The following is a 72089-nucleotide window of genomic DNA, read 5'->3' as shown; positions in this document are numbered from 1 at the left end:
ACTAGTATTGAAAGGCAAAGCTAGTTGTTTTCATAATTGACATTAAACACAATCAAAAAAATTTTATGTACACTGAACCTAACAAACTTCTACTAGCCAAGTATTGCACCCGAGAAGAAGATGCGTGACCAAATCGGTCATGCCAAAGTGCAAAGGAAGGAATAGAAAAAATGGCAGTGGCTGCAATAGCAATAGAAACAGGAGCAACAGGTGGAAGACGAAGGTTGTCCACGAGAAACATATGCCCAACTCTGGGACTGATTCCAAGCTCCTGTCCCATCCTCGGACCCTACACAATACACCTAGAATAATCAAAGGTAATGTAATAACCCAACTCAGCTAATTGTCTCACAGAAAATAAATTGTAAGAAAGGTTAGGAACATTAAAGATCCCGTGAACCAAGAGGTTGGAGGTTGAGATAGAACCTATATTATGGCCAAATATTGTGGAACCATTAGTTGTGTGAATATTAATAAGGTGTGGTGCAGGTTCAAGTTGAGAAAATAAGGATGAGTGAGGTGTCACGTGGTTGCAATAAGTAGAATTCATAAGCCAAGAAGAAGGAGACATACTAGGTGAAACTAAGAGAGAAAAGAAATAAGATGCATTACCAACTATACGTATGGTATTAGCGATTATGTTTTGAATGTCAATTGTGAAAATGGTGATAGTGGATCCAGAAGACTTGGACTTTGCAGAGACGGGAGTCATTGGTTGGATACTCTCAGTGTTAGTAACAGTAGCAGCAGTAGAAATGGAAATAGCTAATTTGTTGCATTGATAATAAGTCTCAATATTATGACCAGAACGTTTGCAAAATTGCAAAAACGTTTGTTGGATTGTCAGATTGTTGCAGAAAGAAGAAGACATATCCTTATTCTTCATTTAGAAGCAAAATATGCAAAAATGGACTTCAAAAATGAAATCTAAGCGAAAAACTGGGTAAGAAGCACTTGGACTGCAAAAAGACCACGGCCAACGGTCAAACCCTAAAAGTCAACGGTCAAATTGTCAACCGTCAACAGTGGCTTAAGTCAATGATAACGTAGGTAGGATGACGTCAACAACTAGGGCTGACGTAAGCAGCTGATGTAAGTGCTGACGTTAGGGCTGGAGTGGAAGATGACGTCAATTAGGGCTGACGTGGCAGGTGACTTGGCAGTGCTGACGTCATGAATGACGTCAGCATGTACTTACTAACGTGTGAGGCGTGTGCCAAAACCTAATCGGCATGTGCAGCATGTGGACAACTCATCGAATCTTTGGTTGGCGCGTGGCGGCGTGTGGACACTCCGATGGTGGTGATTCTAGTGGCGTTAAGTAGATTGGTTGACGATCTATATGATTATACCTCTAGTGTCGTAATCGGATCTTTGGAACTGATGGATTCAAGGAAGGCAATGATCTTGGCGGCGAAGGGAGAGCTTCTGGTGGTGATGATTCAACCTGGAATGCCACTAACGGTGGTGGACAGATGGGTTTACTAACCGGAGAAGGTTGATGTAGCAGAGAATGCCGAAGAAGACAAGACTACAAGACACCAAAGATGTTAGAGCAGTGGCTCTAATACCATGTTAGGAATATTGAATGAATAGTGTTGTATTTTACCAAGAATAAAGTATACTTGAGTACCTTTATTTAAGAGGCAGAGTGTGTAGTACAAGTATGTGTGTAATACAAGTACGTGTGTTATACAAGTAAATAAGGTGGGCTTAAAGCCCACAGCTCAATTACACGTTAACAGTTCTAAAGTCAATGTATAATTTGAGAAAAGACTGATTGTGAAAATCTAATTTTGAAAAAGTTTTGGAGAGAGCTGATGGCATTTTTCGTTATTTTAGGGAAGTCTTAGAGCATTTCCAATAAACTCTCTATATTTTTGTACTGTTTGAAGAGTAAACAATAAGTTTTACCTTTTGTCTACTTATTTTATAAATACACTTTCCAATAGATTTTCTATTATTTTTTTATTCTATTTAAATATTATTTCTTTAATCTTTCTTTATTCTTCATTTATTCTTTTTTTAAAAATATTTCTTTATTCATTTTCAATGGCTATTATTCTCAAATTCCCAACAACTATATTGTTTAAATCTCATAACGATTTCAAAATTTCTAATAGTCATATTTCCCAATAGACTTTTAAAAAAATTTATTTAAAATGATCATATTTACCAAATGGTCATTTTTTACAATGGTCATAATTTTTAAACAATCATACATTTTTAGTATAAATAAGACTGATGTCACCCTAAGATCGAACAATATCTTTGAGATTAATTGATAAGTATTATGTTATGATGGCAAGTTTAAATGATAATAGCATCAAATCTATCGACTACTTGCAATGACAAATGCACGTGTTGTAATACATCAAATAATAGAAGATAACAACTACTATCCTTAGTTAGTGTGTCACATTGTAGTAAAACAAAATGAGTGAATCAATATATTATAGTAAGTTGGATAACATTGCAACAAAACAAGTTTAAAGTGCTCTCTTAATCATACAAAACAAGAGCACCCTATGTCAAGCTAATTCCTTCATTTTTCAAGGACTTCCATTTGCCATTGATGACTATATTCTTATTGCATTGGAGGCAACACACTTGCATCCGTCATCGGTTCCAATCTCAATTTTTCCATTTCCTTGTCCTCTTTCAATTTTTCTATTTCCAATTCCATTTTCATTTTCATTTGCATTGTTGCAAGTTTTTTGATCCTTAAGATGAATTTGCATCATCTCTTGCTCATGGTCTGCAAGACGTTCATTCTCCTTAGTGGTCATTTTCATCTCACTCAATTTTTCTTTCTTTCTTCCATCATGAAATTTAATAAGTCTTCCATATTTGAAACTGTACCTTCTTTGCTATTTGTTTCTTCAATCATTTTTTTAGCCTTCTTGTTTGGTGTCTCTCCAATACATTGGAAATATATGGAATATCTTCATCTCTAAATTTATTGATTCTAGAATAGAAGATGATGATGTTGTCTCAAATCTCCCTCTGTTTGGTCTATGATCTTGAATAATACGCAACTATTTTGGTGAGTGCTTCAAAACATTCTAACAATCTTCATATGGAAATGTGGAACCACAGAATACTTGATACTGTTGTCTTTCAAGTTGAACCCATTTTGAACTCAATCCCAAACCTAAAAATAGCTAATCAACCACTATTCCCTTGAAACCTGAAAAATCCAAATAAAAAACAATTAACCTATGAAGCACGGTGCGTTTTGGGATTCGGGTGCGGGTGCGGGTGCGGGTGCTGGACTCGGCAAGTTTTGAAAAAGTAGGGTGCGGGTGCAGCGGGGTGCAGCGATTAAAAAATTATTAAAAATATTTTTATTTTTATTTTTAATATATTGCTAAACATACTTTTTTCACATTATATAAATATATACCAAATTTAAGAGCAACAGTAAATAATAACTAGAATATAGAGAATGGGAGAGAGCCTAGCTGAAGAGAAATATATATATATATATATATATATATTTTTTTTTTTTTTTTTTTTTTTTTGAATTTCGGCCGGTATCGGCCGATTTTGCCGGTACCGGTTTGTGCCCGATACGTACCGATTCGGCGCGAATCGGCCTGATTTCGCGCGAGTCGGCCCGAATCGGGCCGAAAAAGTATTTTTTTTAATGCCCGACGCGGCACGGACGCGCAGGCAGCGACGTCGCCTGCGCGTCCCCGCGTCGAACGCAGGTGCGGCGGCCCAAACGCCGCACCCGTGCTTCCCAGCAATTAACAGAACACAAACTCGTCATACCCATAACTCCATTTTTCTAAACACAAAAATAGCCAATTAGAAAAATGATTTCAAATGATCAAAGTTGGTATACCAATTTGATTTTAGCTTTTGTTCAATTGTTGGTTAAGCCGATGCTCTCATAGGTGCTTGAATTTGAGAAGAAATCAAGAAGAAACCAAGAGGCAAAGGGCCTCCTTTCCTTTGTTCTGGTAGAAGAAATGGAGAGAAAGTGTGAGCATAAAATAAATAAATAAATAAATAAAGAAAAAGAAATCATATAATATTCAGGTGTTGGAATTTTTTAATGAAAGAAATTCAATTGCTAATCTCTAATAACCTTTCATGTTTGGGGAGGTACTGTTCATGAGCAAATTTTTTTAAAGAAACAAATAGATTTAGAGAGATTGTTGGATTAGTGTTTTGTGGTTTCCCTCTTTATAATATAGAGTATGTTATGTTTAACTAAATTATTGGAGATGCTCTTAACTGGTGGGCTTTTTATTTTGGCAAAAATGCTAGGACCACAATAAAATTCACAACTTTACAACAATTTGTTCATGTAATGAGTTGTGAGTTGTGGAGTTATAAATCTACTACTTTTACACTGCTATTGAAACCTCATCACATGAGCAAGTCATGGCAAAAGTTGTATAGTTGTATCATTATTCTTGAAATCTGATGGGCTTTGTGGGTATTTAAGTGGACTTGGGTGGATTATCAGATTAGACCTGATATTTTTAAGTTTGGGTGTGGACTGGGCTGATTTTTATTTGGGCTTTGGCGTTTGTCTCTTGTATTTTTGCCTTTTCTGTTCTCTCTCATCTCAATTCTCATGTCATCCAACTCTTTGTTTTCCATCTCAACCAAAAATCGAACCGAAGAGCATCAATCAACCATGGCTTTGGCCGCTACGGTGTCCTCAGTGACAGTGGGCAAATTGGCACCATTGTTGAGGCCAACAAGAACAACATGCTCCTCCTTCTCTATCTCTATCTCTATCTCTAAAATGGGTTTTCATTTTAAGCCAATAGGGAACACTGTGACTGAGTCAGCAGTACCCACAAGAAAGCTTGTGGTTCGAGCTGCTAGAACCCTCTCCCAAGGCCCTTCCTTAGGCTTCAGACCCCCACAATTTCAGGTTCTTTCTCATTCTATTTTGTATTTGAATCATCATCTTATTTTATTTGCTTATTTATTGGGTGTAATGTGAATTTTGGTTGGTTTAGCTTCCAGAGCCACTTACTGGGAATGTGTGGAATTTGGATGATTTTGAAACATATCCTGCTTTACTGGTAACCTCTCTCTTTTAGTTCTATATATTGCTTGTGTCAGCTTGGATACTATGATCTCTTTGTTTTTTTTTTTTTTTGTTAAGTAAAAGATCATTTTATTGATATGAATTAATTTTTTTTATTACATTGTAGGCATATTTAAGAAAGTGGTACTTGGGTTTTTTTTTTTTTTTGATAAGTAGAAAGTGGTACTTGGGTTTAAACATTGTTAAATGTAACATTGACAGAATACTGGTTTGTATTCGGCTTTATAATTATCTAAGGAAGATTTGGGGTTATTTAGGGTGAAAAAGCAGAATTACTACCATTAATTAATTAATATATATATATATATATATTTATTTATCTTTTCTTTTTTTCTTGGGCAAATTACAATTTACCTGAAATTTGACACTTTATCAAACTGAGATTAGCTATGTTTAAAATAGAGCTAAATATGTAATTTTGCTCCAGTTTTATGTCTCTCTCCTCTAACAACACAAAAAACATAAAAGTACAAGATCAAATAAGATAAAAAACTATCAATCAAAACACTTACATCATGGAATTTCAAACTACAGGTAGATAACTTAAATTTTGGTCAAACCTTAAGCGGTTAAAGTGTCAAATTTTAAACCACAGGTAGGTAACTTAAATTTCAACCAAACCACAGATGGAAAAGTTGTAATTTGCCCTTCTTTATTTTATGAACTTCCAAACACCTTTCAAGATTCCTGCCCATTCCATTTCATTCTCACATACTTTTCCCTTTCTATTCCTAAATATTTCAAAACAAAATTCCACGGCGAAATGTTTAATTCCCTTGAAAGCCACCTAGATGTGCTATTCACTCATCTTTCCAATACTCTACCAATAAGGGTGTGTTTGGATATAGTTGAATATTGAAACTGAAAAATACTGTAGCAAAATAATTTTTTAATGGGTGAAAAATACTGTTCACGCATAAACTCACTGTTCATTGGCCTAAAATCACTGTTCATGGCCAATGAACAGTGACATATGCGCGTCCAGCAAAAAAAAAAAAAGAAAAAAAAGAAAAGAGGGCTGAAGCGCAGACGCATTGCGTTTCGGCCTAATCCAAACCCATCCTAAATGTCCTAGGTCTAACTGTCAAAATCCAGTTACAGTTTTTGTCCCTTATTAGAAAACTAATTATAACTTGTACAGTAAAAATCCAAACTAAAGACTTTTTCAGACCTTGAATACTTATAATTAAACCTTCAGACCATATGACTCTTGCGCCCATGAGCTCCAGTATAAATGGCACTTCTACACTTTGTAAAAGCAAGGTAGGGGGGGTGAGGTTGTGGGTTCAGGACCCATTGGGTATATGTGTAACTTACCAATCAAAAAACTATATGACCTTGCTTCAATTATATTTCACATACTGTCCCCATAAAATAAATATTTAATAGATGAAATTATGAAGTAGTAACAAATTAATCTTCCAAGGTTGCATTATTCTCCATTGGTGAAAAAGCTCAGCCTCGATTTGTTATCTGTTGTAGTGTAAGAGTCAATGAGCTGTAGCTTATATCACATCTCCTCCCTTTGTAAGAGCAATGTGGAGGATAAGGTTCTGGGGCATGTGTAATTACCAATAAAAAGAAATTTTGAAGTGTAAGAATTCTTGAACCAGAATCCCGCAGCGACTCTTCAATAACCTTTGGAAGTGGTTTTTCTATTACACCATATTATGAATTTATGTGGAATAATGGTTTCAATGGTTGGGAGGATTTTCAACTTAAAATCCTTCTTGAATTGACCTATGACAGTAATGAGAGTTTCTTCCTTGGTCTTGATGTTCCTTTACGGTCATTGCAATAATACAAGCAATGATAATATTCATTCTAACAGATTTGTGGTGCAGGTTATGTTTATTTGCAACCACTGCCCTTTTGTTAAACACTTGAAAAAGGATATTGTGAAGCTAACAAATTTTTATATGAAGGTATCTAATAACATCTTGTCTCGATATGCTTGCTTCCCTTTCCAGTTGCACGAGTATCATGGATAAGTAATTGACCATGCATGTGTAACTTATTTGTATGCTATTATCTTGCTGCAGAAAGGACTTGCAGTTGTTGCAATATCTTCAAATTCTGTAGCTACTCACCCACAGGTTCTAATAACTCCATAACTTGGGATTAGAGCTGTGTTGAAGCTATTGTGTGATTTGTTCAACATGAACTGTTCCTCACAGGATGGACCACAATTCATGGCAGAAGAAGCTAAACTATTTAATTATCCTTTCCCATATTTATATGATGAGGTATTCAGCATTCTACTGTCAATCTCAACCTTCAACTTACAGTTTGTCTGTAATCACATATGCAAATGCCTATTTGTGTGTATATTTTTAGCTTCATTATTTGGTTTTATTTTGTTGAACTGCTGCATTCTTGTTCATCCGCATTTAGAGCCCCTATCAAATTGAACATGACATAAAACTAGCTACTGTTACATCCAAGTAATTCCCTCTCCCTTCCTCTTTTTACATCCTCCTCCAAAATTTCTTTTTCTATTATTTTGATATAAATTTATCTGTAGGAAACTGAACTTCTTGTTTTCTATAATCTAATCCCATATGCTTTTATTATTAAAAGAATAGAAAAAAAGGCTCACTTGATCTTGGTCGTTACCTTTGCCCCCGATTCCCTCCGTTTTTTCTTTTTCTTTTTTGGATATTTATTTAAAATTCATATCTAGGCATTTGATAACCCTCCTTAGAATTAAGGTGGCTGGGAGATTAGAACTTCTTTCTTGTGCCTTGTATTTAGTTGTGTATTTTCAATTGCAGTCACAGGATGTTGCACAAGATTTTGGAGCAGTTTGCACACCGGAGTTCTTCCTATTCAAGAAGGTGAAAATGTACTTAAATAACTTGCATTTTTCAAGCATGGTCCCTCAGATAAGACCTTGCTCAAAGAGTCCAGTTTTATGATTTTCTTCATTTGGTTTGAAACCATCTGCATGATCCAACCCTTGTATTTTGTGTTAATGTGTAATATTTCTAACAGAGGTGCTTTTATCGAATGAAAACAGGATGGTAGGAGGCCATTTGAGCTAGTATATCATGGCCAATTTGATGATTCCCGACCAAGTAATAATGTACCTGTAAATGGAAGGTTAGATGTTCAAATGTACAATATAACTTCTATCATAATCGCAATGGTAGCTAACTTGCTTCAATAATACTTTGTTTAGGGACCTAAGCCTGGCAATAGATTGTGTTCTCAGTGGACAGCTGGTACCATCAGTTCAGAAACCCTGGTACCTTCTTCGTTTATACTTTATTTCTCTTCTTCATCAAATATCTTTAAAATCCCTTGTAGGACATAATGACCTGATTAGAAGTTTTATTCCCCTTGTATGCAAAAGTGTTGGATGCAGCATAAAGTGGCATCCCGAGACAAATGTGTGACCACTAGTTTCAAGTTCATGGCGACAATTTAGTTATGCAGACAATAGTTTTCCAGGTATTGTGACTTTTATTTAATGACTTAAAACCCTTTTGATGTCTCATGTTCTTTCTCTTGATCTTTGCAGTCTTCCTGCTCTATCATGCTATATTTCACAAGGTGTGGAAGGCAAGGAATGTTGTAATATGTGATACTTTTTTTCCCCCTAATAATATGAAATGTAAATTACACTTGTAATATATGTCAATTGTGCTTCCCAATATGAGTAATTTTTTTTGGGGTGAGAAGCTGTTACATGAAATTTCTGGTTTTACCTCTTCTGATGGTCTTTGATTGTAATAACCAATAGTGTCATGCCCGTTAAGTTACTTATGCAAGCTCCTCTCATTCATGCGGTTTAGTGATTCATGTTCATGTTTGCAACTTTGTTTATATTGTTTTTAAAGTTTTGTGGATAGCGTGAAGGGTGGGATGGCTATAATTTCCAAAGGCATATGAGCTTTGTATTAGCTTGAAAACTTAAAGTGTTCAAGGGCGATTTGAAGTTTTGAAATAAGCAGGAATTTTGGAGATGTAGAGTTAAAGAGACTCTTGGCTGACATTATATCATTAGATGCAAAAGAAGGACATGAAGGCTTGTCCTGGGAGGAGAAGGCTTGTAGTGAAAGCAGGATTGGAAATTTGCACAACCAGAGGAAATTTCATGGTGTTAGAAGTCTAGAGCCATGCGGTTAAGAGAGGGTGACAATATTATCAGATTCAATCACGGATTGGGTATTAGATATAGGAGGGTGAACTTTTATTGGTTAGAGGCGAACGATACTTCGCTTACAGAGGAAAATCAAGTAAAGTAAATGATAGTGCAGTTTTATGAAGAACTTTATGAAGAGATTGAAGATTAGAGGCCTGAGGTGATAGGTTTCAGTTTCCTAATGTTTATGGGTTGGAGAGATTTTTAAAAAGAGGAGGTTCTCGATGCTTTGAAATAATGAGGGGATAAAACTGAGGGTTTGGATAGTTTTTCCATGGCTTTCTTTCAACAGTGCTAGGGAATTGTGGAGAAAGATATTTTGAATTTCTTGCAGGAAATTAACAAAACTTGCTGCTTCAAAAGATCCCTTGATGCTTCTCTCATCACTCTTATACTGAAGAAGACTGGAGCTCAAAATTTAAGAGACTTCCACCCAATTAGCTTGGTTGGCAGAGTAGATAAGATAGTAGGCTCTGGTGAATAGACTCAAAATTTTATTGGTCAAATTAGTGTTAAAATATCACGCGACACTGTTGTGGGAGGGAGACAGGTACTTTGATTCAGTGCTAATAGCTAATGAATGCCTTGATAGTAGGCTTAGAGATAGGATAAAGTTTATTATTGAGAAAGCCTAATTAGGATAAAACTTAAAAAGATGCATCTCTCCATGGGGTTTGTCTGTTTCTTCTTTAAATTACACTTTCTGGTCTTCCTATTTGTTTCCTTTCTTTGTTTTTCTACCCATGTGGTGAATAGAATTAAGAAGTTACAGTGGGACTTTTTGTGGCATAGGAAGGACTGTGAATTTGAATATCAGATTCATTCACAGATTGGCTAATACATATAGGAGGGTGAGTTTTTATTATTTGGATTTGAATTATACTTTGCTTATGGAGGAAAATGAGCTACAGTAAAGGATAGTGCAGTTTTATGAAGAACTTTATGAAGAGCCTAAAGATTAGAGGCCTAAGAGCATTTACATCATCAGCCTTCTCTTAGCTAAACTTATCCATAAAACTCTACTTATTCTAGTTTAACAAACAAAACAAACAAGCACATGCATCAAACTCAATATTTATTTCTCTACTCTATTTAATATTATTATTTCTCTCTCCAACCTCTTTCACCCTTTGCCCATTTTCAACCAAGACTTCCTGGCACTCCACATAAACCACCACAATAAACCATGACTTCCCCCTTTTATTCTCTCACATCCACCTTTCCCCATTTAGTTCAGTGTTCACTCAATTGCACATACCTTCACCCAATCACTATCAGAGTAGCAAGAATACAGTGACAGAAAATGTGAAGATGCAGCAACACAAATGACCTTAAGCTACAGGCCATTTGTATTCAACATTCAACACAACTGCAAGTCCTATCTGCTATTGTATTCTTTAGAATCATTAGTGTGTCATGTGCTTACTTAGACGTGTCTTTTTCTAATGGTTAGATTGTGTAATTATCTTAGTGAGTAGCAGTAGGCTCTGTTAGTTTCGATATTATTCTCTGTTCCATATATATTGAACAGAGTCTTGTATTTTGATTCATTCAATCAAAAAGAAATTTCTCTTACAAATTTGATAATCACACAGACCACCACAATCTCAGCCAAATCAACCCAAAATGTTGAAAACCCATTCTTCAACCAAACCAGAAATCTCCAAACCAGTTTCAGTTCAAAATTTAACACACATATTGGAGATACTGATGTCCTGAACAGTTTGAACATCAACGATACACACCTAAAACAGCAGCAGCAATCCAAATCAGAGACTCAGACAACGGAAACTCTTTGAACGTTGCCTACCAACAATTCAGTTCCGGTCAAATTGCAACACCATGCCACCTCGCATTGCTACTGGAATGAACCAGTAAAGCTCCACCACCTTGCACTGCCAGCAGCCCCAAAAAAATTAACCATCATCGATTTATGTGGATCGGTTCTTGAGAGACAGAAAGAGAGAGATAAGTGAGATGGTGGCAGAAGGAATAAAAAATTATTTTTTTTACAATAGTGAGGAGCAGTGACTCGTTGCTTTTGACGAGCACTATTGATTGTTAAACTTTTTGTATTAGTTTGGTAAGGCTGATGCGTGGGCTTTTTGTGGGTCTTTAGCTATATATTTAACATCAGGCTAGTTTAGCTAGTCTGATGCGAATGCTCTAAGGTGGCTAGGTTGCAGTTTCCTACTGTTTATGGGTTGGAGAGATTTTGGAAAAGAGGAGGTTCTAAATGCATTGAAATAATTGAGAGGGTATAAAACTCAGGGTTTGGATAGTCTTACATGCATTTTCTTTTTCAACAATGTTGGGGAATTGTGGAGAGAGATTTTGAATTTCTTGCAGGAAGTTCTTGAAACTTGCTGCTTCAAAAGTTCCCTTGATGCTTCTCTCATCACTCTTATACCAAATAAGACTGGAACTCAAAATATAAGAGACTTCTGCCCAATTAGCTTGGTTGGCAGAGTAGATAAGATACTAGCTAAGGTTCTGGTGAATAGACTCAAAACTTTACTGGTAAAAGTAGTTTCAAAATATCATTATGCTTTTGTAGAAGGAAGACAGATACTTGATTCAGTGCTAATTAGCTAATGCCTTGATAGTAGGATTAGAAATAGGATAAAGTTGGTTATTGAGAAAGCCTAATCAGGATGGAAAAAATGCATTTCTCCACCCTCCGGTTTTGGGGGGCGGGGGGGGGGGGGGAGGTTGTCTTTTCTTAAAATTAGACTTTCTAGCCTTCCTATTAGTTTCCTTTCTTTGTTTTTCTACTCATGTGGCAAATAGACTTAAAAAATTACATTGGGACTTTTTGTGGTATGGGAATGACAGTGAATTCAGATACCAACTAGAGGGTTGGAATTGGGTTTGCTCCCTGATCAAATACGGAGAGTTGGGTGTAAGGAAAATAACAACTTTTAACAAAGCTTTGATGGTGATTATGGAGGTTCGTGGGGGGACAGGGGAAGAGCAACCATTTTTGGAGGTGAGTAGTTGCTTTGAATTATGGGAAATTGGGAGTTGTTTGATCTACTTTGGATGTGCATAGGCCACATGGATATAGTCTTAAGAAATAATTAGAGGAGGTTTGGACATGTTCTACCACATGTATGTAGTCTTCGGAAAGAAATTAGAGTGGGTTAGAAAAAGTTCTCCACTCTGATATCAGAGAGTAAGGGCTGCTAGAAAAATCATATTCTGGCATTTGGCGTGCTGATTGGGCTCGAAGAGAGGTATTCCTGGATTTAAGTTCGTTGTGGAGAATAAATAAGCTTTAGTGTTCCCTATGTCATGGACCAGAGGAAAGGATGGGACATGCTATTGGATCCTCAAGTTCATCTGTAATTTCTTTGATTGGAAGTTGGAGGGGTCATAGAATCTCTGATGGATTCTTCATATTCTCATATTTCTCTTTCTAAAGGGGCTGATTGTTTGAGTTGGGAACCCAATAGTACTGGTGCGTGTAGTGTTCGATCGTACTATGAATGTTTGAGAGGTGCTATTATAAGGCTCTTTCCATGGAGATTTTCCTGGAACAGTAAGGTACATAAAATGGTGGTTTTCTTGGCGTAAACTACAACATAGGGTAGATATTGGCCATAGACACGACCTTGGTAAAAGGAGTATAGCGTTGGTCAACCAGTTTTGCATGCGTAAAGGTAATAGCAAGTTTGTTGATCATCTATGTCCAGTTGCCCGAGTAATGGTTCTTTGTTTTTTACTTATGGATTGCATTGGGTGATTCCATCTAAGGTGATAGATGTCTTCTCTTGTGGATAGGATATAGTCGTGTGTGGGCTGTGACTCCTTATTGTATCATGTGATTAATTTCGAGGGAGCAGAACATTTGTAATTTCAAGGATACCTTAAACCTTCAATTGTAATTTCTAGGAAGCTTCTCTTTTAAAGCTTCCTTCAACGTAATAAAATTTCTCATACATGTGGCCGACCTAACTATCTGTTGAGAATTAGCCTTCCCCAAAAAATTTGAGTTTAAGGCTCGTTGTTGTTGTATGTAAAGTCTCTATATGATTGGATGAAGGCTACTAGTTAACTTTCTTTCTCAAACCTTTTGAGTTTCTCTATGTTTTGAATTGTAGATGTTAATCTTTTTAGAGCTTTTTTATTTATTCTATATGTGATAAAATTTTAGAGTTCTTGAATGTAGATAGTGTGGGTACCTTACCCCTAAAGATAAAGGGAAATTATTTGAACATAGCCAAACGTTCAGTATTGCAGGAGTTCTTGGGGTGATCTTGTCGAAATTTATGAGCCTGCATCTACATCATCAACCACCTCTGCAGACCCTTCTCAAAGCTGGGTCAGATTGGTAGATGATGTGAGAGAGTCAGACCCTTTATCCCTTCATAAATTCTTCTGTTGTTATTTGCTATGTGTGATAGATGTTGGCATTTGAACTCTGGCATCAACTTTGTGATGGTAATGAGTTTACCATAAAGTGAAGACACCTATGGCTTTGTTATGCCTTGGTTAGGATAAGCTGTCATATAATGGTAAACAACAAGACACTCCACAACCAAAACTATCAAGCCTTTTCTTTCTGTTTACATAAACAACAAACTTCTTCCTTACATTACCTAAACATAAATTATCTCTTTGGTAAAATACACATGATTTCTTTGGTAAAATACACTATGCATGCAGGCATTCAATCGAAAGTATGGGAACCTTTTGACATGATTATGATAGTGTTCCAAAGTCGTCATCACGGTTTCTTTCTGCTACGCTTTTAACATCATATGTGAAGGTACTTTGGGTTTTAAAGATCTAGATGAATGATAGGCTTAGAGACATTTCACCTCTTGATAGCTACAAATGATGTTGGTTCTAAAATCCAATGTTTTATGGATTTCAAACAAGAATATGATTTACAGAAAAGGGTTTTACAAGCTGCTATTTTTTCTTTTTAATCAATTGCTATGTGCATGTGTTAAAGCATACATGTAAGCACATATAGGGCAATCTTAAGCATGAGAAGAATGTATCAAACGTTGAAAGTTATTTTATTTTCTCTATGTTATGCTAGTAGTTTAATATCATAAGTGGTTAGTTTATAGATACATTCACATTTGGCTAGCTAAAGCTAAAACGAACTTTGTCACTTAAGTTTCAAATTATCATTTTGAATAACTCTGGAAAAAAAAAAACATATTTAGTTATGGTAACAACTTTTAAATCGTTCCTTTTTGCATTTATTTGTCTTTTTGTAAATTCTTTTTTATAGAATACATGTGTATCTCAATCAATGTGTGCTCGTTTCTCTGATGTTCAAAAAAAAAAAAAAAAAGTGCTTTCATGTGGGTTGGATGTCAATATGCAGTTGAATCATCGTTGGATTGAGTATAAAGGGTTATAGTCTGGAAATCTATACAATCATATAATTAAATGGAAGCTTAATAAAAAAATTAAGTTAATTTACTTTAATTTTGTGCTAAACGTTCTAAATTATTTTTCAAATTCATTCTACTTGTTTGCCAAGTGTTTGTCCAAATTAATCCTGCTTTCAACTCACCGAAAACCAATCCAAAATATCTTAGATTTCTCAAATTTATCATGAACTCAAATACAAGCTCTAGTAAAAATCTATGGGAAAGACTAAAAGTTAAAAACATTAGTTGTCTATTTTCAATAGTTTTTCATAATGACTAAATTTCAATAACTTCTTTTTAAAATGAAATAAATATAACAAAATTATAATAAGTATACAAAGAGGCTAAAAAACTACTTTTTCTTTTTCCTACTAAAAATGAGTATTCTAGAATAATCAATTTGCATATTTTACATGGATCGATATTGATTAAAATTCTCAAGGTAACTCTATGTAGGGTTCTTGGAATCCTAATTATTCATTAATAAAATCTGGTGCTAATAAATATTTGTTTAGATACCTAATGACTTGACAAAATCTAAACCACACAATTACATTCAAAATTTTAAGAATTTTACAGTAAGGGTATCTTTTGAGACACGGTAAAGTTATTTTAGGAGTGCTAAAACATCTTAATCACACTCTATCAAATGATATCCTGAAATAGATATTTCAGGATTTGGCAAAATTTCAAAAAAGACATCAATACTTAATAGTATTAAATTTAGGTACGAACTTTTATATCAATCCAATCATAGAAGACTTTTATCTTCAGATTTTGGTATAATAGACGACGATATGTCATTCATCAATAATTGATCCACGTCTTTATTTTTAGTACATTGCAATTATCAAAATTAAATAATTCATTATCTTTTCAATTGACACAATGAATCTCTATAATTGATAACATAATCAAATTATTTCAAATACCCAACTCGTTTGTCATATCAATTATTGATTTTCAAAAACCAAATTTGAAACCATTCATTTAAAGTGACTATAGTCATTTACATATATTATTTGCAAATATTTTATGCAATCTACCTTATTTGCAAATCTTTTACTGGGGCTGATCCTTCATTAGGTTGGTCCTTTATAGTTCATGAACAAGTTCCCTGGGCTGAATGTTTGTCATGGACTTCTGGGTTAGAATTACTGAGCAAATGATTTATCTGATCTGACGTAAAGATGAAAATTGAGAAGAGGTTTAGGCTGCTTGTTCAATAATACTTGGTTTTTGTATGCTTTCTTAGTGGATTACTCATTTGGTCTTGTTAGCGTGTGAATTGTCTAGCATTTGTGAAAATGCTTCTGTTTAAACTTGGATACAAACGTTTTATATCAATCTAATCATTCTAAATCTGTATATTTGTTATAGTAGACAATAATGTCATTTTTAAATGAATGGTCAAGACTCAAGAGATGTACTTATTTTTTGGTAGGCAGATTGTGATTGTTAAAATTAGAATACTGTTATAAAAACTTATGACTTTTTAATTTTTAATTTTTTAAATATGCTTTAAAAAGTTAGAACGTTAGTAGGCTTAGAACATTATTGATTGTTATTTGTGAATTAATATTGATGAAAAATAATAGGTTCTTTCAGACTTTGATGCATAAAAAAAGTAAATTACAATTTACTTCCATGTAAATAGGCCTAACTACATTTTACCTCCTAGAGTTTTAAAAATAAAAAGTAAATTACAATTTTTTTTAGAGATAGTTTTTAACCTATAGCATCCGCTCATGATAATTGTTCTTTATCATCAAACGAAGACATCAATTGGTGTTTGGTGTAACAGGGATCAAATCTCAAATCTTTAATTTGCTGATAAAATACTTTATCAGCTAAGCTAATTGAAACTCATGTAAATTACAATTTTACTTTATGTAGATAGGCCAATTACATGTCACCTCCTAGAGTTTTAAAAATATTACACTAACTAGGCTTTAACCACATCAAATTAAATTCTAATTTATTCTATAAAAAATTTAACCTTCTAAAATTTTTACTATAAACTGTTTATCCTAAATATTCAATAGTACAACACCACTAATTTTGATAACTACATTGAGATGGTAAAATTATGCCAAGTACATATTCCTTCTTTCATTAACAAATAATATGATCACATTATAGAAATTGTTTTTGAGTGGGAAAAAAAAGCTTGAAATAATCAGATTTATTTCTTTTTATGGGAGGGGATTCGAACTCTAGTTCTCCAATGCCAGTAAATCATAAGGCTCTTGACCTGAAACAAATTAGCATTGTCTATGCTTTTTCTGTTACATGTCTATTGTCATAAGGGCTACAACGATGTGTAGAATTGCCGGCCGATCCCAGATTGAACCCAACAACTATCAATTGTAATTTTTGAAATTAACATTACTTAATAAGTGTCACATGAATGATTACTTTAGTCGATGGTTGCTTGCATTCTTAGTCAATAGAGTTTGATAGTTTACAATGAACAATCTGTGGGCCTAAGATGGTCTGATTCACATGACTAAAAGCAACGTATCCTCTCAAGAACATGGAGTGTGATTGTCTTTTATCTTTACAAGAAATAATTGTTGGGGAAGCTGAAAAGGATGGTGGTCCAATTACTCCCTTTAATTTTATGTTCCATACAACTTAGACCCTCCAGAATTCTGTCACTGCCATCGCTTTACATTGGCCCAGACCCCACAGCTAATCCATTGGGCTTGAAAGCTATGTGTCAGTTTGTTGGTCCCCAACTTGATAGCTGCAATTGCTAGCAGAGCCATGGTACTATGCTATTTGCTTCTTGGTAGAGTAGTTTCTTAACTATCTTACTTCCTGTGACCAATGCTGTAAACAGCATTTTGGTCTGCTTGAATGATTATATGCAGGCATCTTGGTCCTTTATAAATGTACTTTTAAAAAAAAAAAATTATCATAGCCATTTTTTGAGAAGTCAAGATTGTATGTGGCATATGTGCTTGTTTAGAACATAACTTTAGTGTCATTAAATCAATCTCTTACGTGTGGGGTGCTTCTCAACACTTCCATTGTCGGGTGGTGGGAATTAGGGGAAGAAGTTTTGGGTTTTGTTACTTTTGTAAGACGATTTTTAATTTCTTATGAAGATGCACTTGAAGTTGGGCGGAACATATGCATACCATATCTGCAGTAATTGCAGTAATAATTGAATGATTGAAGTATAATCCAAGCTGAATGGAGAAAAAAGTTGAATTGCAATGAAGAATTACAATTTGATAGGTGATAACCTGTTGCTACTACATAATAATATCAAGCTATACAAAGTTTTTTGTTATTTGAATATTGAGAACAAATTATCAATGAACTAGATTCTAATTTTTGGGATGTTATGCATATGGAGGTGATCTTATTAGAGGTTCAGATGATCTTGAGAAACTAGAACAGTGGACTGCTGCTTTCGGGTTGTTTGCTACCCCATTGCGGAGAAAGTTTGGTTTTTCAAAATCCTCATTTTCATGCCGGATCTCCTTGAGCATCACTGCAACATCTTTCATTGTTGGCCTTTCCTCAGGACAAGCATTCACACATAGGAAAGCCACCCCAAGCACTTGAATCATCTGTTGAATCTGTGTCCCTGATCGTAAAACTAGTTGCTGGTCAAGAATTGTAGTGAATTCTCTTTTTCTTTCTCGAACTTCCCTGTTAACCCAAGTGACAATGTGAGCACCTTCTGGTATCCTGCTATCTGTTGGTTCCTTCCCAGTTAAGACCTCTAGTAGTACCACGCCAAAGCTGTACACATCACTCTTTTCTGTGATCTTCAAACTGTATCCATATTCTGCAATTTTTGACAAGCTATAGTTAGGCCTGAAGTAGACTGCCTTTTGCATTGTTATAAGAAGAAATCATCGCAGGAAGCATAGACTGAATTTCAGGATTTAGACAATTAGTGGCAAAGTGAAACCAAACTTAAGAACAGTTAGTTCAGAATAGAATAGTGAAGCTGACTCCAAAAAAAACTTCAATTTGTAAAATATATGAAGTGAGTGGCGTATATTTGAGCCATCATAAATGACCAGAATTGAATATAATTTGAGTAATATCATTTATAGTATAAATGGTCCATTTTGATACCAATTGACTTCTGGAAAAGAAATTCTTTTCTACAGGAAAAGAACTTTCTGATAATGTTGGTTAGTTAATAATCATGAGAAATTTGATGCAGTAGTTAGAGAACCTGTAACACTTATACTCACCAGGAGCGATGTACCCATAGGAACCAGCAACTGTATTGGATGCTCTTGAACATTCTGAAGATTCAACAAGCTTTGCAAGGCCAAAATCTGCTAAAAAGGCTTCAAACTGTGGGCCCACCAAGATGTTATTTGCTTTAATGTCGCGGTGAATTATTGGAGGAATGCAGTCATGGTGAAGATAGGCTAAACCATGAGCTGCTCCCAGTATGATTTTATACCTTGCATCCCAGTCCAAGAACAGCCTCTTCTCATGGAGTACTCCAGCCAAACTCCCATTACAGATGTAATCAAACAAGAGCAATCTAGTTTTTCCATTGTTGCAACATCCCAGAAGCCTCACTATATTTTTGTGCCTTATTGATCCAAGAGTCTGAACTTCTGCAGAGAACAAGTCTCTCTCTGGAAGCTCCCAATTTTTAACTGGCCATAGCTTCTTCACTGCGATAACCTGCTTTCCTGGAGTCTCAACTCGATAAACAATGCCTGAACAACCCTTTCCTACAATATTAGATTCTGACAGGCTTGTGACAATATCACTTATGGAAAAGTTAAGCTTTTGAAATGGGGTGAAATTCCATTCCAAGTCATGTTCTTCTTCATCATTCTTCTCAAATGTGGCTCCACGAACTCTTATAAATAAAAATAGCCCAAAAATCACCATAAACACAGTTACAGATATACTGAGAAGAGCGTAGATAATAAGATTTCTGGCAGAATTGACACCGTGGAGTTTTCCATTCATATGGCACTCATTTCTATTGATGCAGAGTTCTGGATTACCATTAAACACACTGGCTGGGAGATCATGGAAGAACTTGGTATCAGGAAGTAAACCAGAAAATTTATTGTAGGAGACATTCAGAGATACTAGGTTATCAAGATTACCTAGTACTCTCAGGCTTCCTGTCAGCATGTTGTGAGACAGATCCAAGTTGGCAAGCTTTGAGAGATTAGAGAAGCTCTCTGGAATGGGGCCTGTCAGAGAATTCCAACTCAAATTCAAGAGAATATCTAATTCTTGGAGATGACCAAGTTCTTCTGGAATAGAACCAGTGATTTTGTTGCTGCTCATATCCAACAACTGTAAACCCCTGCAGAGGCCAAGTGATGAGGGAATCAAACCAGTAATCTGGTTCCCACTGATTATCAGTTTGTTCAAGGATGTAAGCTTGCCCAGATTCTCAGGAATGGTGCCTGCTAATCCATTCATGGAAAGGTCTAGCACATTAAGACCAACAAGGAATTCTAATGATGAGGGGATTAAGCCTTGGAGTGCATTTCCATGCAAATCAACCATTTCTAGTTGATTGCAGTTGCCAATTTCAGGAGGAATTTCTCCGGTGAATTTGTTGTCTGACATTTCAAGAAAGCTCAAATTATGCAGGAGCCCAATTTCTGCTGGAATCTGACCGGTGAAGTTGTTTGATCCCAGCCGTAAACGGATCAAGCTGGTGCAGTTACCAATATTAGGTGGAATTTCACCTGAGATTCTATTTGATATCAACAACAATTGGGTTAAGTTATTGAGATTGAAGAGAGCATTTGGAATTGAGCCGGTGAGCAAATTGTGTGAAAGATCCAATGCTTGAAGTTTCTCACAGTTGGCTAGCTCAGTTGGTATGCTTCCACGAAGCTCATTCTGCCAAGCAAAGAACAAAGAAAGTTCCTTTAGTTTCCCCAGGGCAGGTGGAATCTCACCAGAAAATCTGTTGTTATCCAATTCAAGTTGCTGCAGACCCAAAAAGTTGCCGAGATATGATGGTATTTGGCCAGAAATGTTGTTATCAGACAGAAGAAGCTCCTCCAATGTGACTAAATTTGCAAAAGACCCAGGAAGCTCACCACTGAGGGAATTCATTGAGAAATCAATAACCGTCAAACTTGAGCTGTTTCCAAGACTTTCTGGAATGCTTCCATGCAGGTTGTTCTGCCACAATAACACCTTCTTGAGGTTTTTCATAAAGCCCAGTTCGTTAGGAATATTTCCAGAAAGCTGGTTTTCATATAGATACAATTTTTCCAAAGATGAGCAGTTACCAATTTCTGGTGGGATTGGACCTGTGAGTTTGGCTGTGTAGACTGAAAGAGTCTTGAGATTCTTAAGTTCTCCCAATCCACTTGGAATCTGCCCCGAAATACCAGTATCTGAAAGACCAAGAAAAACTAGTCTTTTACAGTTTGATATTAGCATTGGGATTTCGCCATGAATTCCTAGATTTCCGCCTGCACGAAAGATTTCCAGGCCTACCAAATTGCTTATTTCTGCAGGAATCCAGCCAGAGAGCTGGTTATCAAACAGCTCAAGCTCTTGAAGCTTAGAGCAATTTCCAATTTCAGTTGGAATTTGACCATGCAAGGAATTTGAATTCAGCGCCAAAAACTGCAACTCAGATAATTTTCCAACTGCAGCTGGGATGTTCCCTGATAGAGCATTGGAACTGAGGTCTAAGGTCACCAGTGATGACAAGTTGCCTATTGAAGGTGGGATTTCTCCCGTAAGGTTTGCATTTGAAAGGACAAGGGTGGTGAGATAGTTGAAGGAGAGGAGCTGGGTGGGGAAGCTGGTATGAAGGTTGATGGAGGTTATTGTTATATCTGAAACAAACCCTTGTCTGGAGCATTTGATATAATCCCATTTGCATGGATTATTGTGAGTTGGATCCCATGAATGGAAGAAAGTAGCAGAAGAGGATAAATTGAATGCTGAAAGCCATGAAAGGAGAGAGAGACCTTCTTGGTTCAAGGCAGAAATGGCAGGAAACATAAAGACGTTGAGAAACAAGATAAAAGTAATGACTGCATTGCTTGACATGATGAAGTTAGCACCTTCTACACTGTTCTAACTCATCTAACTTGAGCAGAACCAGCACTCAAAATTTCTCTGTTTCTTTTCTCTATGATAATTGACAGACAACAGGATATTGAACTGCCTTTGTTGGTTGTTTCATCCAATTTTACTGGAAGAAATGGTAAAGTGTGTACTTCTGAAAGTTGAAATAATCCTTTACACAAACTTTATGAATGACATGCTTTGAGGTAAATAGACAGCTAAGGACACAACGGACAGATAAGTTTATGGTTTTAAATGCATAGATGGATAAAATCTTCTAAGTATTTTGGGTATGAAGGGAACTAGCTAGATTGCAACTTTTACGAGTGTGGTTGTGAGAGGCTTGTCTTCTTTTGAATTATTGGCAAATTTACTACTATTTAGTATTAAGTACCACCGTTGACGTATAAAAAAAAAAGAGTTTTTTTTTTTTTTTTTTGCTTCTAAAATCCAACTGTGTAGCATATATTTGGGAAATACCATATAGTACATGCTACAGATTCTAAATTATGATCGAATACTATGTGCTCGGAAAAACAATACGATAGTGAAGGATGGAAGACAGCTTTCTATATCAAGATTTTCTCAACTCTTTCTTTATCAGGTATCTTAATGAGATCTCGAGAGATTTCACTGTACAAAGATCGGCTGACCTGCATGGAAAACTATCATAACTCGTAAGACAGAGAACCAATGACATTAATATTGTACTAGATTTCCTTTATGGCATTTGGCTGTTATATATGCTGGAAGTTACATTACTCGAAATTCAATAATGCTTAAATTCGCAAAATACACCCACACACACACACACACACACACACATATATATATATATATAAAGGAAAGTAAAAATAAAAAATAAAAATGACAAGTTGTAATCTGTGGAATATAAAAAAGAATATAAAAAAAATGGTAAAAAAGATTTGTATTTGTATATTTATACTTAAAAAAACCTTTAACATGACTTATTATATATGTTATTTTCTTCTATATAAGAAAATTTTATTAAGGCGGTTTTGTATAAATCAATCCAAATCTTTTCCTGGATTGAGTCATGTTTAATTATACTTTAAATTATATTAATAATAATTAATATTTTTTATTATTGTAAATCAATTTTTAAAAATAAATAAATTAAAGATTACACATTAGAGTATAAAAATAATTTTAGAAAACATAAAATGCATACAAATTAATTGATAAATTTAAGATATATTAATAATAATTTTCCATTTTCATATCTTAACATATACAATGTAATTAGTAACAAAAAAAAAAAAAAACATATACAATGTAATATAAAAATATATAGTAATGACAAAACCTAAGTGATTTTTTTTTTCTTTTTATAGATGGAAAAGTAGAACATGTCCCAAACTTTTAGCCATAAAAATCATATCATATTCTCTTATAGTTAAAAAAAAAAAAAAATTGTGATCCTAAATTCATAACCTCTAAATACAAATGAAAACGAGTTCTGCCCCCCCCCCTCCCCCTCCCCCCCCCCAAAAAAAATAGTAACTAAAACTTTTTTTTTTTTACTAAGAACATTTACTTATATATTTTTATAGACATATACTTTAAATACTTCCAAAATTGATATTTATATATTTTTAAATTGATATATATATATATATATATATATATTTTTTTTTTTTTTTTAAATGAGGGGGCCATTAGAGCCATTACTAAAGATTCACTTAGAAGTTTGAATTTTTAATTCTAAAATTGGGGGGGGGGGGGGGATCACTTTTTAGAAAAGCCAAAATGACTCTGCCAAGCATGAGAAGATTAACATAAATTAAAAATAAAAATCCCTTACCCATTCCCTCTTTTGTGAGTTTGTTTGTTTCTAATGTTACAGGTTAAAGAAGGCACATTGATGTGGTGTGATAGATGCTAGTTGTAGTTAATTTATTCTACTAAGTAACATTTGCAATGTACAAAATATGTTTAATATTATTAATATTATTTTTCTAAAATGAACAAAAAGAAAAGAGATGAAGTGCGCGGAATTGATTTGAGTTGTGTTTTGGGTTTTTGGGGACTATTTCTTATTTTATTAGCAATAGTAAAATGTTATGATTTAAAATGGAGTTGAATTTTAGTATTTTAGAGACCTTTGACACTTGAAAAAGGTAAGAGAGTGATGCAAGGCATTTCGTGTAGCTATATGCCTATATCATAATTCTCTTGTAATTAATTACTTAGTTAGATGATTTCTTAAGCATTTGCCAATAGGATTTAGAAACTTGTCAACCATCTAGAAGCTTCCATGCCAAACAATTAGTATAAGTAGTAGAATATAAGCTCTTTGTAAATCAGTTTTGGTAATTGAATGAATTGTTAGCCTTTGTGTGTTTTTTGGAATTGTGTTCTTGCAGAAGTACTTATTCACCTATCAATGTGTTCTAAGTAACTCAGCTCTTTCATTGTTTCTAAACTATACACAAACACCTCATCACATTTCCTGAATCCAAGAAGGAGAAATGTTAGGCGTTTGTGTTTGATGGGAAGATGGACAATTTTTGTAAATAAGCATGAGGAAAGTAAAAAATAAAAGTAAAATAAAAAAATCCCTTTAGAGATCAACGGTATGAGAGAGAGAGAGAGAGAGAGAGAGAGAGAGAGAGAGAATTTGGAGGTTTCTAGGGATTGTGGAGCAAAGTTATGGATAATCATTTGAGATTTTAAACACAATAACTCACTTGACTCAAAAAAAAGAAAAGAAAAAAAAAGAGATTAATATGTGGCGTAAAATTGAAAATCAAATTAGATTTTCTTTCTGTTTTAGCTTTAAATATATGTTTTAAATTAGATTTTCTTTTTGTTTTAGCTTTAAATATATATATAAAACGAAATGAACAATGCCTTAATTACTTGTACTGATTCCTTATAACCCGACGATTTTGGTTCTTTTCCCTGAATTTATTCGGTAATCTCAGTTCGTTGTAGTTCTGTTTGAGTGTGTGATTGAGTATTTGATAGCAAATTTTGTAGTGTGTGATCGAGTATTGGATAGCAAATTCTTCTTTAAAACGAAATCGAAGGCTTTCACATCCAGACGTACAATCCAACTTTATATTATTATTATTATGATATACATTACATGTGGAGTGAAAAGGACAAAGCAGCATCAGGAAAGCGGTAGACACCACAAAATTTTGTGAGATATAGAGATTGTTATGGTGAGGTCTCAAAATCATCTTTGCATTGATAAAGTTTTTTCTTATCATGAAAGTAAGCCAGCTATCTTCCTATGGGACAATAATATAGGTCCATTCTCCCATCTAGACTAACCCCATTTCCTTACCCATGCATGAACCTTGCAACAAACAAATCCAACTAAAATATTTAATAATAATAATAAGTCCCACAAGTTTGGTTTCTTTTATAAAATTTCTTTGCATAATGTACATATACTTGAATACTTCTCAGTTCAGGTAATGTTAAGTTGTGGTTTTTCACATAAAGTTTATATTAATTTTATTCCATAACAAAAAGTGTTATAATTTCATTAATTTATTTCTTTGTATTTTGTGGGATTTAATTGTAATGAGTTTAGACTTAAGTAGTGAAGATTTGATCAAGGCAGTTGAAGGTCATATGAGGAGCACATGCCAGAAGCTAAGGAGTTAGGGTGTTTCGCAACTTGGCCAACTCGCGAGATGCACTGACAACTAGGATTTTAAGTGTGATTTTTATACCCTTCACCCATACTATATATATTCTCATTACTCACAAAATTGTAAGGAGATTATTTAGAAAAAAGCCTTAGAGAGAGGTTTCTACAACACCCACCTTATTAGAGAGAACTACTCATCCTCAAGAAAGAAATCTTTGTAGTCTCTTCTTCTCCCCTCTCCCATTGTTATACCTTAAGATGAGATTTGTACCTAAATACAACTCACACTCATTCAGAGTGTAGAGAGTGTTTTGAAACTTGGGAAGCTTTAGGTCTTTGCCAAAATAAGCCGGTGAGGCTTGGTGGTGCAATCGAACAGTATTGCGGGATCCGTAAAGCTAGTGAATACAAAACTCCGTGAAGTCTGTTAGTAGCTAGAATTTGGAGGGTTCAAGTACTTTGAGTAGATTAGGCTCGAAGTTCTTTTTGGTATTCTTGTATTCCAATTTATTTACTAGTGGATCATTTTGGCTTGAAGGGCTACAGAGAGGTTTTTATGCCGAGCTCTTCGATTTTCCTCTTTGATAACGCATCGCCGTATTATCTTGAGTGTGCTATTCTTTTACCCATCGCCCTTTCCATTTTAGCATTGCACTAATTTGTTCATCCATGCAATTGTTGAATGCTTCAATTGAATAATTTGCTAATCACGTATATTCCGTATTAAATGTGTTAAGCATACAATTAATCAAGTCGTAATTAAGAATTGGATGTCTAAACAAGCTCTAATAGTTATTTATTTATACAAGATAGAATTTCTACTTTAGCATAATCTAAGTGTATATGTGTATGAAGTTTTCTCCTGAAGATTTGAACTCCGGGTGACCATTGCACCAAGAGTGTGCGGTGGGTAGCTCTAATAGTTTTACTATTCAACTTTCAAGATATAATTTTTCTTTTTTAATGTATAATTCTCTATTTATTTAATTTCAACTTGATAGTAGTAAACTTTCACACTATTGTATTGTTGAGAAGAAAAGCTAGGGCTAAAAATTGCAAGGAATATTTTAGAGAAAAAAATTGGCTTATAGATATCAAAACAATATAGCATATGCATAAACTTGAATTTTTTTTTTCCCAAATAATTTTAACGCATGTTTTCATCCACCAACGTGACATGTGTGGGACTTAGCTGAGCTAAAAAAGAAAAAAGAAAAAGAAAAAAAAAATCAAAAGATGCCCTGTCAAGAAGATAATGAAAAGAATTTAAGAAATTCATAAACAAACACACAGAAAAGAACTGAGGAAGAAAATGATATTACATTAGTGTGGCTCTAGCAAAGACGTTGAATGATTGGAGATGGAAACAAATTGGATATATATGTATCTGTTAAGAAATTGTATGTATGGACCCCATGATAAGAAATGGATGGTGGGGGCAAGCGATTCCCCAACCACAACAAGTGGGAGATGAGAGATTACTGATTTTACAATTTTCTAGTTTCTGTTTTGAGATTCACCTTTTTTCCCCCCCTTTTAGCTAAATTATAGGGGAGAATTTAAACTATATAATGTTGAAAGCATAATGCTTCCACTTCCTAAAATTTTTTTCATTGAAAAAGGTAAAAATAGCAACTTCCATGACACCCAATACAAAGAGCTAAGTTTGGTTATACTCAAATGGGGGAACCATGACTGTTAGAAATTTAAGCTAGATCAAACTCAAATGGCTAAACCAGTTGATTGTCAATAGTTGCGGCTAATGATAAAGAGAGAGACTCTTTTATTATTTATAAGTATGGTGGTTAATAGGGTGAAATATATTGGAGTAAATATTAAGTCAAATGCGTGCACTGGAGGATGGTGAAGGTGGAAAAATTATCAGGCTTATAGAGAGGATTGTGAGGTGTACCTCTTAACTAATAAAATAATAAAACTTATGTAAATATGTGAGTTAGATTTTTAATCGGCTGAAGAATTAAAAATAAAAGAACAACTGGGTGATATAACTAAACATATTCAAATTTCTTTAATTTGTCTTGTTATTTTTTATATTATACAACTGATTTCAATTAGTTTTTTTTTTTTTTTGTTCTATTATTTGTTTATTTATTAGTACTTTCATTCATAGTTTCATCTTGCGACTTTGTAATATAGAACTAGCCCAATATGTGAGAAAGGCCTAACAATATACAGAACTTCTCTGGAATCCGATTAGAGTTAAGTTGGGCCAGCCTAATTAGCCCTTGCTTTAGTTTTATGAAGAAGGCCGTCAAAACTCACAACTCACATGCATGGCCTCTTTGAGATATCATAGAAGAAAAGCCGTAACCCGCCGTAATGATCTGTAATTGACTAAGTGTGCGTTTGTTTCCACTTTTTAAGCCCCTTTATACGTGTTTGTAAAAAGTGTACACTGTTTACGTGTTTGGCAACTTGAAAAAGTTGGCTTTAATGAAAAAGCACGTTTCTCTACACTGAACTAAACGCGCAAAAAATTTATGGGGAGCTTCGGACCATTTTGGAAAAGCGCAGTGGGCGTTATGAAGATAGCCGTTGGACCACAGATGATTTTACCAAATTGACCTTACTTTACCCTTTCTTTGCTTTACCCAAAACAAAACAAATACTCTTGATTTTATCTTGCCTCTCATCTCTTTGCTCTGCGACCCATATGCAAACACATACACACATCGGTAAACAAAGCAAATTGAGACCCATATGCAAACACACACACCCAAATGCAAAATAGGCAGATCGTCGAAGGATGACGGATGAACGGAGCTGGGCTTCGAAGATGGGTGAGGAAGATGATGAATAGGGTCGGCGGTGGTGCGTGGGTCGGCGACGATGCGTGAGCTTCGGTGCGATGGTGCGTGAGCTTCGGCAGCGGCGGTGAGGACGATGATGAATCGGTAAGGATGATGGTTGAATCGGTGAGAGTTTGAGGAGGATGAGAGCTTGATGATGAATCGGTGGAGAGTCTGTCTTCTTCTTCTTCTTCTTCTTCTTCGTCTTCTTCTTCTTCTTCCATCTGGACTGCTGGAATGTTCTCAGAGAAAAAGAAAACAAAAGAGGGGGGTAGAGATAGGATACCGTGTGTGGAGGAGAAAAAGAAGGAAAAAAGAAAAAAGAAAAAGAAAAGTAGAGAAACAGAGCTGGAGAGCTGGAGAAAGAGAGACAAGAGAGTTCTGGAATGTGTAGAGAAAAAAAAAAAAGGAGAGGATGGAGATAATGGGATACATGTGTGGTGGAGAAAATTCAAGAGAAGAAAAAGAAAAAGAAAAAAAGGAAACGTGTGGATGATAGAAAGAAAGAAAGAAAGAAAGGAAATATACAATTTAGAAATGTTACCGTAATATTTTCACAATATTCTCATAATAAATTTTAAGTTTTATATTGTTATTAGTTAATATTGGTGAGTAAAAATATAATTTCAACTACGGGCTCAAATTAACTAATAACAACTTTTCACATAAATTTTGTGCGAAAATATTACGAAAAACGTTGTGAATATAACACTATTCATTGAAAAATATAATTGCTTTTGTAACGAATATAAGAAGAATAACGATGATAAAAAAAGAATAAAAGTTTTTTAAGTTATTACTATTTTTCTTTAGAAAAAAATAGTACTATTGACAGAATATTTTTATAACAATTTTATAATAAAGCTTACATAGTAGTTATTAGTTTTCATCTACCTACTAATGATATTTTTTTTCCTACTATTAACAACTTGTTATATAGACTTTATTGTGAAATTTTGTGAAAATATTGTATCCATAACTTGGATTAAGAGAGGTAATTAAAATAAAGTTAATTCTCTTTATATATATCGTCCTTTTTAAGTAATTTACCCCTCAAATCGCCACTTTTATAAGTTACAATTGTAAACACTTTATTTGCATATTTTATCATCTTTTTACATTTTCATTTTGTGCTTCATGATGATGAAAATTGTTTAGATTTAATTAATATTAATAAGAAGTCATTAATGGTAATAACAAATAATTATGCCACTAAAAAGAATAATTGCCCAAACATTATTAAAATAATACCAATAATATAAATTTATTATTATTATTATTATTTAGTAAGTATATGAAGTAGTTGAATTATAAGTATTTAAAATAAACTCCCTTATATATACATTGTCTTTTTTTAATTCGTCCTCAACCGCAACTTTTATGCTTTTACCAAACACTCAGCTTTTTCAAAAAGCACTTTTTAACAGCTTTTACCAAACACTCAGCTTTTTGAAAAATCACTTTTTCATTATGCACTTTTTCAAAACTCAACTTTTTTATTATGCACTTTTTTAAAAAGCCCAACCAAACTCACCCTAATTGTGCAAAGAAAAATAAATAAACCAATTGAAGAAAGAAGCTTCTTCGACTCCAAAAACAGTGTTTAGTCCAAATCACAGAAAAGAATAATCAGAAAAGGAAAGACACGGAGGAGCAAATATGATTTAAAAGCACACACAGCAGGCACGTCTCTATGCTACATGTGAATGAGGCACTCCCCTAAAACCCCCCAAATAAAAAAAAGATTCTTAAATTTTAACCAATTTTGTTATTTTTTTTCATTGTGAAAGTATTAATTAAACTCAAATATTAGTCAATAAATTAATTAATTTTTTTTATCAAAAGAAAAATAAGAAAAAATGTGAGAAATGTTACATCCACAACTAGTTGTTATTGGTGGAATAAAAAAGTAATTTCAGTAATGAGTTCAAATTAAAACAAGTAAGAACTTAACATCTAGAATTTGTTGTGAATATAGCATTTTTCCAAAACAAAAAAAAAACCAATGCATAAAAAATTTCACAACAGTTAAGTTGACAAACTTTTACAATTTTACTAGGGTAAACTTTTACTAGTTTTGACTTAGGTCTATCATTAATATCACATTTTTACTTACTACTATCAAGCTGTCATATAAACTAGAGTGAAAAGTTTGTCAAATTTTTTGTGTCTATATGCTTTCTTAAAAAAAAAAAAATCTAAATAGGTTCCAGCTAGCTCAACTGGTATATTTCTGATGGTTGAATAAGAGAACTGAAGTTCAATCCCCATTTACACAAAAAACTGATTGGTGTCTTGGTAAAGAGCTATCATCAGGAGCGGACGCCATAAGTTAAAACTCTCTCTCAACAAAAAAAAAAAAAAAAAAAAATTACGTGATTAACTAGTAATTTTGCATCTAAAAAAGGATAATAAAGTTTAAGTAATAGATGTCTTCAAAGATAATGCACCTGCGTTTCATAGACAAAACCTTTTCAACCTACTCTAAGAAACTACTAAAATTTTTCTTCACCATAGTAATGTACTAGGTTTTTGTGATCTCAGCTTTGTTCGGCTCAAATTCACCAACATTGTCTTGAATTTTCAATATTTGAACTCTAGTTGTGGAAAACAATAGTCATGAAAATGAAATTGAATTGCATTTGTTTCAAGCTCTTAATTTATAAACAAAGAAGAATTTCAATTGAAAGATTATGACTCCTTATTTAAATTGATAGATTCTAAAATATTATGACTTTTCATATTGAACTAGATAATCCATAATCCTTTCAAAAAAAAAAAAAAAGACATTTGTTACTATGATTTTGTACGTGAAAATAAAAATTACTAATTGATCTTGATCACATGCATAAGTGCCAATTTGCACTACACTCGAGTGCTTTCTAGTGTCACATATCTATAAATTTTTTCAATCATTTTATTAATTGTGTTACCCCACTAATGTACAACCCGATTGGCCCAAGGTAGTCAAACTTCTAACAACAAACTTAAGTTTGACACAAAAACAAAGTGATTTATCAAATTCAAAAGAAAAGAAAAATGGAATGGAAAAACACGTGTTTTGTGACAACTTACTAGTTACCAAGCAATTAACGTTCATTCCTTGCTTGGTTACCAATCTTGGAATACTGCAGATAGATACCCAAAGCTAAAAGGCCATAATAGAAGCAATTAACACACAAAAAAAACTCTCTCTCTCTCTCTGAGTTACTCAAAAATGGCCTCTTTGGGCGAATATTGTACAAGAAATTGCCCGTACTCAAAGAACAGCTTCAACATATTGTCAATTTTTCAACCATGTAATGCAAGGCAATTTAGAAGAAGCGTAGTCACCAAGCAGCTCAGCACTAGGCCTACATTTTGTCCATTGTCAACTGGAGGGAAAATGTTGTTGATAAATATCATCCAAAAACGCAAAGAAGATCAGTGGAGACTATGGTGCACTGACGATGGATCGTGTGGCATTGCTCCTCTGCCTCCACCAATTCCTTCTGCATCAAATTTAATCCATGAATTTTACACTGCCATCAATACCAAGAATAGTGAGGAATTGAACGAGAATTTGGACCCACTTCTATCAGAAGATTGCGTGTATCAAGACCTTTTCTTTTACATTCCCTTTCAAGGAAAGAAGGTGTTTTTCTTCTCTGTACTTCCTCCTTCCTATCTTTAGCATCATTCTAAATGCTATTTCTAATTTTCCAGACACAAGTTGGGTCACACAAATAATATAACTTTCTTTTTCTTTTTTTTTGGTTATCCATGTCAATTGCTTCTTTAACATTAAATTTTACTTATAAATTATGAGTAATTCTTAGGTATTTCTAGAGCAGGAAAAATGATGCTCCATTGTCTAACATTTATAATGAGGTTCACTAATTAAATTTATGGTAGAATTTACTATAAATGTGAGAGAATTGAGCACAATTTTTCCGCACTTCAAAAATACTTAAAAAATTTTCGTAAATCATAGGGTATAATATTTGGTACTAATATTTTTTGGTGATAAATTTTTTGTATAACTAGCTCAACCCATTATTGACTAAAAATTTAATCAAACATCAAACAGTTGTTTGTAGATTTTGTCTCGAAATAACATAATGCTCCATGCAAGTTTATGGCAAAGCCAAAGTATCGCTGTTAAATGTAAATTGCCACAAAATACAATGGTATATGTTACTACAATCTCGGAATATTAAGATTTAAGACCACCAATGTGGGAATGTACAGGATGTCAAAAGCTTTTTGTGCAATGTCATGGAAGCGATGGGACACAATATTTGTGCTGTTGTGAAAAGTGTGAGTGAGGGCGAGAATTATTCTGCAACTGTGATTTGGCATCTAGGTAACTTCAACACATTTTTTAACTTCAAATTCCATATATATATATATATATAAAAACAATTCTTTTGCAAGCAAATTTCTGAAATTTCATAGATATCCCCCCTCCCCTTTTTCTCTTCTTTTGCCAGAAGAGAAAAAGGGGAGGGGGGATATCTAAAGATGCTTATATATCAAAATATAAAACAGAAAATTGAAAAATCCTAAAAAAATATGAGTATTTACCAACTCTGTGTAAGAGTAAAAATCCCAAGAATTTTTGAATTACTAGAATTAAAAATCAGGCAAGTTTAACCATTTGGGGCCTCTGTTTTGAGTTAAGCCCAATCTCGAATGTTTGTACGGCTTTTAAAACTTAAGCGTGGTCCAAGAGTTCAAATTTTGGGGCTGGGCTGAGCAGCTAAAGCAGCCTATAGCAATTTCTAATTTCTAATTGGAGATTGAAATTGGCAAAACTTATGTACATTATTTATATTAAAACCCGGTTTTAACTGATTATTAAAACTGTTAAATTCTCACAGAATGGAACAAAAAGGAAATACCCTTCACCACTGGCTGCCAATTCTTTGAATGTGAAGAAGTTGAGAGAAAGCTCCTTATTAGGTACTATTTCATTATCTTTAGCGTTGGCATATATGTATAGTCATATCACTGTGAGTCTCTTTCTGAATCCAAATCAATACGACTTTCATGTTGGATACTTAATAGTTGATAGTGAGTGGCATGAAATTTCACGTACCATGGTTCATAGGGTCCTTGTGTCCAATAATATTCTTTTACTGTATAGTTTGGTCAACTGTCTTGTATACCTTAATTAGTGGAGGGTTATAAGCTCCCGAATTTTATGCCGATTTGCAGCATCAAATTATGTGTAAATTATGGATTCGCATGCTTACTCAATGTGTAGTTATGTAGGAATTTTTGATTCATGTTGTGGAGTTGAGTGTATTCACTTTGACAAATGATGATAGTGATAAAAGTTGAAAGGAGTCATGATTTAATAAAGATCACTGCATGATAAAGACTGAAGTCTTATTATATTCAATTGTGTGTAAGATGTAAACGACCTATCTTTATACAGACATGATATGCATGTTGTACAAGAAATCGGAGTGTAGTACAATTATAATAGTACATTGGGTCAAAGTCTATGATAAATCCTAAAGTCTTATTATATTAAATTGTGTGTAAGACATATAAGATACTACTTTTATATATACATGACATGTGTGTTGTACAAGAAATAGGAGTGTGGTACAAGTTTAATATTACATTGGGCCTAAGCCCATTGGGCTTATAATCTAACACAACATTTGCTCCGTCTTTACATTTTTTCCAACAATGTTCATAATGTTTTATGGGAACAATAAAAACAATTGCACTGAAAAGGGTGGCAACGAGTAGTTGATAAACAAATATGCATTTTTTATTTTATTTTATGATTCTAATATGCATTTGAACTTAGAAGCTGTTAAAATTATTCAAGAACAAGAAGGAAATCATTAAGTTGTTCCCAATTCCTTTAATCACCTGACTTGTAATTGTTATGGCTAATTGTAGACCCATAATAAAATGATAGTCAATTAGAGTATTTATCATTTTAAGTTTTTAAACTAGTTGTGAAAAAGGATACCCTAGAATTTCTTCTTTGTCAAGGAAGACCACAAATATTTTGGTATCAGATTTTAAATATAGGCTTTTGTTTTTAAAACTTGAAAATAGCGGGTCTCAATTTTAAATCATGTGTTTAGTATGAGTTTTTAGAATACAATGTTATAAAAACATCTCATGCCAAACACTTTATTATGCGTTTTCAATTCTTAAATAACTATTCTAGAAAAATGGTGTCAAACACACATTTTTGCATTGTAGCATAGGTTTCATACCTCAGCAGAGTTTCATTACTAACATAACACTTAACCGAAATTTATATATTTTTTTAAAATTTCCTGACTTACAAGATTTGTTGTTTTTTTTTTTTTAATGGGAACTGACTAATAAAAAGAAAATGATGTGTAGGAAAATCACTGGTGTGCAAGAATTACCAGTAAAACCTGGTGACTTTATACTGGTATGGATCGGATATAAGTTTTCATTTTTCTACGCCTCTAAATTTGTATTAGGATAGAAACTCTTCACGTGGGGCTGGCTGACTCCATTTATTGTATAAATATGTAGAAACTGTTAAAGGCAACCAGCACTACTTTTGATCTCCATCCAGGATTAGCTGAAGGTACGTAATACGTAACATTCTTGCTTCCGGTTAATTTAATGTCATTATATCAATCACTCCAAAAAACAGGTGCACGTGTAACAGAAAAATGTGGCAGTTCATTTAAGGAACATCAGGCTCGGTACTCTGAATTCCGATTGTACACGGAGTTCCCAATTTTCGAGATGCGTTGGAAAGTACATTTTTGAATAAATAATTCATTTTTAATAAATAAATGAAAATGAGAAGTAGGAATAACTCTTATCAAATTGGGTTTACGTTAATCACTAATTTTAGCCAAGATTTTATGAATAATTAATTTTTTTTAATGAATACCATACAGATATCTGTTAATAAAATCCTATAAAATTCTCAAAGAGTAGTACTATTAGCATAATATTTTAAGGATTGTGTTAACAGGCAACCGTAAGGTGCCTGTTAACAACACATATTGTATCAGCTTTTTAGATTTTGGATAACTTTTGACAACTTTTTGATAATTTTTTTATTTTTTTTGATAATCTTTTTAACAATTTTTTTTTTCCTTCTGTTCTTTAAATGAGATCCAAAAAGAGAAATCTTAACAAGCACCATGTGGTGCTTGTTAACATTTCCCATATTTTAATAATAATTTTATAACAAAATCTAAGTGGTCAAGTGTATTCAATATGTTTATTTAGGTACACTACTAAAATTATTATTTTTACTGTCATTAATAACTTGCAACTTAAATTTTATTGTGAAAATCTAAGTGATTAATTGTTGCTTTTGTAGCTTTATTCACTTCCTAAACATTCTTGATAATAGACTAATTTGAACATGACTACCAAGAAAGAAATTAACAAAACTTTTAGATAAATTCAAAGATAATCAACTCCTTAAATCAACTGCAATATTTATCAAACATGCAGCTCTAAGGCGATGTTGATTTTTTTTTTTTTTAATTTTGAATGAAAAATTAATTAGAAATAAGGCTAGGTAATTACACTATTATTGATAAGTGTTTTTTTTTTATAAAATTATTCGAGCTTGCAGGGTTGCTGCAGCTAATGGCCAATGGCACACATGACGGACTAGAAAAGTTTTTAGCATTGCTTGGCTGGAAACACTAGTTATGTTCGGGATCTGATATGCTTGAACCATGAGCCCGTACGTAGAACTCACTGGATTTGGATTAAATCTTGAGTTGTTCACCTGATATTATTATGATTAAGGAAAAGAATTAGGGATCTTGTTGAAAACCTATCTTGTTTTTATGGGCATTGATAAACTAAGAAACTACTTAAAATGTTGTAATAATGCCAACATCTCAATGGTTGGTCCAGTCTGTTCAAAATTGTACCATTAATTTTAGTTCAAGTACCTTTCTTTCATTTTCATGTGTGTGTGAGAGAGAGAGAGAGAGAGAGAGAGAGAGAGAGAAATTAATTAACTTCCATATATTTTACCCTTTTCCTAATTTTTAGGACTATATAGCGAGTGTCAATCACCTTAATTGCCTCCAAGAATGCAATATATGTTGCTTCTCGAAACAATGATATCCACGGTTGACCCATGAATTAAATTGTGAGGCAGAGTAATCCATGCTCATCATCCTAATTTGCTTTTTAATTGGATAGGTTAGCTTGTCTTTTTCTTCAAGGTCAAAAATCTTTTCTCGATATTTGTATAAAAATGAAAAATATTAAAATATCACTTTCTTGATATTTAGTGTTGGGTCATTTAGATTTTTCCCCCCTTTTGATTTTGCAGCAAGTTGCATACACCAAGAATTTTGAATATAACAACTCATTGTCATAATTGTCACCATAGTCTTATAAGGTAAAAATGTATTATTAATCTTTATATTTTTTAAAACATGTTCACATTTTGGTTTATGTCATCATCTCTATTACAAAAAATGCAATTTTAAACTAGCTGTATCTGTGCAGTCCATTAATCACATAAACGTTCTTTACCTAAGAAGCACCAACGCGGCTGGGAGGGTGCCGCACCGGAGTCCGACACGGCTGCTCGCGAGTCGGTGCCGCATCTAAGTTTTTTTTTTTTTTTTTGGATTCGCGCCGACCCGTGCCGATTCGGCTCCGACGAGCGCTAATTTGTGCCAAACTGGGCCGATTCGGGCCGAATTGGATCGTATTGGCTGAATATCGGTGTATTTTGGCCGGGAAAAGGAAATCGACTGGTGAGGGAAAAAAAATTAAACCGAAAATACCGGTGGACTGGACTGCATATTGATACACCGCTGTCGCTAGTGGACTGAAATCGTATCTTTGCTTCTTCGTCTTCTTCACTTCGTCTTCTTATAGAGTCATTCTTCGCCGGAGTGCTTCGTCTTCTTGCAGAGTTGTTCTGTTCTTTTTTTTCTTTTTCTTTTTTAATTTTTAATGGAAGAGTTCTGTTTCTTTTCTTTTTGATAAGAAACACTTAAAAAGGCCTCTCTTTTTTTTTTTTGGTTTTTTGCGCCTCTCTCACCAAACACGTGAGAGCCACATCTTTCTCTTTTTATTTTTTATTTTTATTTTTTAGAATGGAAAGCTACACTTATTTTAATACATGCTACATACATCCTTTATTTTGTTTTTGGGCTGATCAAATATGTGAGCCACTAACCACATTTTTAAAAAAAAAATTATTTATGAGAAGTCTCATCTATTTTAATACTTCTGTCAATAATTCAAGTGTCAAAAACTTTTGTGTACTTATTACTATCTATTTATTTTTCTATTATTATTATTATTATTATTATTATATGAGTTTTCTATTATTATTATAAAAAAAAACATACTTAGCAATATATAAAATATATAAATAAAAAAGTTTCAAAAAAATATATATATATAAATAAAAATATTTTTAATAATTTTTTAATTGCCGCACTCCACCGCACCCGCATTCTATTTTTTCAAAAATTACTAAGTCCTGCATCCGCACCCGTACCCGCACCCAAATCTCCAAATCTGAAAACGCACCGTGCTTCATAGTTCTTTACTGGTAGGCTGTAAGGCCTAACTATTAAGGACGATTAAGGTTTAAAGGATGGGAATATCCGGTACTTGATCTTAGGCCCACTGGAGGTGTACCAAATCCAAGAAAATCCATAACAATTACATCATAATCATGCAGATGCACAAAACATGCAACAAAAACCATGTGATGGGTTTACATCATGGCGTGGAACCTTCCCACTCCAACAATATATTGTTTTCTTTCGGCAATTGAGTGAAAATCTGCCTCTCCAATTTTTTGCAGAAAACATTAAATCCAATAACTTGATCTTCATGATCATGAAGGTCAACATCGCGTGCATCAGCTTGCACATGATCTACTGCTATGTTATGCTAGAGTTTAACATGTCATGAAATGATAGCAATTGATTGGTTGGTGGGAAATCACATCACTGCTTCAACATTCGGTTTGCAAGCACTAACATGATAAAGTTTAGACTTGTTTCTTAAGATTTTTATATTTTAACCAAAGGGTTAATTGGAAGACCTATTTTCTTTTGTTCCCCCTTTAAATAATTTCTTTCTTAGAGAAACTTATGGAGTGTTAAATAAATGGTAAGAAGACAAAAATCAATTTGACAGCCTAGGTACACAGAAGAAAACCCTCGAGGACTACATCTTTACTATATGCTCAAGTTGTGTGTTAAAATAAATCCAATATGATATATTTAGAAGAAATTGAACTCTAGACTATCTATACGTTAACTATGCTTAATTGACTTTGTTGTATAAGTACTATTTTTGACTTGCATGCCAAATAGAATAAGACTTGTGCCTAGAATATTATGGTTTATACACTGGTAACTGGATAGATTATTACTTATTGATAGCATTTTCATTTGACTTAGCAAAATGTTTTGATAATGAATTGTAGATAATAACTATAAAATATATATAATTTCCTATAAATCAAATATTCATGTGTGAGTGAATTGATTGGTTTAATTGTCATAATATTGACAAAATTAGTGATTAATACTATAATATTTGACCCTGATAAATTGATATATGATTTTAAGTTACATAAAACTTAAAAGGTGGTGCTCCAAAGCCAGGTAGTTGAATCAAACCCGCACAAAAAGACTCCTGAAGTATATTAACTCTCATTGGATTAATGGTGAGTTGGTGACCCATGCCACAATTTGGTCAACTCTTTTATAATAATTACAACATGTAAATTATACGCTTCACAATAGGAATTACTTGTTAATATTTGACTAAAGTAAACTTCGATTCTTAAAGTTTGAGGTTCTTAAAGTTGGAGGTTGAATTTATTTTAGTCTTTTACGTTTTAATTTATTTTTTTTCCTTTGTTTGATTCCATTTTCATATTTTAACTGCGTCATTCATTTTTGTAATTTTGTTATTAATCTCACCGTTCAATACTAGATAAGTAATGATTTTTAAGTCACATCACTCATGTAATACCAAATATCATCGGATTACTAGTTGAATTGGATGGTAGAACGAATATGAAAACAAAATTAAAACATAAATGGTTAAAATTAAAACAATCCTAAAGTTCACTTATATAGATTATCATTGAAACCTTACAATTTCATTTTATTAAAAGAAAATATGGATTTCAAAGCAATCATGGGGTTAGATAACGGTGAATTCTACAAATGAAGAGCAACATTGGACATTCAAAAGATTTCAAAAGAAGAAATAATTAGAGATTTCAAAAGAATTGAGCAGGTATTTGTAATTTGTATAATTAGAGATTTCAAAAGAAGAAATAAAAATACCACAAACCAAGAATTCATTACTAAAATGAAACGGCACTGATCATATATATAGTTTTTATTGTATAATATTAATGTCCATACCATTAACATTTCCACGGACATGTAAATTTTCTCGAAGAAGAAGAAGAAAAAAAAAAAATACTTGTAGATTTCTCATCAAGGTCTTGAGAAAACCTCAAAACCAGACAGATCCAAGGAACTCCAGCAATCGTTTATTAGATTGTTAGAAATTCTTAACTGATCATTGGACTGAAACGACTCCAATTCTTGCACTTGAACCATAGGTTGCCACATTAAATTCCGCAAACTTGCAGTATCTGACCACAAAACATCTTGAACCACTTCATCATCCAATAAACTCTGCAACCCAAATGCGTTCACTTCGTCATCTTCCATGAATTCTTGAACTTTCTCATCTTGACCAAGTCCTTGGAACAGTATATCACCCTCTTCAATGGGATTCTGGCTTTCAAACGCTGAGCTGGTTAAACAATTTGGCGAGTCAGATTGTGGGTTTGAATCGTTTGGCACCAAGTCTGGGACAGTCATGAACTCTGGCTGCTCAATATTATTGCTTGGGTTCTGATTCAAGAAATTAGCGAAAACAACAGCAAGATCAATATCCGAACCATTGGTACTCGAGTCCCCATTAGAGGAACTAGAGTCCGTAGATTGGTCATTGGCATAATTAGAAGAATTTGTTACTGAAACCCGCTGTGTCTGTGGGAGCTGCCTAGGCGACTTGCTGCGGCGATTCTTTCGACAACCACCACCAACTGGTACGTTTCTGAGAGAGCCACCTTTGGTCCAGTACCTCCTACAGCCTTTACAGAAGTACCTAGGCTGTGACAAGCTGTAGTTGTTGTAGTAACAAAATTTAGTGTTGGAGGAAGCACAACGAGGGCAATTGGGAGCAATTTCAACGCTGGGTTTCAACATTCTGTCCATAATTTGGAGTGGCCTAGGAGGGAACTGCAACAATTGGTCACAACTAGTTGTGAACATTTTTTTGAGAGCTATCAAGAATTTTGGGTTTGAGGGAAAAGAGAGAGAGAGAGAGAGAATTGTGAGAGTTTTAGTGGGAGCATGTGTGTTAGAGTGGGAATTTGTATAGTGGGGTTGGGAAAGAACGTGGGCGGTTGGGGAGCCGTTAGGACCAAGGAAGGGTGTGTACTGTGATGTGAGTTTTCATGTTATGGTATGCTGTTTAATAGGCGCATTGAGCGTGTCTTTAACGCCTCACGAGGCTTTTCTTCATTGGGCACTCACAACCTCCCTGAGACTACTGAGAGTGATTGAGGTTGATAATTCAATGTTTCGTCGGTTCTCATTGTTTTTTCTTTTATTTAATACTTAGCCGTGTGGTTTCTAAATGACTAAGATATCCTTGTGATTTTTCTTCCTCTGATAAATATCCTTGTGAACTATAGTTGGGAATATCCAAACACCTCAACAACCAAACACCACCACAACTGATCCACCCATTCAATTTGGTCTTTGTCCAATGAATTTTGATTAGTTTCGATGCCTGTAGGATTTAGTCGAGTGTGGGGTTTCCCACATGAAAATCCAACGAGACAAACGTTTAAAAAAAAAAACTCAATATATGCTACCATGAAATACATGTTATTGTTCAGATAAGAAGATCTTAAGATCGATGACAAATTTAGGAGAGATATAGAAAACGTTTCCCCTCAATTGTCAAATGACATTTAAAGACACTTTCATTGCACCACACCTACGAAACCAATTAGATCCAACAACATATCAAATGAGGCTGGCCAGTTGATCATTCAAGCATCAACAACCGCATTAGTGGAGTCTTTTTTGAACCCATTAGCAGGTGGAATAAAGGGTGGAACAAAACTCTACTAAACTTGACTCATAGACACCCTTAATTATAGTATACAAGAACTTGCTAATGAACTGCATATCACTTGTATAATAAGAGGAAAATACATATATACCCAATCTTGTAGAATATTTAGTATAGGGTTGGATATTGGAAAATAACAAGAGGAGAAAATAAGACATTTTTTTAGAAGTGATAATAGGGTCGGTATGCTTTTACATATTTACTTTTGTTTCCTTAATCATCTCCCACCACTCCCTGAAAATAAATAACAATACATAAGTACTTTTAACAACTTAGACTCATATCATTTTCAATTTTTCATAGCTTCTATAGTCCAAAATTTACCCTTTGAAAAAATAAAAAATAAAAATCTTAGGTTGCTCTATGTCCTTTGTACAAAGGATTCTTGCTCTCTTATTTTGTTTGTCAGTCACTCTTCTTTTCCTTTTATCTTGAGGGCGGTAACAATGGATAATGCTTAGATCAAAGAGTAATAAGTCTATTATAAACAAAGCCCTCTAGGTCTAGGGCCAGAGCATCCTACACCATAGACGATGAGGTAAAAAAATACATAATATTACAACATAACAAAGTTCCATAATTAGCAAGTAGGGGCGACTTTATGCATTTAGGAGCCTAAGGCGAAAATTGATTATGTTGTTTTAGATGCAAAATTACTATTAATAAACATGAACTATGTAGAATTTTTTCTTTTTTTAGAAATTTTATAGACAGAAAAAATTTGACAAAATTTTTCATACTTGTTGATGTGTGGCAGATTGATAGTGGTAAGTAAAAGAATAGTGTTAGTGGTAGACTTAGATGAGAACTAGTAAAAATTTGCTAATTCAACTCTTATTATTATTCTTTTTTTTTTTTAGAATTGCAACATTTACAATATTTTTTTACAACAAATCTCAGGTTTTAAGTTGCTTTTTGTTTTTTATTTGAAAATATCACTATAATTATTTTTTTTTCCATCAATAACAGGCTGTAACAACCTACTACTTAGCATTAGTTGTAAAAGTGTTGTGAAAAATATTGTGGATGTTGCATTTTTCTCTCTTTTTTATTTATTTTTCATTTGGTAAAAAAATATTATTTTATTTATTGATTATAAACCACCCTATTGGTTAACATTTGGGGGCCTTTTTTTACTTGGGGCCTTAGGCGACCGCATCTCTTGCTCTACCATTTAGCCGGCCCTGTTCAAGAAAACTCATCCAATAGGGTCTTGCAATTGGTTCAAGTTCCATAACAAAGTTCCAATATATGTGCTCAAGTCTCTTGCAAGGAAACTCATCCAATAGGATCTTGCAATCAAACAGAATTCGTTCCAAACTCCAAAGAGATATTGACAGAGGTATTCTTAAGAACTAGCATCGTCACACGTGATACGTGCGTGGGATGAGGTTTTTTTTTTGTTAGTGGTCTTATTTTGTAGATTTTTTATTTTATATATCTGTATAATTTTTATTTTGAAAATCTAATTTATAAGTGGATAAAGAAATTTCAAAAAATTAACAGGAGAGTGGTCTTATTTTTTAGGCAATGTTTTAGTGGGAGTTAAAGTTGCATTTTTACTGGATTGTCCTTTAGTTTTATCTCTACTTAAACATAAGGCCATGGTTGTCAAAATCGCGATCCAGATCGTAGAATCGCACGATTTTACGATCCCACCTCACCAAAAAGTTTTAAATCGTAGCAGGATCGCAAAAATGTTAGGATCGTAGGTAGGATCGTGTAGAATCGTATAGGATCGTAGGATCGTATGGGATTCTACCGATCCTACCATTTGGCTTGAATTTTTTTTTTTTTTTTTTTAAGTGGGATTCATTTGGGTAAACCTAAACCCACAAGCCCAACAGGTTTTAGAAGCCCAATAATAAATTGAAGTCCCAAATTTATCCCTATGTCAACATAAAATCTCAAAAAAACCTATGGTATAAGTTTAATGTTTACAAAAACAAAACTTTTTCTCTCTTTAACTGTTCCTGTTTTTTTAAACTGTTGTAGAAGCCAATTCACTTTTAATATAAATATACTTATGCTAAATTAATCATCTATTTGTATCGCCTTCACAAATGTTGTTACATAAAATCTAATGATGTACTTGTGTTTCACTATCTGTAGGCAACCATGTTTTATATAATTTTGAAGTGATTATTTTTATTGAGTTAAGAAGAACTATTTTTTTTCATAGAATAATAAGACCTAAAAAAGTAAATATCAATTTTAGAACCAAAAATAAAAAATAAAACCACACAATTGAAACCAATGTCATTAAAGCATTAGATTTAGGAACTTTACCTTAGAAATAACAGTTTTAGTACTCACAATAGTGGTGTTTCTAACTTCATAGAAAAGAAAATGCATTTTGTAGAGTCCATATTTTTGTAGTTGGCATATACGATAAATGTAATAAATTCATAGTGTTTTTGGTGTGTCTTAAGTGGGTTAAAGATGTATTTTATAGTCCAAGACAAAGACCCAAGTTCAGATCAAGAAAGAATCAAGTTTAGAGCAAGAAAACTAAAGTTTCTATCAGTTTGACTGCTAGCTTGATTCCTGGCTAGACCGTATAAGATTTTCGATTTCAAGCTTGATATCTAGTTCGATCAATCGAGATTGCGATATTATCAAAAATATAAAACGTGAAAAATGCCATAACTAGCCCTTTGTTAAAAACACAGCATCTTTCAGCCCTGTTAATGGTGAGCCATCACTGCCTTTAAGCTTTCTTAACTTAAGTTTAACGTTTTTTTTTAAAAAAAAAACTCAGTCAAAAACCCAGCACCTCTCAACCCTCTCAATAATGTTGCCATAAGCCATTGCTGCCTTTAAGGTTTCTGGTAATTTGTTTTGGTAGTTAGTACTTAGTAGTTTATCATTTATTTGTACTTTGTTAGCTTAATTCCATATTGTTGTGTTGCGTATATGATTTTGACAAAGCTTTTAAGGTTTTTATTTTTCTATTTTGTTAACTAAATTAAGTAAAATTTGAAAAATTATGAAACAGGATCGTCATTATTTAATTAGCTAGTTTACCTTAGATTGAGAATTTTCTTTTAGATTACATATTGTAAAATTGTAGTTAGCTAGTTTTTATATGCTAACTAGCCTAACTTATTTTGGATTTGGAACTTAGAATTTGGAAAACATTTTTCATATGTGTAGATAATATTTTAGTACTTAGTTGCTAATTAAACATGTACTGAACTTTTTAGATACATTATGTCAAAAGTTAAATATATTTTGCTTCATTAGAATGACATAAAAACGATGTAGTGCGTGCAAATTACATTTTATGATGCAATTTTTTTTTTTAATGGATGGATTTATATTTTAAGTAATTATATAACATACAAAGTCACTATCAATAGGTTTTTTGATTAAAATCTGAAAATAGGTAGGATCTTACGATTCACGATCCGATCCTACGATCTCCGATCCTACCTACCTCCCACGATCCTACGTAGGATCCCGATTTTGACAACCTTGCATAAGGCTATAAGGGCATTTTTGAACAAAAAAAAAAATCTAAACAGAGGAAACCCCTTAAATAATAGTATAGATAAGTACTAATGAAAAGGCATCGACTTCAACGATAATATTGGATTTATTTAAGGACTTGGCTAGCACTAAACCATCTCTTAGAGTCCATAATTCAGCCATAACGCTGTTAAGGACTCTAGAATATTCCTAGCATTCAAACCTTGTTAATCGCTTTATCTCTCCCACGATGGACTATTACTTTGAGGTTTAAAAAAAAAAATTTGGGTGTAAATTTTCATAACAAAGATAAAATTGTGTAATATTTTTCATTATAATTAACAGTAAATTACCATAATCAAAACTAGCCTCATCACACGCGCTTCGTGCATGCAATGATGCTTTTTTTTTTTTAATGGTAGTAGCAAAAAAAAATCTATGTTTTTTATTATATATATAATTTTTATTTTGAGAACCATCAGGAGAGTGGTCATGTTTTGTAGGCAACATTTTAGTGGGAGTTAAAGATGTATTTACTTATAATAAAAAAAGTGTTTATATCTATTTAGTTTAGTTTTTTTTTTTTTTTGAGATTTAGTTTGGTTTTGGATAAACATGGGGTGTTTTTTTTTTTTAAGGAAAAAAAAGCAGTGGCTTGTTTAACTTATTTTTCTACTTTAAAAAAAAAACAATAAACGTATAATTATTTTGAAGAAGTGGATTAGTGGAAGAATGCTCATATTTTATAGGCAATGTTTTAATGTAAATTAGACATGTATTTAATTAAACTATCATTTAGTTCTGTCTCTACTTAAACTTAGGGAAATAAGGGTATTTTGGACCAAAAAAAAAATCTGGTCCAAACAAAGGAAGCCTCTTAAATAGTAGTATATTTTTTAATGGTAGTAGCAAAAAAAAAATATCTATGTTTTTTATTATATATATAATTTTTATTTTGAGAACCATCAGGAGAGTAGTCTTGTTTTATAGGTAACATTTTAGTGAGAGTTAAAAATGTATTTACTTATATATAAAAAAGTGTTTATATCTTTTTTTTTTTTTTTTTATATTTAGTTTGGTTTTGTATAAACATGGGGTGTTTTTTTTTTAAGGAAAAAAAAAAGCAATTGGTTGTTTAACTTTTTTTTCTATTTAAAAAAAAAACAATAAACATATAGTTATTTTGAAGAAGTGGGTTAATGGAAGAGTGTTCTTATTTTGTAGACAATATTTTAGTGAAAATTAGACATATAGTTTTACAAGACTATCATTTAGTTCTGTCTCTAACTTAACTTAGGGAAATAAGAGTATTTTGGACAAAAAAAATCTGGTTCAAATAGAGGAAGCTTCTTAAATAGTAGTATAGACCATTGTTATTAATACCGTTTCGGACCCCGTTTCGGTTTGTCCAGTGGAATGGAATATTTCGGTACCGGCCGATTTCGGCGTACCGTTTTAAGGTGTTTCGGGTTCCTAAAAATTAAATTATATATATTCTTGTAAAACATAAAATTGTCAATCCTAATAAATAAATAACTAAATTTCAAATAATACAAATCATTTAGTCTTAACTCTTAAGTCTTAAACATCAATATAACATCTATTTAACATCACACAATAAGAAGATTTACAAGACAATAACTAAACATCAAATAATACAAAACATTTAGTCTTAACTTTTATGTCTTAAACCTCAATACAACATCAAACAATAAGAAGATTTATAACAAGTCATTACTCATTACATAAGCCCATAATAATTAATAACTAATAAGCCAACAAAATTTATAACATAATATTAGCCATCAAAATTTTTTTTTTTTTTTTTTCCATAGGCCAAATCATGTACCGGCCGGAATTCACATCTCGGCCGGAATTGGCCGGAATGGACCGAAATGGCCGGAATGGACCGGAATGGCCCGAAATCTGGCCCGAGGTGGAACGTTGGGTATCCTGGTACCGGTTTGCATACCGGAACGAAAAATTCCGGTCGTTCCGGCCGGAACGGAACGGAATCAATAACAATGGTATAGACAAAACAAACTATGCAACAAGTGAACCAGAGAGGTGATGGTGGGTTACAAGTGCCACCAAGCAAAAGTGTGCTTTGTTTTTTTTTTGTGTTGTTCGTTATCTTTCTCCTTCACACGAAACTAATCACCTACTTGATACTAGTATTCCACTCACGGAGGTGCTTTAGTGGTGCTAAACCCTCTTGACCCATTACCTTATGAGTCCAAAATTGTGGGTCAAGTAGTGGCAAGCTCTACTATTATATTAGTGGTCTCATGTCATTTATGAGCATAGTTTGAATGGGTCAGGGGTAGTGACCATACCTTTGAGCTTTATTTTTATTCAATAAATTATATTAATCACTGTACGATTTACTAATCTCATACGTGAATTGACAAACCTTTATTCTGGGTGATTTTTACAGTTTTGTAAAATTTGTGCTATGAACTACAATTCAGGATGGGAAATTGTAAATCACATGCATAAATTTTAGGGGTGTTTGGATTGTGTTTTCAAACAACTATTTTTAATTTTTAAATAATATTTCACGTATTTTTACACATTTTTTCATCTACACGTATTTTTACAAATATTTTCGAATAACAATTTTCAGTTTTTATACACATGTACCAAACGGAGCCTTAATATGCCATAACTTGATTGAGATTAGCCTGCTGAAAAATCTCTCTATTTCTCTGCTTTTGACTGTTATAATATCCATTTTGTGGGGGTCATTTCAGGCTTTTCGATTAGATTTTCATGTTGTGATTAATCTTTTGTTTTTTTTTTTGATAAACGATTAATCTTTTATTTTTATGAGATGTTGTGATTAATCATTAATTTGCTTTTAGAGCGTGCTCTCTGACTTCACAGATGGGCATTTTAGTGATTTGCGTGTAACAAAGTCTTTCATTAAAAAAACTTCTGCCGATTCTCTCTCTCTCTCTCTCTCTCTCTCAAACAAGGGTCCGGTTAATGTGTGTTTTTAAAGTATATATTAAATAATTTATTTTTTAAAATATTTTCTTAAAAATTGAAAAAATTGTCAATACTTTTTTAATTTCTATGATAATATTTCTAAATAAAAATAATTAATTAATGGCACACATTAGTAAAATTTATAAAACAAAGTCTGAGACGTCGGCATGTTTGGACTAATACGTTGTACTCTACAACAGTGTCATCCGTGGGGATTAGCAAAAAAATAAGAATTAGTACAAGGAAGATTTTTTTAATTAATTAATGATAGGGATAACGTCGCGGGCATGTTGCATTTCCACGTGGTCAATGGGATACGTGGCATGCTTTCCTTCCAATCAAATTAATTTTCACAAATAAAAGAAAACTATGGATTATTATCATTATCATTGTTGAATTATTTCTTAAGGTTCTTTGATCCCCTATTCCTATTGTGCATGGTGTTCATTACACGTCTTTCTCGAAATTTGGATTCTCATTTGGCAATTGCTGATCATCATATGGTCAACGTATCTTCCTCTTATTCATTTTTTTTAGCCCATCAGTATAGAGTCTACCATGCCCCCCTTGTAGTCGAATACCTTGTGCTTCTCTAATAGCCACAATTTTCGAAATTTCGAGTCTAAGCTACCAGGCATAAAGTGCGAGATTAGGCAGATATATCTGCTGATTTTCTTCTGTATATATATGCGGATGACATGAAATACGGTAAAATATGTATACAGTTTAGCTCCAAATTCTTTCTAATTCATTATACTGTGAGTCCGTGATAATTTATAAAACAAGCCACATGATATATTATAAAATTTGAGTAACTAAAAGTATATAAGAATAGTGTGGGGACACAATTTTCAGACCAAGCCCAAAAATGTAAGGGATCTTGGCCCAGTGAACCCAGTACAATAAATTTGTAGAGAGTGGGTCAAAGAGCTAGGCTTTAGTGCGTGGATAGCAATTAGTATGGTTTTGGATGATGAGCCAATATGAATTGTACCCGGTTTGTGCAAGAAAGTTTGTCCTCGGCACAATCCGAGGAGCTCTGTTCTAGCATATATTGGATGACCACGGTTACAGGAGTTGTTGAGGTTGCTACAGTGCTTTCTCTTCTCCTTTTTTCCGTCTCATCTCTCTGGGATCTCTACCCTTATTTATATTACATCTCCCCCTTCATCCTTACCCTACATGTGGACTACATGTGGACGATTGATGGTTTATGCCGATATTTGTCCCATCATCCCCCTCTAAAAGTCTTCTGGGTGTAAGGCTGCCATAATCTTCGAGAGGTCACTTCCTCATTAATGCGGTGATAGCAGCTTTCCCTTAGATATTTTTGAGTCCTTATCCTCTTGTACGTTCATGATACTCGTTGCTATCATTAGAACTTCTTGGAAGGTCATCCTTGATCATTAGGATTTATACTAGATTTACATTTTTAGCTTTGTCCGAGGAGATAGTACTCCTCGGACTAGGACCACCCATGCTTCTCGTCCAAACCCACATGCTCGCGGCCAAATCCCAAAATCCATGACCCCACAAATAGTCTCTCCAATTGTCATATAATTAGTTGGGGAAAGCTAGTTCCAATTAGTTCAGAGCTAAACCTTTTCCATAAAATATTTGGGATATATTTGATAACTACTCTAGTTTTATCTTCAAAGACTTTTTTTCTTCAAAAAAAAAATACGTTTGGTTAGTTTGGGAAAAAAATATTTAAAAAAAAAACATAAAATTTGTTTGGTAATTGTTTTTAAACCTTTTCATTTAGGAAGTGTTCATTAGAAAATGTAGAAAATGACTTAAAAGCTAAGAGTATTATGGGCTTATAGCTCAATTGATACCTCTTTAGGTTCTAATGAAGACGTTTAAAATTTAAATTCTCCCTCCGTTTTTGTAACTACTGAATTGAACAATATTTATTAGAAATGACTTGAAAAATCTCATCCATTCCCTCCAATTGCTAACATCAAAACTAATCATAATCAGTTTTCAAATGCTTCAAAGTACTTCAAATCAATATACCTAGAGAAGTTTTAAAATGAAATACACGACATATGTAGCATTCAGCTCATGGCTTGAAACTTTAGTCATAAAAGAACGGAACTATATCAATCAAAGTTTCGTACTAGTGTAATAAAAGTAGGCATTTAATTGCTATGAGAAACAATCACTCATTCCCTCAAAAAAAGAAAAAAGAAAAAAAGAAACAATCACTCATCCTCACACACATCAATGATGCATATTATTTGTCAACATCAATTCCCGCAATCTGGTCCCTGTAAATTATGATAAACACAACTCAATGAGTAAAGCGGAAAAAGAAGAACATAAAATAATATGCTTCTGGTTAAACAAGTAGGTGGTCAATTATATAATAAAATGGAAGTAAGAAAATATAGAAACTTATTATTTTTGTGGTACCGCAAAGCATGCATTTTGAATAATCATATGAAAGTTCACTAAGTGTGTAAAACACTAGTGAATGTTTTTAGACTCTCAATTTCAAAAATACCAACACAAGCTTATATTCAAACAATGTATGTGTAGAATGATAAATATAAGCTATACCCAAATAAACAAACTACTCTAAGCCATAATTTAATCACAACACAGTAGTAATCAAAAGCAAAGAGTAAGGGTTAGAGAGATGCAAACACAAGATAACACCGACACGTATTATCGAAAAAAAAACTAAAGAACTCAGTGAAAAACCTCTCCGCTGACCCTCCAAACGGTAAAATGGTCCACTAGAAAATTAGTTATGATACATGAATAGCAATAGACTCTTCAAGCCTAATCTACCCGATGCACCTAAGCCCTCCAAGCTTCTTGCTCCAACAAGGTTAAGCCTAATTGTATCTTCTATAGCTTTCTAGATCCCGCAATAAGCTCATTGCATCAACCAAATGAATTGGTCCTCTCTGAACTGCTTCCCAAACATCAAATAACCTTCTCACTGATATGGGTATGATGAGATAAGGATTTGGCTAAAGGTCCTTTCAAGGACATGTAAATCAAGGGAGTCAATCTCGTACCGGAGGTTGTACCGGTTTGACCCAAGGAAATCAATACCGTACCGGAGGCTGTAGCGATTTGGCCAGCGGTACAATATATTTCGAGTATCGGTCAATAACGGTGTACCGTTTCAAGTTTACCACTATTTTATATATATTATACACACACACACACACACACACACACACACACACACAAAATCTCTAGAACCATGTTTACAAAATTATCCACTATTCTTCTGCCCCAAGAAGCATAGGAATTACAACACAAAGGAACAACTTTGCCAAGGCAATTCATCATTAGAGAAAAGTTATAGATGCACGATAAGTATAAATTGGTCTCATTTTTCTTTAGTGGAATTAAATAAACATAATGCTGAAATTGCATTTCGTAATGAACCTGTAAAATTGTCTCTCCAAGGAAAGAAACAACCCCTCTTATAACAAATGAAAGTAAACCAAAATTAATTAAAAAAAACACACACACAAAAATAAATTTCAGAGTATAGAAACTAAAAAAAAAAGCAACAAAGCTAAAAAAGAAAATAAATAAATTCTATGTTTTGCATCAAGAAATTCTGAAGAATGACATGATGGAACAATTGCAAGATACTCGTATAAAAATGTCAATTTCTAAAACCATATGCAAAACTTATATCATACAATGGCAACGATTTTCAAATTTGATTAAGACAAAACTTTACTTAAGAGTAAGAAGCCGAGACCTGAGATAGAGAATGAGAAGCCGAGACATAGCAGAGTGAGAAGCCGAGACAGAGCAGAGTGAGAGACAGAGAAATCGAGAGATGAGAGACACAAAGCAGCTAAGAGAAAGCATGAGAGAAAGAAAGAAAGAGGACTATGCGGCTGGGACTTAGGGTTAGAATTAGGTTTAGCAGAATTACCATATTGCCCTTGAAAATTTGTCAAAATTACAAAAAAAAAAAAAAAAAAAGTGGCTTGGAGTGTTTTGGCCCGGTACGAGTCCGGTATGGCTGGATTTCGCCGGTACGCATTCGGTACAATCGGTATATTTTCCGGTACGAAACAGCAGGGTACCTATACCAGTACATATGCTAGTACGGTATTTACTAGCCGGTACGGTACGGTACGGTACGGTATCTGCTTCACTGGTTTGACCACTGAAACGATATATTTCAGTACTGGTCAATACCAGTGTACCGTTTCGGGTTTACCGTTATTTTATATATATATATATATATATGTGTGTGTGTGTGTGTGTGTGTGTGTGTGTGTGTGTGTGTGTGTGTATTATAATAAATATAAAAGTTTATCATAAAACATTACCTCAATTCAGAACAGATTATTCATGATTTTAGACTTTAGCATCAATTAAAAGGAAAAAAAAAAAAAAACATAATATAAAAAATAAAAAGTTTAATTGTTCATTGCATACTAAGAAAATAAATAATACTAATAAGTTAATGCAAGTAAGTTATCATTCTGTTCTTACAAAAATTCAAAAATTACAAAACTAAAAAAAAAAACTTTTTTTATGTACCGACTGGTATTGTCCGAAATCAGCCGATATGGCCGGTACAGCTGATCTTTAAACCGGTACGAAACGTTGATATTTCGATACCGGTATATGTATCGGTACCGTATCGACCACCTTGATGTCAATAGAGAGGGTGAGAGTAGAGGAATTTGAGAATCAAAGGTATAAGATTGTGAATGAATCAATCTTGTTGTTCTCTAGGGTTTCTCTCTAAAAGCTTTCTACATTTCGTGGATATAAGGGTATTTATAGTAGGGTATGTGAGGGAATGTAAAAAGTTATTTTTTTGCAAAACAGGGGGTTCTGGCGACTCTCTGGCGACTCACTTGCGACTGTGACAAGTTGCAAGTTCCAATTGCCAAATAACTGATTAGCCAGACTTGTACTTTTTTTCCTGTGGTGCTCCAGTTGTCATGACCCTTCAACTTCTTGCATGCTTCACACGTGTGGCAATTCTGGCGAGTCACCAGTCGCAAGTCACTTGAGAAATCCAATCGCGAGAATCCTCTTGATTGCACACACACTTGAATTCGTTACTCTCTCACACACAACCCTTACATGATTCCCACGTAAATACATGGTATCTAATTGCTGAAATACAAGAAAATTTGGCATAGAATGAGGCCAACAAATGGTTGAATAAATTCAACCTTACACTCATTATGTAATGGTGTGTATAATATGTCAAATCTGTCCTAAGGCCATGTTTTCAAGTTGGGTTGGAACAACTCGTGCACAATAATTGCAATGGAACACTAATATCATTCCTCAACTGTCTGTCAATGTTACAACCCTTGCAAAGCACTACGTACATTCGTTACACTTCAATGACTAGTCAAGTTATAATTATGACTCTTCTAAAAAAAAAAGTTATAATTATGACTCCTCATAATGGTTTATATGGCCAAGATTGACCTAGTACATATTCAATGTAGGACTTAGCACAAGCCCACACTACCTGCACTCAAATGAAATCCATGACTAATCTTGATAATTTGAGGTATTACAATCTCCCTCACTTATATCTCTAGCTTCTTCGTCAGGGCGCATTTTACATTGTAGACTTGTAGTACCCCTGAGCCAAATGTCATTATTATCATTTGTGATGAATTGAAAGTCTGATGCGGGAGCATAGGAAATTTTATTTTATTTAATTTTAGGAGTCAATTGTATTTTTATTTGTCAATTACATTCTATTTTAGTTCTTATTTGTTAATTAGGCTATTAGTATAAACTTAGCTTCCTAAATTCAATGTTATTTTTGTAATTCAATAATTGTTTTTCTTAAGTAAAGTAGAATTAAGGTTAAGTTCTAATTGTTTATAAAAGCATTCTATTTTTTATTTATTAATAAAATACCTTTGGCTATTTTTACAATGTTCTTAGGATGAGTCCACTCAATCCTAAGAGAAGTGCTATCTCCTAGGTTTGTTCTATCTTGCTTGATGTAACTCTAAGTGAACATAGATGTTGACGTATAGTTTTATCAATTATTTTTACCTTTTTGGTTTTGTTATATATAAGTCAAAATCTCTAGCCAATTATGTGCTACACCTAGGGGTGTGTATGAGTCGAGTTGGGTCGGGTTGAAGGGATTTTTTGACCCAACCCACCATGGTAGGTCAAAAAAAATTCAACCCAACTCAACCCATCACATAAGTCCAACCCAACCCAACCCACATGGGTCGGGTTGAACCCATAGGTTGGAAAAATTTTATTATTATTATTATTATTAAATTGAGTAGAAAAAATATAAATATAAATATATTTAAATAAAATCCAAAGATTAGTATCAATGTAACTCCTTCAAGGCAAACAACACTAATGACTAAACAGCAATAGTAATTTACCAAGGTTTGTATGAACTAATTGGCTTTTATATAGGATAGGAAGAGCTAGTTATTTTAAAAAATTTATTAATTATATAATATATTTAATATATATATATATATATTAAATATATGGGTGGGTCAGGTTGGGTTTGGTGAGTTTGAAATTTTATGACCCAAATCCAACCCAACCTGCTATCAAAAACATTTTTGTGACCTAACCCAACTCACCAAGGCCTAAAAACTGACCCAACCAAGCGGGTTGGGTCGGTTTTGGCGGGTTGGTGGGTTGGCTGCACACCCCTACACCCAAAATGGACTAGTCAAGTTATAATTTTGTCTCCTCGTAATCACTTATATAGTCTAAATATAACTAGTAATTGCTTGATACTGGACTTACTAGAAACCTAAATAATACATTCATTGAATTGAATCCTATACAATCCAAAATTCGGGATCTCACAAGCTTTCCCACCTAAATTCTTGACATCACCATTCCAATTGAAATTATATTGTAGTACTCCTGAGTAACATGGCATTACTAGATTGGCTCTAATACTATTTTTCATAAATTGAGAAAATTGCTAACCACATCTACACTACACCTCAAAAAGGCTAGTCAACTTATAATTTGGGATCCACATAATCACATATATATATAACCGAGATTTACCTAATAAACACGGATGTGGTACATAGTATTGGTTTGCATAATACACAGTCATACATTGCAATCAAGTCCACACAAGCTCCATATCTTAAATCCCAAAGAGCATTAGCATCCAAGGATGTAAAATAATGTTTATTTTACATTCTCAAAACTTACTTTATTTATTTTACCATCTCATTTTACAACTCACCCTACATCTCAATTCTTATTTTTACTTACAATCTAATAAAATAATATAAACTACAAAAAAAATAATATAAAAATTTATTGATTTCTCTCTCATCTATTCATCTCTATCTCTCCTCAACATCCAAACTCACATCAGCATCACCGAACCAACCACCCAAAAACACCAAACCAAGCAAACAACAACAACACCACTACCACCTCTAAAACATCATCAAAACAAACCCCCTAAACCCACCATTGTAACACCAAACTGAAATCCCAAATCCAAACCCAACCAAATCCCAACCCATAGAACAAATCATAGCCAAATACCCATCACCTACAACCACCAACAGTAACCCACAACCACTGAAATTTATACCCACCACCGAGACTTTGAAAACAACCCAAGAACCACAACCTATTCAGACCCACAACCCGTTCAAATCCAAGCTTCAAAACTGATTCAACCCACGGCGACAAACTCCAACGATCAAAAGCCACAACTCATGGCAAGCAATCAAAAGCCACGACCCACAGCAACAAGCCCAAGCGAGCAAAATGTCACCTTCAAACTCTACCATGCCTGCCATCGCCTTCAAGATCTGCCATCGTTGTGGTCGCCTTCAAGCTCTACCATCGCTGCCGTCATCTTCAAGCTCTACCGTTGCCTTCAAGCTTCGCCACCAAGTGAGACAGCCGAGATGGGAGAGAGAGGTGAGATGGCCATCTTCAGCCTGGGGAGAGAGCAACAGGGTGAAGAGTGAATAGAAAAAAAAAAAAAAAAAAAAAAAGGCAGAGGGGTAGAGACTGATTGAGCGGCTTGGGAGAAAGAGGGAGAAAAGTGTTGTACGTGAATGAAGAGAGAGAATATCAAATATTTTCAATTAAAAAATTTTTTTTTTTTTTTTACATCCAAGTAAACAGTTGGTTATATACATAAGAACCAACCGTTCACATGTTGTAAAATATTATGGAAACTCATACCCGAATGGAGCATACTTTTGAGGTTTTGGTTTGTAAAATAGCAACTATACCACTGCTACGGTACCCTGATCCATGTACACGAAAGTAGTTGGTAGGCTTTGATGCCATTTATCACATCCCTGCAAAAGTGCAAGCCACTTCTCCACCATACCCCTAAAGAACTAATGTTATTACAATTAAGGCTAGATATAATCACTTAAATAGCAGAATATTTATCTATCAAGCATTTAATGTGTGACTTAGCATATATCGACAAAACACACATTCATGCATCGCAGTCTAGTCCAATCCAATCAATTCCACACTCATAACAAACACATTTTATTTTTTATTATTCAAGGATTTAGTTTTTGCAAAATTATGCAAACCAACTGAGAATCATCCAAAAAATTAGAAGCAACATATTTTATACACAAAGTATTACAAAATATTCACAATCAAATCAAAAAGTCCAATAATTTAGTAAATTTAAAAGGCCAAATTAAGTGAAAAGAAACCTGTCTTCAAAGCAAGAATAAAATCAAGCTTTTTCCTCATGTAGTTTGTAAAAAATTATAATTTCTAAAAACCTTTTTTCAAAGCAAGAATACTTTTCTCATAAAAACAAGTGGAAAATCCTTTCCCACACATTAAACCCTAAGGCTAATGGTGCAATTTTACACCCATCTTTAGAATAGGTTTAATATGAGTGATTGGACCAACTAAAGCATCTTGGTTAGTCATAGTAGTATATCTTGTGCTTGTTTACATTCTTATACATAGAGGGTTGGACAGAAAGAGAGAAATGTTTACCAAATCTGAAATTGGAGTTATCTCTTGAATTTTGTGTACAATGATGTCTCAATTCTTTTTGATATTCCATTTAAACCATGCATGTAAACAATCTCCACGTTTAAGGGCATGCTTGTGTTTTTGGACATGGTACTCATAGCCTTCAAAAGCTTTCTTATATACTGGCCCTGGGTCATCTATTGTATTCTCCATGTGTTTAAGAAGGCAGCTTCGATAACTTCTAGTAACACATATTGCATGACGGACACGTTGTTTTTTTTTATAGTGCTTGAACATCTTTTAATGTTTGATTCAAGGCAATAATACAATAGTTCTTGAACATTATCGAGGAATGGAAAGAGGTAGGAATAAGGTCATTAGCTTGCACTTCAACAAGAATAAGGATAATCAAATTTATCATTGCCATAAATTTGCTAATAAATTTATTCCTAGCCATCAAATTTTTTCAAATTCAAATTTTTGCTATTTTGAAGGAAATTTTAGAGCAATAATTAGAATTTGGACTCTTATGCCTTATATATAATAGAATGATAAAAAAAAAGTTTTAAGAATAATGGTGATTTTGTTAAGTAATCGAGTTATTTAAGCATTGTGATTTTTTAATGTATTGGCAATTTTTAGTTGAATGTCTTTCACTATAAGTAATGTTTATTTGGCTAGAGGTCACAAGGTTTCACAATATTTTTTATGTTAACATTTGACTCTTCATAGATCCTTTAAAATGGGTGCTAATATTTAATATATTCTGACCAATTGATTATTCATTCTTTAAAATATTCATTTAAAAAATATTTTGCGTGTTGAGTACACTTTTTGATAGTATGAATAATTAGTCGGTCTGAATACATTAGATTTAAGCACCAATTTTAAAGGTTTTGAAAGAAAATCTGAGTTAAAAATTTGTCATAAAGAAGTCATTTAACGTATATGAAGTTCAAATTGTCCTACTATTTGTTAATTAAAAGTGAATATATATAGTTAAAATTACATTCGAATATTACTATTTAAAAAGTTGTGTTCTTGGTTAAAAAAAAATGTTATAGAACAAAGTATGGATTGTTTCAAATTATAATGAGACACATTTTAACTATTAGAATAAATAAACTTGGTCAATTTAAAATGTGTAACCTTGAATGAAAGTAAATTTATTGATTCATTGCTTAGTCAGAAACAATTGATATATGATACAAGATTTCCCTTAACAAAGTTCTAATTTAATAAAAAGCTAATAGAAATGGTGACCAATCACACTTAAAAAATTTCAATGATTGGTAGCGATTCCTAAAACTAAGTGAATCACTAATAACCCCCACACATAGTGTACGCATAGATTTCACATATTCATCACACACTGAGTCACATAGAGGGCGTTTGGATCCCACGTCTGCGTCCCACGTCCGCGTTTTGCTTCCTTTTTTTTTTTTTTTTTTTTAAGCCCAGTCGCAAGATTTGACTATTCAGCCATGAACAGTGCACAAATGCACTGTTCATGGGTCCCACAAATTTCACTTTTCAGCAATTTTTTCATTAAAAATGGGTCCCACAGTACTATTCACACATTTAAAAATTATTTTGCTACAGTGTTTTCAGTTTTCAGTTTTTAGTTTCAACAAAATAAGTTCTATCCAAACGGACTCATAATCGTCCCTTTCTTCTCCGCGAGAATGAAGAAGGGAAGGGGAACTCTTTGTTGCTTTTCTCTCCTTAATTCTTTGCACATCATAGTCACAGGTGGTCCACCATTCCTGACAAGAGGGTATTGACAATAGATATATACAAGGTAGGTCGTCATATATAATGTTTGAACGTGGAGAAAATTTTAAATTAAAATTTTGTGTGAATCCTAAGAGTTTCTATATGAATCATTAAGAGAATGTCGTTGAATATAATGTTAAGAAGGTGAGTTGGATTTTGTTTAAGGACTCTCAACTCCAAGCTTGACCAGAAGACAACTCGATTCCAATTTAATCGATCGAATCCACGACATTTGTGTGTAAAACTTTTAAAAACTAAAGTCATGACTTAAAGGGCGTTTGGATTCCACTGAAACTGCGTTTTGCGTTTCAGCGTTTTCAGTTTTTTTTTTTTTTTCCAGCCGCAGTTTTTGACCCAGTCTTCTGTGAACAGTGCATCCGTGCACTGTTCACGGACCCACAAATTTCACTTTTCAGCAACTTTTTCATTAAAAATGGGTCCCGCGGTACTATTCACACATTTTAAAATTATTTTGCTACAGTATTTTCAGTTTTCAATTTTTAGCAATAAGTTCTATTCAAACAGACTCTTAGAGTCACAGTTTCAGTTTAAAATGGCATGTGTTCAATTGCAGGTTGATCTGTCGAGTTTATGAGATCGATTGATAGAAGTAAAATCTTGATTGGTTGAGATTTGGAAAAAAAAAAAAAACCAAGTTTTTTGAACATGTTTTGGTACATAAAACCAACCAAGATGTCTCCCCAACATTCCCAAGCTTGTCTTGGAATTGTGAATTTCAATGAGAAGACCTAGAGGGAAAGGGTACATGGTCTGCAAAATCTCTAGGGCTATTTTTGTAATTTAAAGGGATGTTAGATTTACGAGTTTTTTTCATAATTAGGGGGAAAGAAGAGGCCACTGTTGACAAAGAAGTTGATGAAGGTGTTGCCAAAAGAGGAGAGAGGAGTTTGAGAACTTGTTTACACGAGTCTTTGATTTTTGATAAAGAGGAGAATAGTTTGGGAACTTGTTGATTTGCTATTTCATTTGAATTATATCATATTTTTTATTTATTTAAGTTTAGCTACAAAATTAATTGTAGAATTAGGTTACAACCTTACTCAATATCTTTTTATTGGAGATGAATTTTTAATAAATTTACCATTGGATTACATCTTCTTTTCTTATATCCTCTATGCTTGCAAAATGTTTGGAAAGTTAAAAATCAATAGTTATGTTATGAATAAATTGTTTAAATTACAAGTTTTTGTAATTTAAAATTATGCATAAAACATAAGTTTTTAAATTATATAATAAAAAATATCCGATTGACACAAAATTTGACATGTGTATTAAGAGCGTAAAGAACATGCAATTCAACAATTAGATTTTTAAAACAAGTAGTAATGTTTATTTTATTGAATAAGGTTACAACTAATTTTGTGAATGAACTTTGTTCATTTTTTTTAATAGAAATTGTAGGAAAGTATAGGAAAGCTGGGGCTTAGAAATTGTTTCTAGCAAAAAGCTTTATGAAACTAGAGTTAATTAATGTTGTCACTTGGCTTTCATGTTTTATGTTTTTTTTTTTTTTTTTTTTTTTTTGGGGTTGTAGTGAGGAGGATGGATTGGCCTCTAGATAAGGTTTCAAGGAAAAAAGAAAGATTTTATTTTTATTTTTGGTTTAACTAAATGAATAAAATATTTTATAAGTAAGTTTTTAATTAATGATACAAACTTGAGATAACATTGATGTATATGAGTTAACAGAAACCTTCTTTGTAGCCACAAAAATAATAAAAATTACCAACATAAATCTTGGACGGAAGCACTCTTGGACTTTGGGGGCAATGCTCTCTAAACTTACCTTTGATTGGTTCAGAGCGTCCAGCTGACAGGTTTGGTCCCAAAGATGGCGTGCAACGACAACCCGATGATCGGGTTCTCAGAAGAAGACGCTCGACGTCTCCATCACCCACATGACGACGCGCTTGTTGTAAGTATACAGATTGGTTACTACAACACTCACAGGGTCCTAGAAGATAATGGCAGCTTCGCTAATATACTCTACTACCCAACATTCCAACAAATGAGGGTTGGGAGAGAACAGTTGATTCCAACTGACGCACCACTTGTTGGGTTTGGAGGAACAAGGGTGTACCCACTAGGCACAGTCACCTTGCCCGTCACAGCTGACAATTACCCCCAACAGATCACCAAGGATGTTACGTTCTTGGTTGTAGACTGTTCATCTACTTACAATGCTGTTTTGGGCCACCCTACCCTCAATTCACGGAAGGCCATAACCTCCACGTACCATTTGATGATCAAGTTCCCCACCGAGTACGAAGTAGGGAAAGTACGGGGTGATCAAGTAGCGGCGCACGAGTGCTATATTGCCATGCTAGAGTTGGACGACCATTTGCTAGCAATGTGTATAGAGGAATGGCGAACGGTGGCGGAGCTAGTAGAAGGGATAGAAGAGGTGCTCCTTGACGACACCAAACTAGAACGAGCGACAAAAATAGGTACTCTTGCTAGCCTACCAGTCCGTTAGGCCTTAATGTCATTTCTAAGAGAGAACCAAGACGTCTTCGCCTAGAGCCATGAAGACATGCTCGGAATCGACCCTTCTGTCATTGTTCACAAGTTGAACGTTTCGCCCTCTTTCCCTCCCATCCACTAGAAGAAGCGGGTGTTCACTCAAGAACGGGACTGGGCCATAGCAGAGGAGGTCCGCAAGTTGTAGGAGGCAAGATTTATACGGGAAGTGTACTACCCCGATTGGCTGGCCAACATGGTAATGGTCAAGAAAGCCAATGGAAATGGAGAAGGTGCGTTGATTTCACGGACTTGAATAGGGCGTGCCCCAAGAACAGCTACCTGCTCTTAAGGATAGATATCCTGGTGGATTCGACGACAAGACACCAGTTGCTGAGCTTTATGGACGCATTTTCTAGGTACAACTAAATAAAGCTAGATGAGGATGACTAGGAGAAAACCTCTTTCATCACAAGCCAGAGTCTCTTCTGTTATAAGGTGATGCCATTCGGCCTCAAGAACACAGGCGCAACATATCAAAGGCTTATGAACAAGATGTTTGCGCACCAAATTGGGAGGAACGTCAAAGTTTACGTAGACGATATGCTGATAAAAAGCGTATGGGAGGATGACCACCTGGACGACCTAAAGGAGACATTCGAGACCCTGAGGTGGTATAACATGAAGCTAAATCCGAGAAAATGTACGTTCGAAGTGATGACAAGGAAGTTCTTGGGATTCATGGTAACCCAGAGGGGCATCGAAGTCAACCCGAATAAGGTTCGGGCTATTATGGAGCTAGCTCCGCCAAAAACCATCAAGGAGGTATAGAGCTTGAACGGTAAGATTGCAGCACTAAACAGATTCATTTCAAGAGCGACGAATACGTGCCTCCCCTTCTTCTGCACATTAAGGAGGGCCTTTGAATGGATGACAGAATCCCAACGAGCGTTCGAAGATCTCAAGGCATACCTGTCTTCCCCACCTTTGCTAAGCCCACCCAGACCAAAACAAGAGCTCTTCCTTTACTTAGTTGTCTCTTCAACTGTTGTCAGCGCAGCTCTAGTCAGGGAAGAGAACGAAGCCCAAAGACCGGTATACTTCACCAGCCAAGCGTTTCGAGGGGCAGAAGGGAGATACCCCTCTATGGAAAAACTCGCCATCTCGTTGGTAACTGCAGCTTGTAAGCTCAAGCCATACTTTCAGGCCCACACTATAGTTGTCTTGATAGAAAAACCTTTGAGGAGAGCGATGAGCAGTCCAGAGGCGGCTGGGCGAATGGCACTATGGGCAATCGAGATGAGTGAGTTTGACATACAGTATCGTCTGCGTACGGCCATATAAGGGTAGGTTGTTGCCGACTTCGTTGGTGAGTTCACGCACGAAGAGCAGGGGATGGAGGGGAATTCCCAATGGAAAATCCATACGGACGGGTTGACAAACAAACATGCAGGAGGAGCTGGAATAGTGCTTCGCAACCCAGAAGGGGATGGGGTTTATTGCATGGTTCGACTAGACTTCCCAATAACAAACAATGAGGCCGAATACGAAGCTCTGATAGTAGGACTGGATCTCGTGCGAGCAGCAAAGGCCTTGGGCGCAATAGTTCACTATGACTCCTAGGTAGTCACAAGCTAGATTAACGGCAATTACGAATGTAGGGGAGAGCAAATGAAGGAGTTCCTTGAACAGGTGAAGAATCGGATGTAGTACTTTAATGCCAAATTCGTTCAAATCCCGAGCAAGGAGAATGAGAGAGCCGACCGCCTCGCCAAGACAGCATCAGCCAATGACATGTCTTTCCCTAGTCAGGTACTCTTCTTTGTCCAGAACTCACCAGTAATAAATACAGTCAGTGTGCAGGAGATAGGTATCGAGGACAACTAGACGACACCAATTACCTCCTATCTAAAGGACAGTGTATTGCCTGATACAAGGAAGCTCCGAGGAAGTTGAGAGTCTATGCTGCACGATTCATGCTTATCAAAGATGTCTTGTACAAAAGGGGTTTCTCCCGCCCTTATCTGAGGTGTCTTGTCCCCGAGGAAGCAGACTATGTCATGAGAGAAGTCCACGAAGGGGTGTGTGGGAACCACTCGGGATCGCGATCCTTAGTGCATAAGCTGATCAAGGCCATATACTACTGGCCCACCATGCAGAAGGATGCCCAAGCGTACGTCAGGAAATGTGACAAATGTCAGAGGTTTGGAAATTTCATAAGGCAGCCAACGGAGGACCTCACCCCAATGATGGCCTCATGGCCCTTTGCTCAATGGGGGCTCGATATCATGGGACCGTTTCCTACAGTAGTCAGGCAGCTGAAGTTCCTTCTGGTCGGCATAGACTATTTCACGGAAAAGAATGTACGCAGTTTTGTTTAAAGGAACATCATTTGCAAATACGGAATACCTAGGGTCCTGGTCTCAGACAACGGGAAACAATTCGATAACGAAGCATTCAAGGATTTCTGCTCGCAGCTTAGGATCAAGAGCCACTATTCCTCACCCGCGCACCCTCAGGCCAACGGACAGGTTGGGGTTATGAACTGATCCTTGCTGAAAATCATCAAGACTCAGCTCGAGGGGGCAAAAGGTATCTGGCCAGAAGAGTTGCCAAGCGTACTATGGGCATACAGACGACGGCAAGGACACCTACATAAGGAACACCGTTTCGACTTGCATATGGCAGCAAGGCAGTCATCCCAGCTGAGGTAGGTCTCACAAGCTACTAAGTAGCGAACCACGACGTGGAGAAAAATGATGAGACCATGCGCCTACAGCTCGACATGGTAGATGAGGTCAGAGCGACGACTGAACAAAGGTTGGTGCGATACCAAAACCTCATGGCCAAGCACCACAACTCCAGGGTGAAATGCAAGGACTTCCAGAAAGGAGACCTCGTCTTCAGGAAAGTGATAGGCGCAACCAAAGACCCCTTTCATGGGAAGTTAGGACCCAATTGGGAGGAACCCTACAAAATCGCATCATGGCATAGGAAAGGAACCTGCTACCTCGAGACACTAGACGGAAAAAGGCTGTAGCACCCCTGGAACGCGGGACACCTAAAGAAATACTACCAGTAGATAAAGGCACGGGCGACGACACTCCTCATCTCTAGTTTATGTTCCTAGTTTATAACTTTAATTTTTATTGTTATCATCTACAGTACTTTTAGAGCCCAAAGGGCGATTTTTTATTTTTCATGGACAAGATTTTACTTATCACAATAAGAGGAGTTTATTCAGGACATATTGTGTTTTTCCAACCCTATTTACAAAGTCCATAAACTAGACGAATCATTCTATGAAGGATGAAATTTATTTGCAAAGTTCATAAACTAGAGGGATCATCCTATGAAGGATGAAATTTATTTACAAAGTCCATAAACTCGACGGATCATCCTATGAAGGATGAAATTTATTTACAAAGTCCATAAACTGGACAGATCATCCTATGAAGGGTGAAACTTATTTACAAAGTCCATAAACTGGACGGATCATCCTATGAAAAACCTATTTAACAAGTCCACAAGCTGGACAAGATGAAACTTATTAACATTTCCATAAGCCGGACGGATCATCCTAAAAGGATGAAACTCATATAACAAGTTCGTAAACTAGACGAAATATTATTAGAAGGATGGAACTCGTTCATCCACTATGAAAAAACAACTCATATGGAAAACGGACGGATGTATATTATAAAACATGTAATCAAAACACCATAAAGGTACACTTACATAAAGCCTACAAAAGGCAATGGTTAAAAAATTAACAAATGTATTGTTCTCCCATACATTTTCAAACTTAAACAAAAATAAAAATAATATAAACTCTAGGACTAAAGGGGTTTCCTCCTTATCATCAAGCATATGAACTGAAGGTTGACGGGTGCCATCCTCGACTGACCTCTTTGTATCAGTTTTTTGAGCATCACCGTCACTAGGGTCATCACCAAAGAGCTCATCCATCCCTTCAGTGTCAACGGGGTAAGCAGGAGTCTAGCCCTCAGGGTCAATGGTAATATGCGAAAGGTTCAAGTCCGGGAAGGAAGCCTTGACTTGACGGAGGCAATCATCAAACCAGTCAGCGAAAGATGTGCCCAGTTCACTTAGGAGGGCATCAGAGTCTCAATACTCTCGTATAGCATCCATCTTCGCATGACGAAGACTATCCTCTTTATCCTCCAAGGTTTTTCCCAACAACTCTACTTGTTTTTCCAAATCACCATGAAGTTGCTCCGACAACTTCAGCTTCTCTTCATGGCGAACCCTCCAGGCTTTCAGCTCCGTCAACTCTTCCTCCGTTGTGTTTGCCTTTGCACAGTCGTGCTCCAGTGTCTTCTCATGAGAAAGGAAGCACTTCATCAGCCCCTTCATCATCAGGACCTCCTACACCAACAACAAAAAGAGTAAGGGTAATAATAGACAATTACGACGGAAACATATTGGGACGGATACAAACCTATGTAAGGTTGAACAAACCCGTCTCCCCCATTGCTTCAGTGGCGTGGTTGCCCAGGTCTTCGTAGTCCTCGTCCTTGATGATGAAGGTAATTTGCTTGAGGGCATACTGGGAATCCTCTCGGAGAAGGACGGGAGGTTTCTCCATGACGGGGTCCGAGTTTACCATTAAATCCTTACCCTTTCCCAGGCCAAGCTTGGGGGGCAACTTAAACTCACCGGAAGCTTGTCTGGCAGCTAGTCCCGTCACCACCTTTTGTTTCTTTGATTAATGGTCAAACTTGTTGGACGGTTGCCTTTTAGTGGATGGGTGAGCCAAGCCCGTCTTAGGGGGAAGACTTCCCTCTTTTTTTTTTTCTTAGCAGCAGCCTACTGCTTGATGAATTCCCACCTCCTGTTGTCTTCCATTTCTGCGCAAAAGTGGACGGGTAAGAATATTTGTAACTAATAACAAAAAAACATACAATGGGCAATGGACTTACGTTTGCGAATTTGTGCATCGTAACAACGAGAAAGAGTAGTAGGTTCAAGACCGTCACAATACCAGTGGAGAGTATCCAAGGTAACTAATTTGACCCACGTCCTCTTCGACAACTTAATGGTCCTAAAGATTTTTTCTAAGAAACCGAACTGCTCAGTGGTAACCTGTGGACGGTCACGAGCTGCAAAAAGAGACGGTTAGGGTGATTGAACAAATTAAAAAGTGGATTAAACCTAAGAAGGACGAATGCCTACCAGACGAGGGAATTATACCCCATGTCATGTCCACAGGCATGTACTCATTGTCATCGGGATGACACATCCAGTTAGAGTCCGGGGTCTCACACACTAATCTAAGCAACAGACTCCTCAGCAGGAAACTGTACATCCCCTTGGATTGGGCGATTTCAGAAGGACGGTAACAATGGAAGAACTCCTCCACTGTCAACCATCGTGCCCCGTTAGACATCACCCCATACAAAACTTCTACACCCAGAAAAACTCTCCAAGCATTAGGAGAGATTTGGGAGACGGCCAATCCTAGGTATTGGAGAAGTCGACAGTGAAGAGCACTCAATGAGAAGCGAAGCCCTGCTTTCAGCATCTACTCATACACCCCGACGTCTTCAAGACCCCTATAGTAGTACTTTTCAGACTTAAAGGGTAGATGGATGGATATATTTTCGGGTATTTGGTACTTCTCCCTAAATGTATTGAAGCGTGTTGGTTTGATGGTGGAAACAAAGTCGTTAACCGTCCACAAAGGAAGTAGGATAAATTCCCTGAACCCATCTACACCGTCCAGGTCATCATACGGATCATACTCTAATCCGACCTTACCTTGCACCTCATCCTCCATATTGGAAAGAGAGTTGGCTAACGGAACCCTTTCCTCGCTAGAGGTGCTGGGGTCTGCTTAACTTGACGGAAACACCTCATCGTAGCCCGCTCCATCGCAGACAAACGATTGACTACTTAACGCCTCACTAGATGTCTGATACCTACAAGTGACGAGTAAAAATGCTAAGACTCTAGGTCTACACAAACGACGGACAAGCGAATATAATGAAAAAGAAAAAAAAAAACTTGAGATAAGAGGAAGAATACTCACAGCTTGACGATGTAAGAAGGGTGACGGGAAGGATGTAGAGAACAGTGATACCAAGTTGATGAGGCAACGGTTCGAGAAGAGTGGACAGTAGTGCTCTGATCAGTAGAAATTTTTCCAAAATGTAAAAATGAAAGGGATGAGTAGCATATATATAGAGGGAACGGCACAAGAGACGAAAGGACGCTTCGGTCCAAGCAAACAACCACTAAAAGCTTGCCACGTGTCCCTACCGCATTAATGGCTCTAGGCTAGCCTGTCAATCAACACACGCTCCTCAAGGATAGGTGCAAACCGTCACTCCATGGATCCGTATAAAATAAGCGACGGGTCCATGGAGTGAGGGGGCAACTGAAGAGGGTGGAATTAAAGTAGACGGTCATAAATTACAAAAACCTACCATAGGTAGCATCACTAGGATGACGGATAAAAATATGAGACGACAAAACCCCTTAAAGGTGGACGGATAATCTGGGGAGACGGGTCACCTTCAATGTACGGATGAACTAAGGAGAACGGATCGCCTGCAGTGGACGGATGACGCTCCGGACGGATATTGAGGTCGACGATGCCAAATAAGCCACATGGCAATGACATGGCTTACTTGGCCCCCAAAGAAATTTCAAATAACAAAAACTTGTGCTTAGAGACGGAACTAGGATTCGAAGTCGAGAGGGGCAAATATAATTTCTTGAAGGGGCAAATATAATTTTTTTTGGCCTTATTTTCTAAAATATTAAATATATACCTACTATTTAATATTTTTTAAAAATTTGGGGGGGGGGGGGGGCACAGCCCCCCTTAGCTTGTACATGGTTTCGTCCCTGCTTGTGCTCCACGATTAACCCTAGTCAATAGAACCCTTATATAGAAAGGGTCCCTTAAATTACGCACAGTTATAAGGATCTTTTCTACAAGGAAATATTCTTCTTACCCAAGGCACCAAGGTCGGTTCCCTACTATTATAAAAAGGCCAAAACCTTCAGAAAACAAGGTACGCATAATTAATTTCAGCTCTGGCATACTAGAGTTGTGAACAAGAAATTTCTCTAACTTGACCGTCGGAAGGTATTTGACCGGTACCACATTGATACTCTTCGTAGGTTCTTTTTTTTGGTGTTGTGTAAGTGTTGTTTCGGTACGTAAGGACTGTGTAGTTAACTGATGATTTTCGACATCATCAAATATCAATGCAATTTAAGGACGTGTATCCATCCTAGATATAAGACAAATAATTATGAAACAATAAACAAAAAACTGTACATAGAATAGCAATGAATGAAGCAATATATAGGTGCTATATATGAAGAAAAATTTCATTCTCGTAGGTCAAAGAAAAAATAATATTAGCACTCATCATCCAGGTGTCCAATCCCCACAAAAAAAAGCATACATCATAACTTTGAATTTTTGTGTTTTATCCTACGACTTCCCAAGCAGTTCTCTCTGTCCGTATAACTTAAAAATTAGAGAAAAGTAGCTACTTTGGGACAAAAATATAGATGGAATAGGTAACTTAGGTTTTTTTTTACTGGCAAAATCGTTTACTTTTAGAATAGGTTTCCTAAAGTTCCCACTTCACTCCTAACACCTCCACCATGCATTTCATACTTTTCTAAATATGGCTGCGCATTTCCCAAGCGCATGCGCTGGCAATCTTAATTTAGGGAAGTAATATCAATAATTTTACAATAAACCTTAAATAATAAAATTTTATATTACTTTAAAAAGTGATAAAATATACTAAATGAGGATTGATAAAAACTTGTCAATTAAACTCTATTGTGAATTATCTCATGATTCTCATCTTTTTTTTAAAGTTGCATTGATTTTTTAGTAAAATTATGGCACGCTTTCGTGTTATAACACATTTTTCTTTTCCTTATTTGTATTTATTTCTCCCAAAAACAAAAACTCTGTTGTGAAAATGCCATAGTTATGGCAAAACCATATTTTTACAAGTTGCAATTATGACGTTATTTGAAGCAAAAGGTGGATAACCATGGACTCATAGAAAAGACACGTTATACTGATAAACTGGACCGGCATCATCAACTAAAGTTACAGATTTTTCAAAGTCCAGCTAGCACATATTAAAATCTAGCAACACGTTTTTGTCACAATATAGTAATGTTAAATAATAAACACTCACGGAGTCCTCATCTACACCTATAAATGTGTGTTCTGATCTGAGCCCAACACTCACCATTGTAATTTTCTCTAGCTCTAGATTTTGTTTTGTCAAGAAAAACTTATCCTTTTCCCTCTGAAGTTAAGTATGGCAAAAATGGCTACAACTAGCGCCGCTAAGTTGATGGTTTTGGCTGTTCTTGTTGCGATTGTGCTCCTCATCTTCACTGAGGTGGCTGCGGTTGATAATAATGCACAGCCGGAACTTAAACTTGGTTTGTAGGAAATTAATGCCATCTTTGTGCATCTTTTATTCCCCTTGGCTCACATGTTTCATTTAGCTTGTATCGACGCTAAACCTTCCTATGCATTTTTGTAATTATAGTAGAGGATTCAAGTAGTAATAGCATAGCAATAATGAAACTTTCATGTCACCTCATATTCCTTGTTTAAACTTTAAAGCACACCCTCCTCCCTCTCATTATTTACCTTATAAGAAAAAAAAAAACTATCATTTATTTGCCAACCCCATTTTATAGTAGTACTAGAGATATTATAAATTTTATTACATAAATTTATAAAAATTGATGTTTTACGAATCATAAAAAATAATTCTAACACTCATTTATTATATCGCTCAAAGTCATATTAATACTTTCATTGACAGTTAGTTTTGGATGATAAAATTTATAATAGTCGAAGCATTTTCCTATTCAAAATCCAAGCTTATATGTATGGAGTTATAGGATCATGCAATTTAGCATGAACACCTCAACCATTTTTTTCCGTTCAATCAAAATTAAAAGTTAAGATAAGAAATTAAAGCGTGCACTCAAGAGTGATGGCTGCCCTTTTTATCCTCTCTTTATTTCTTTTTTATTTTTTATTTTTTTTAATTAACATAACATTGTTAAAGAAACAGAGAGAGGGAGGTTTTGATAACATATATAATATTTGTCTATGCAGGAAGAAGGCTACTTCAAGCGGAGTACAACACAACTGGTCGAGGAGCATACAATAGCTACAACACCACTGGGCGAGGAGGATATAATTGATTACACGTAATCATTAATAATTTGTAATACATGTAACAGTGTCCCAAATAGTTGTTACCTTGTACTATTAAGCTTGATTCCAGAACCCTAAGATACTTTGGTTCTGTATAAGTTGTTGCTAAAAATTACAATAATGGAGGTGGTGTCATATACATGTTACTTTGAGATGGTAATAATGAAAAGGATGTGTGAAGTCGTACGTTTATATGAAAGTAGTGGTAATTTTTTTTTTTAACCATATGTTATGAATAAAACAACATACTTGGGATACATCTTTTTAGGAAACGAAACTATAGAAAATTATTTTTTCATACAGTTTGTAAACTTTCACATTAGGTGTTTATATTTTGAACAAAACTTATTTAGTTCTTTAAATTCTCTTTTTAAGATTCTGTTATATGATTATTTAACTAAAAAATACACTTCCATCCTATGAGAAAAAAGTCACACGGCAAAATCTTAAAAATGGAACTTAAAGAACAACATCTAAGTACTGCACTTAAGTCTTTCTCTTATATTTTTAAGAAACTCCATATTCAGCAGGACATCAATAATAAGTATGTACGATTGATATTTTGAGTGTGGGACAAATATATATAGATTCTTTTGCAACATCTTCTATTTTCTTTCTATTGCAAAAGCTAAATATTTTGTAGCCTTTTGTATGATGCTCACAGACCCTGCAGTCGAACAAATATATGACCAATTCTCGTCTAGCTATATGTTAGCCGGTCTGTGTCCTATTGTAAAACAAATATAATACACACACACACACACACACATTTGGAGTGGGGTGGGATGGGATGGGGTAAGACAAGGCAAGGCAAGCAAAACTCGTTCTCAGCCCATCACCTCTTCAAGCTGTGGAAATTTGGTGTAGGGTGAAGTAGGGCAAACGATTCAAGCAAAGTGAGGCAAGAACTTTTTATCATCCCTAAAGTAGACACTCATAATAGTATTAATAGATAAAAAGATTACCATCCAAAGGATACAAATCAAATGATGGAAACACTCACCACTTTAAGCAATCCACCTAAGTGATATAGTTGTAGATACGTCATTTTGCACCCCTTATGACTCAACTCCTCATTCCTTAGAGGGCTTATTCTTGTTAATGGCCTAAACAAGAGAATCATTAAAATAGAAGGAGTTTTCAAATAAAGCAAAACCCATCTAAATCCTAGCTTTGCACCCAAAGAATCTTGAACTTGCACAGGTAGGTTAAAGTTGGTGGAGTTTTGTATGGAAAGTTTTTTGGGATTTGAGGTGTAATGTCGATCCAACATCGCCTAAGAATGGGTCTACACCCCATCTTGAATACTATAAAAGGCCACTTAGGTACATTTTCTTAAACGCATCAAAATCACCTCAAAAGAAGTGATTCAAGATTACATGACGAGCAGGTTGGGTCGGATCAATTGAGTTCAAGTCAAAAATGGGTTCAGGAAAAAAAAAAAAAAAAAAAAGAGAAAAGAAAGGTCATTCAAATAAGTTTAAAATAGATTGGGTCAACCCATATTTTTTAGCATGATTTTTTTATTATTTTAAACATGTATCTGCCACTTGGTAAATCATGCAACAAATTATTTGGTGTGACAATAAAAAAAATTAACAATAATTGATCCCACAATAGGTAGATATACAATCCTCAAAAGTGTCATTTATTGATTTAAATACCATGATTTGTCCCACGATAGATGGATACAAAACCATTAAAAATGACACAAAGTATAATTCAGAATTACAATATTATGGTGGATTCTAGTTAGTTCAACTAATAAAGTCTCTGATGGTTGTATCAGAGATCTGGAGTTCAATTCTCGCCTACACCAAAAACTAATTGGTGTCTTGGTCTGATGATAATGAGTTATCATCAAGAGCGGACGTC

The 72089-nt window shown here is 34.7% G+C and overlaps 4 protein-coding genes and 1 long non-coding RNA gene across 9 annotated transcripts; 2 read left to right on the top strand and 3 right to left on the bottom strand.

Moving 5' to 3' along the window:
- The first annotated feature begins 4590 nt into the window (after nucleotides 1-4590).
- On the top strand, nucleotides 4591-8879 carry LOC142644760 (uncharacterized). Of its 3 annotated transcripts, XR_012845989.1 has the most exons (10): nucleotides 4591-4897; nucleotides 4986-5051; nucleotides 6922-7002; nucleotides 7120-7173; nucleotides 7255-7323; nucleotides 7852-7914; nucleotides 8097-8179; nucleotides 8259-8324; nucleotides 8433-8530; nucleotides 8601-8879. XR_012845989.1 is itself a non-coding variant. In XM_075819338.1 (9 exons), exons 1-9 carry the CDS (start codon nucleotides 4592-4594, stop codon nucleotides 8473-8475), a joined length of 831 nt encoding a protein of 276 aa, XP_075675453.1. In that variant the 5' UTR covers nucleotide 4591; the 3' UTR covers nucleotides 8476-8730. The 3 variants fall into 3 exon arrangements, 1 of the variants encoding a protein (XP_075675453.1); XM_075819338.1 differs by having other exon boundaries at nucleotides 8433-8730; XR_012845993.1 differs by lacking the exon at nucleotides 7120-7173 and having other exon boundaries at nucleotides 4600-4897.
- Nucleotides 8880-17812: 8933 nt separating this feature from the next.
- LOC142637709 (uncharacterized) lies at nucleotides 17813-21850 on the bottom strand. 2 transcript variants are annotated; one of them, XM_075811784.1, is made up of 3 exons: nucleotides 19726-21850; nucleotides 18841-19635; nucleotides 17813-18422 (listed from the first exon to the last, which is right to left on the bottom strand). In XM_075811784.1, the coding sequence occupies exons 1-3, from the start codon at nucleotides 21650-21652 to the stop codon at nucleotides 17971-17973; spliced, it is 3174 nt and encodes a 1057-aa protein (XP_075667899.1). In that variant the 5' UTR covers nucleotides 21653-21850; the 3' UTR covers nucleotides 17813-17970. The 2 variants fall into 2 exon arrangements, with proteins under 2 accessions (XP_075667899.1, XP_075667898.1); XM_075811783.1 differs by having other exon boundaries at nucleotides 18841-21850.
- A 9445-nt stretch (nucleotides 21851-31295) lies between these two features.
- On the top strand, nucleotides 31296-36011 carry LOC142624265 (uncharacterized). The gene is made up of 6 exons (XM_075797817.1): nucleotides 31296-31742; nucleotides 32339-32453; nucleotides 32971-33052; nucleotides 34469-34520; nucleotides 34628-34682; nucleotides 35697-36011. Exons 1-6 carry the CDS (start codon nucleotides 31326-31328, stop codon nucleotides 35771-35773), a joined length of 798 nt encoding a protein of 265 aa, XP_075653932.1. The 5' UTR covers nucleotides 31296-31325; the 3' UTR covers nucleotides 35774-36011.
- A 3419-nt stretch (nucleotides 36012-39430) lies between these two features.
- LOC142622222 (dof zinc finger protein DOF1.2) lies at nucleotides 39431-40632 on the bottom strand. Its single transcript, XM_075795666.1, has one exon. The coding sequence runs from the start codon at nucleotides 40420-40422 to the stop codon at nucleotides 39574-39576; it is 849 nt and encodes a 282-aa protein (XP_075651781.1). The 5' UTR covers nucleotides 40423-40632; the 3' UTR covers nucleotides 39431-39573.
- Nucleotides 40633-54889: 14257 nt separating this feature from the next.
- On the bottom strand, nucleotides 54890-56113 carry LOC142622033 (uncharacterized). Of its 2 annotated transcripts, none has more exons than XR_012841856.1 (2): nucleotides 55940-56113; nucleotides 54890-55689 (listed from the first exon to the last, which is right to left on the bottom strand). It is a non-coding gene; the product is annotated as an uncharacterized LOC142622033 (long non-coding RNA). The 2 variants fall into 2 exon arrangements; XR_012841857.1 differs by having other exon boundaries at nucleotides 55955-56113.
- Nucleotides 56114-72089: the final 15976 nt, after the last annotated feature.

The sequence above is a fragment of the Castanea sativa genome, chromosome 1, assembly GCF_040712315.1.
Source record: "Castanea sativa cultivar Marrone di Chiusa Pesio chromosome 1, ASM4071231v1".
Taxonomy (NCBI): Eukaryota; Viridiplantae; Streptophyta; class Magnoliopsida; order Fagales; family Fagaceae; genus Castanea; species Castanea sativa.
Note: the sequence above shows the minus strand (reverse complement) of the source record. Positions and strands in the feature narration are given on the sequence as shown.

Coding starts and splice junctions, on each gene's coding strand:
- LOC142644760 (XM_075819338.1), top strand. CDS start 4,592: ATGTCATCCAACTCTTTGTTTTCCATCTCAACCAAAAATCGAACCGAA. Junction 4,898..4,985: donor TCAGACCCCCACAATTTCAG/GTTCTTTCTCAT, acceptor TGGTTGGTTTAG/CTTCCAGAGCCACTTACTGG. Junction 7,003..7,119: donor TAACAAATTTTTATATGAAG/GTATCTAATAAC, acceptor ATCTTGCTGCAG/AAAGGACTTGCAGTTGTTGC.
- LOC142637709 (XM_075811783.1), bottom strand. CDS start 21,652: ATGTCAAGCAATGCAGTCATTACTTTTATCTTGTTTCTCAACGTCTTT. Junction 18,423..18,840: donor CTATGGGTACATCGCTCCTG/GTGAGTATAAGT, acceptor CAAAAATTGCAG/AATATGGATACAGTTTGAAG.
- LOC142624265 (XM_075797817.1), top strand. CDS start 31,326: ATGGCCTCTTTGGGCGAATATTGTACAAGAAATTGCCCGTACTCAAAG. Junction 31,743..32,338: donor TTCCCTTTCAAGGAAAGAAG/GTGTTTTTCTTC, acceptor GGGAATGTACAG/GATGTCAAAAGCTTTTTGTG. Junction 34,683..35,696: donor CCATCCAGGATTAGCTGAAG/GTACGTAATACG, acceptor TCGAGCTTGCAG/GGTTGCTGCAGCTAATGGCC.
- LOC142622222 (XM_075795666.1), bottom strand. CDS start 40,422: ATGTTCACAACTAGTTGTGACCAATTGTTGCAGTTCCCTCCTAGGCCA.